Raw genomic sequence first — 71,573 nt, forward strand, 5'->3', positions numbered from 1 at the left:
CCATTAACATTTAAGGTTAATATTGTTATGTGTGAACTTGATCCTGCCATTATGATATTAACTGGTTATTTTGCTCGTTAGTTGATGCAGTTTCTTCCTAGTCTCGATGGTCTTTACATTTTGGCATGTTTTTGCAATGGCTGGTACCGGTTGTTCCTTTCCATGTTTAGGGCTTCCTTCAGGGTCTCTTGTAAGGCAGGCCTGGTGGTGACAAAATCTCTAAGCATTTGCTTATCTCTAAAGGATTTTATTTCTCCTTCACTTATGAAACTTAGTTTGGCTGGATATGAAATTCTGGGTTTAAAATTCGTTTCTTTAAGAATGTTGAATATTGGCCCCCACTCTCTTCTGGCTTGTAGAGTTTCTGCCAAGAGATCTGCTGTTAGCCTGATGGGCTTCCCTTTGTGGGTAACCTGACCTTTCTCTCTGGCTGCCCTTAAGATTTTTTCCTTCATTTCAACTTTGGTGAATCTGGCAATTATGTGTCTTGGAGTTGCTCTTCTGGAGGAGTATCTTTGTGGCGTTCTCTGTATTTCCTGAATTTGAATGTTGGCCTGCCCTACTAGGTTGGGGAAGTTCTCCTGGATGATATCCTGAAGAGTGTTTTCCAACTTGGTTCCATTTTCCCCCTCACTTTCAGGCACCCCAATCAGACGTAGATTTGGTCTTTTTACATAATCCCATACTTGCAGGCTTTGTTCATTTCTTTTTCTTCTTTTTTCTTTTGGTTTCTCTTCTCTCTTCGTTTCATTCATTTGATCCTCAATCGTTGATACTCTGTCTTCCAGTTGATCGAGTCGGTTACTGAAGCTTGTGCATTTGTCACGTATTTCTCGTGTCATGGTTTTTATCTCTGTCATTTTGTTTATGACCTTCTCTGCATTAATTAGTCTAGCTGTCAATTCTTCCACTCTTTTGTCAAGATTTTTAGTTTCTTTGCGCTTGGTACGTAATTCCTCCTTTAGCTCTGAAAAGTTTGATGGACTGAAGCCTTCTTCTCTCATCTCGTCAAAGTCATTCTCTGACCAGCTTTGATCTGTTGCTGGCGATGAGCTGCGCTCCTTTGCAGGGGGCGATGCGCTCTTATTTTTTGAATTTCCAGCTTTTCTGCCCTGCTTTTTCCCCATCTTTGTGGTTTTATCTGCCTCTGATCTTTGATGATGGTGACGTACCGATGGGGTTTTGTTATAGGTGTCCTTCCTGTTTGATAGTTTTCCTTCTAGCAGTCAGGACCCTCAGCTGCAGGTCTGTTGGAGATTGCTTGAGGTCCACTCCAGACCCTGTTTGCCTGGGTATCAGCAGCAGAGGTTGCAGAAGATAGAATATTGCTGAACAGTGAGTGTACCTGTCTGATTCTTTCTTTGGAAGCTTCCTCTCGGGGGTGTACTCCACCCTGTGAGGTGTGTGGTGTCAGACTGCGCCTAGTGGGGGATGTCTCACAGTTAGGCTACTCAGGGGTCAGGGACCCACTTGAGCAGGCAGTCTGTCCCTTCTCAGATCTCAACCTCCGTGTGGGGAGATCCACTGCTCTCTTCAAAGCTGTCAGACAGAGTCGTTTGCATCTGCAGAGGTTCCTGCTGCTTTTTTTGTTGGTGTTTTTTAGCTGTGCCCTGTCCCCAGAGGTGGAGTCCACAGAGACAGGCAGGTTTCCTTGAGTTGCTGTGAGCTCCACCCAGTTCGAGCTTCCCAGCGGCTTTGTTTACCTACTTAAGCCTCAGCAATGGCAGGCGCCCCTCCCCCAGCCTCGCTGCTGCCTTGCAGTTAGATCACAGACTGCTGTGCTAGCAATGAGGGAGGCTCCGTGGCCGTGGGACCCTCCCGGCCAGGTGTGGGATACACTCTCCTGGTGTGCCCGTGTGTTCAAAGTGCAGTATTGGGGTGGGAGTCACCCGATTTTCCAGGTATTGTGTGTCTCAGTTCTCCTGGCTAGGAAAAGGGACTCCCTTCCCCCTTGCGCTTCCCAGGTGAGGCGATGCCTCGCCCTGCTTCAGCTCTCACTGGTCCGGCTGCAGCCGCTAACCAGCACCGATTGTCCGGCGCTCCCTAGTGAGATGACCCCAGTACCTCAGTTGAAAATGCAGAAATCACCAGTGTTCTGTGTCTCTCGCGCTGGGAGTTGGAGACTGGAGCTGTTCCTTTTCGGCCATCTTGCTCCACCCCCTATAGTTTTTTCAAATACTGATCCAAGTAAGGTCCCATACATTGCCATTGGTTGCTGTGTTTCCTAACACTTTTAAAAATCTTTGGGTTGTTTCTCTCTCCTCCTTACAAATTGCTTATGAAGGAAATCAGTCTACATTTTCCTAACTGCAGCCCTGTTGTATTATTTAACATGTTCCTCTGTCCCCTGTATTTGTTCTGATAGACCAGCAGCTCTAGCTAGAACTTGATTAGATTGATGCTGGAATATTTTGGTATTATACTTGCCTCTCTTTTTGTGATGATCATTGCCTAGATCCATTATTTCAGTAGGGATTGTGAAATGGTGATATAGAATGATAGATCAAACCATTTATTATGTGTATTACTTCTATAAAGAGAAATTGCTTCCATTTTTCCCTTTATTTACCACAATTTTTCTCTTCCTTTCTTCCTTTCTCTTTCTTTTTCTTTCTTTCTCTTTCTTTCTTTCTTTCTTTCTCCCTTCCCTTCCCTTCCCTTCCTTTCGCCTCCCTTCCCTTCCCTTCCCTTTCCCTTTCCCTTTCCCTTCCCTTTCCCTTCCCTTCCCTTCTCTTTTTCAAGGCAAGGTCTTGCTCTGTTGCCCAGGCTGAAAGGCAGTGGTGTGATCATGACTTACTGCAGTCTCAACCTCCAGGCTCAAGCTACCCCCCTGCTTCAACCTCCCAAAGTCCCAAAGAGGTGGTATGGCAGGCAAGCTTTTTTTTTTTTTTTTTTTTTTAGTTTTCTAGCAATGGGGTTATGTTGCCCAGGCTGATCTCAAACTCCTGGCCTCAAATGATCCTCCTGTCTCATACTCCCAAAGTGCTGAGTTTACAAGTATGAGTCACTGCACCCAGCCCCAATTTTCAAAATAATCATTTGGTTATCTAATAGCCACAAAAGTGAGCCAATAAAGGTTTTCTTTCTATTAAGAACTAACGGACTAAAACATATTTAAAGTGATTCACTATATTGTCGATACTATTCCTATTGATCCCCAAATTGTCCCATTTTTAGTCACTGTGAGCCCTTGCAGATTGGATCCTGAGTTCTTTTGACATGATTCTAGTTAAGTGGTTGTTTTGTTTGAGACAGGGTCTCACTCTTGCCCAGGCTGGAGTGCAGTGGTACAATAGCTCACTGCAGCCTTGAACTCCTGGGTTCGTGCAATCCTCTTACATAGCTGGAACTACAGCCATGGGCTGCCGTGCCCACTATTTTTTTTTTTTTTAATTTTGTAAACATGGGGTCCTGCTACATCGCCCAGACTGATTTCACACTTCTGACTTCAAGCAATCTGCCCTCCTCAACCTGTAACTCTTTTCTTTTTTTTTTTTTTGAGACGGAGTCTCGCTCTGTCGCCCAAACTGGAGTGTAGTGGCCAGATCTCAGCTCACTGCAAGCTCCGCCTTTCGGGTTCACGCCATTCTCCTGCCTCAGCCTCCCGAGTAGCTGGGACTATAGGCGCCCGCCACCTCGCCCGGCTAGTTTTTTGTATTTTTTAGTAGAGACGGGGTTTCACCAGGTTAGCCAGGATGGTCTTGACCTCCTGACCTTGTGATCCGCCCGTCTCGGCCTCCCCAAGTGCTGGGATTACAGGCTTGAGCCACCCCAACTGGCCCTAGTTAAGTGTTTGCTAGGTACCTTGCTTTCTGGTAATAAGCCTAGATGACCCAGGCTCATCTTACACATTTCCCATCCCTGATCTGGAGAAACCCATTTCTTCAACAAGCCCTGATTCCTTTCATGGGGAAATATTTAGGGATCACAAACTGCTCACTGTCCCTGGGTTGCTCTTCGATTTAAGGTCTTTTCATGGGCAGAGTTAGGAAATAATTTTGAAAGATAAAACATAAAATGTGTTTTATATTATTACATACTAGTATTTCCAACTCAAATGGAAAATTGTAAGGTTTTTAAATTAACTTTTTGAAATCTTCCATCAGTTTCTCCTTTCTTACGGAAAAACCCATACTGCAAGTCCCCGTTCCCAATGATGTTAACATAATTACTTACTTACCAAAAGTAAAAGATAGTGAAAACAGTTGAATTTTTTCTTCTTTTACAGTTCTTTTTGTCTGAGGTAACAGCCCATTATGAATATACAGTGGAATTACCATGTTTTTAAATTACTTAAAATTCCTACTCTGTGTGTGGTCATGCCACTAACATGATGTAGAATTGGGTTCACTGTCTCATTTTGCTTTTGGTTGTTTGGGGATTGGTTTTTCAAATTTAATTTTTGTTTTAAAGTTCTGTGAAATATTTCCATAGTTTCAAAGGCAAATCTACAAAAGAAAGTTTATTTGGAGAAATCTCCTCTTTATTAGAAGACTATCAAGGTAGGCTTAATTTCTTTTCATAATTGGATAGTACTGCATTATGTGGCTGTACTATATTTAACCAGTACCCTACTGATGGATATTTGGATTATTTCCTTCTTTTGCTCTTACAAACAGTGCTGTGATGAATATCCTTGCACTTCTCTTTTGCTTATTTTTGCCAGTATTATCTTTGGGATTGATTCCTAGAAATAAAATGGCTGGGTCCAAGTGTAAATGTGTATTTTTTGGTAGGTATTGCCAGATTGCCCTGGATAAGGACTATGCCATTGTACATGCTGATTAGCAATGTATAAGAGCATCTATTTCTCTATAATTTGACCAAGGGAGTATGTTAGCAAACTTTTGAACTTTTGGCAATCTCATAGGTAAGAAATAATATCTCTATGAAGTTTTAATTTGCTAAATGCAATTTTCTGTTTACCACTGAAATTAGAATAAAGAGGTATAAATTGTTTTATCTTGATAATTTTTTCTTTAATTTAGCGTGACAATCATCATAGGTATACAAGCTACATCCAGGCTTGATAAGCCTGTGGCTACAACATGAAGTCCCATTACTTTTTTTTTTTTTTTTTTAATTACAGAGTCTTGCTCTGTTGCCCAGACTGGAGTGCAGTGCTGTGATTATGGCTCACTGCAGCCTTGACCTCCTGGACTCAAGTGATTCTCTCACTTCAGTCACCCGAGTAGACAGGACAATAGGCACAAACCACCACTCCTGGCTAATTTTTTATTTCTTTGTACAGATGGGGGTCTCACTGTGTTGCCCAGGTAAGAACTCCTGAGCTAAAGTGATCCTCCCACCTTAGCCTCCCAAAGTGCTGGGATTATGGGGGTAAGCCGCCTCTATGGGCTTACTAACTTTCAATGCCCAAACTATAGTAGACATGCCTGAAAAGGGACATAGCCATTCTTATGTCTCCTAGTTATTTTGGGAAGTCTCCAAAAACTGGAAGCTCAGTCACCCTTCTTCCAGTTTCTGATCCTTATCCAGTATCTCATAGAGAATTTCATAAATAGTTCCTTCCTTGAGTGGTTCAGATCCCATCTAAGGGGCTAGAAGGAGATCTGAGGCCTTCTTTCACTCTATCAAACAAAACATGGGTATCCATGAAGCAAGCAGACACAGGAACATGATACATCATGCTGGCATCTTAGCTGCACTCACGGCATCCCCTGAGCACTGAATGTCCTGCTAGCACACGGGTATGCATATACAATCAGCTGACTGTAGGACAGGAAACACTGATTGAAAATGACATGAAAGTTGCAAGCCTGTAGTCCCAGCTACTTGGGATACTCAGCAGCCTGAGGCGAGAGGATCACTTGTGCCCCAGGAGTTAGAGCTCAGCCTGAACAACATAGAGACACCTTGTCTCTAAAAAAAAAAAAAAAAAAAAAAAAGACCAAGAAAATGACCTTAAACCTGTGTTTTATTGTTTTAACTTTTATTTTAAGTTCTGAAGTATACACGGAGGTTTGTTATATAGGTAAACTTGAGTCATGGGTGTTTTTTTTACAGATTATTTTGTCACCCAGCTATTAAGCCTAGTGCCCATTAGTTACTTTTCCTGATCCTCTCCCTCCTCCCACCCTCTGCCTTCCAACAGGCCCCAGTGTCTGTTGTTCCTCTCTATATGTCCATGTGTTCTCATCATTTAACTCCCACTTATAAGTGAGAATATGTGATATTTGGTTTTCTGTTCCTGCATCAGTTTGCTATGGGGGGGGGGTGGCCTCCAACTCAATCCATGTTCCTGCCAAGTACATGATCTCATTCCTTTTGATGGCTGCATAGTATTCCATGGTGTACATGTACCATTTTCTTTATCCAGTCTACTACTAATGGGCATTTAGATTGATTCCATGTCTTGGCTAGTGTGAATAGTGTTCAGTGAACATACGTGTGCATGTGTCTTTATGATAGAACGATTGTATGCCTTTGGGTATATCCCCAGTAATGGGATTGCTGGGTCCAATGGTAGTTCTGTTTTGAGTTATTTGAGGAATTGCCATGCTGCTCTCCACAATAGCTGAACTAATTTACACTCCTACCAACAGTATATAAGTGTTTCTTTTTTTCCACAACCTCATCAACATTTGTTATTTTTTGACTTTTTAGTGACATCCATTCTGACTGGTGTGAGATGGTATCTCATCATGGTTTTGTTAAATCAGTGTAACAGGCAAAATAATGGAGAAAGTGGACAAAATTACTTGAAAATACATTTTAATAGAAAATCATCCTGGAGTGTAAATGTAAGTGATACAAATACTAAGGATTTGAAAGATTCATTTTTAATAAGTATTCTTTTAGAGATTTACTTGGAAACAAAAAGCAAATTAAAAATTCATGGAAGGCTCATGCCTGTAATCCCAGAGCTTCGGGAAGCCAAGGTGGGCAGATCACTTGAACCCAGGAGTTTGAGACCAGGCTGGGCAATGCAGTGAAAACCTGTCTCTACAAAAAAAAAAAAAAAAAGTAGTTGGGCTTGGAGGCATGCGCCTGTATTTCAGTTACTCAGGAGGCTGAGGTGGGAGCATCACCTGAGCCTAGGAGGGCAAGGCTGCAGTGACCAGAGATCACACCACTGCACGCCAGCCTGGGCACAGAGTGAGAACCTGTCTCAAATAAAAAAAGATGCACTAATGACCATCAAGAGCTGCTTCACAACACTTCAGATGCCTCCAGTGTGTCTAAGAGCTGTGGAATTAGGAAAGATGGGACTCCCCAGCAGCGCGATACCTTAGACTGTGAAATCAATCAAGCAGCCGTGTTTATATAGCAAAAGGTAGAAAATAGATTATTTTAATTGCTAATTGTTCTTGAGACCTTTACCAAGATATATTTTAAAATGTGGCCTAAATGCTCCCCTCGACAGGCATAGTGAAGGAATTACAGTTTATTCAGAGGCTGACATGCTGCTGATTAAAGTACAAAGAAGAATAATCAAGAGGGTGTTTTTTTTTTTCATATGGCTTTTAACATTTACAAAGAAAATGATTTCAAGGGGTACACGCTAGAAAGAAACAAGTCTATAAACAGTTACCAATCAGCCAAATACAGCAATTGCTAGGAATATTCCCTCAACCCTCATCTCTTACCAACTCCCATGCTCCATAATCAGCATCTAAATGTCACAAGCATTATTCTTTTGTTCATAACTCTGAGGGAAGGGAATGAAGAGTCAGGTCGTGCTCAGAGATCCCAGAACCACATCTTAGATACCTTTATAGACACAAATCTACCACCATGATAGTACAAAATGAGCAGAGACCAGGAAGCTGAAGGCTGTACAGACCAAGCCTTGCACTGGGTCTGCTGTGGAGGCTGCCTCCTGTCCTCTCTTCAGAACTAGACTCAGGGGCCTCGGACAGTGAGTTTTAATTGGAGAAAAGGCTAGAGACTGTGAGGGGAGGAAATAAGACATACATACATACAAAGCAAGCCTGTGTGGACTACCCATTCTTACGGAATTCCTCACTCCTGGGTGTCTTGAGAAAAAGACCTTTTCTGGAGTCCCAAAGCCCCTTTGATGTTTCATGGGACATCTTGTGGTGTCAGTGGGTTAATAGACTTGAGAATTTCTAAGTCACTGGCCATGTCAGGTGTTCAAATCCTTCTTGCATCATGGGGAATGGATCATGCTGTTAAGGCCCATGCAGAGGCAGAATCCAGCCATGATGACCCTGGAGACCCATCTTGGGATATTATTAGACAGGCTTCTTAAAATCCCACAGACTGATGATGGGTTCTAACATGCCTGTGAATCATAGGAAGAACACCTTACAGAATCATCAATCAGCCTATAGGCTGAGGTAGGCACTTTTTAATTTTATGGTTTTTGTTTTGTTTTGTTTTGTTTGAGACAGAGTCTCGCTCTGTTGCCCAGGCTGGAGTGCAGTGGTGAGAACTCGGCTCACTGCAAGCTCTGCTTCCCAGATTCACACAGTTCTCCTGCTTTAGCCTCCTGAGTAGCTGGTATTACAGGTGCCCGCCATCACGCTTATCTATTTTTTTTTTTTTTTTTGTATTTTTTAATAGAGACGGGGTTTCACTGTGTTAGCCAGGATGGTCTCGATCTCCTGACCTCATGATCCGTCCACCTCGGCCTCCCAAAGTGCTGGGATTACAGGTGTGAGCCACTGCGCCTGGCCTAATTTTTTATTTTTTAAGAGTCCTGCTATGTTGCCCAGGCTGGACTTGAACTCCCAGGCTCAAGTGAGCCTCCTGCTTTGCAGCTATGAGTAGCTGGAACTACAGGTGTGAGCCACCATTCCCAGCTTAGGTATGCAGCTTTTTAAGTGCCTACTGGGTCAAATTTTAAACTTAGTTTTAAAGCCAAGCATAACTTTGTGACTCAGGACAAGAAAAGCAGTGGTGTCCCCTTGGCTTCACTATTTCATTTTTTTATCCTAATTAACTTTTTCCAAATTTAATCTCTGCCATTCCCAGTGGGATGTCATATATCTGGTTTACTCTCTTGGCTGAGGCAGCACAGTTTTAGGGGTTTCCACTTGATCCTTCTTATCACAGTTGTCCTTACTCCACAGTCAGGTAAACCATGTGAGATCTGCCCGTCTTGGAAGTCTCTCCATCCCAATAATGTCCTCAGGGACCAGCAAAATGACCACAGGGTGAGTCCCATGAACTCAGTGGCTCTCCTGTGGGATGAATCTGGGGGAGGCCTATGTGCCTCTGTGCACTGTACTAGGACAGAGGGGCCATGATGCTTTCTAGGTTCCACTTGTAGGAGCAATGACTGAGATCCTTCCAGAGGACTATGCTCCTCGGAAAACAACTGCAAAACCTGGACTCAATACAAAAGTAACTCTGAAGTACTAACAGAAGCAGACAGTCTCTCGTGAAGAGTGTGAGCTGGCGTGAAGAAGGGACGATGGGGAGCCAAACAAATCAGTTCTCATCTGTCCAGACTTTAGCCTGAGGCTAAGTGAATTCCATGTGGTGCACACAGTGGAAGTGGGGGTGCGGACATGAAAAAACCTGCAGCATTTTTGGTCTGAGAAGCCAGAAAAGTGAAGCCAAGAAATTGTGAACATTGAAAAGAGAGGGGTGAAGTTTACAAGGGAAAGGCAAGAGAGGGGATCCCCACATTTTGTGTGTCCATCTTTCTGACTGACTGCTGAACTATGTGCCATGGAACAGACAAGCCTTCACCAGATGCCAAAACAGCCAGTGCCTCAATCATGGACTTTCCAGCCTCCAGAACAGTGAGAAAATATATTTTGTTCTTTATAAGTTCCTTGGTCTTTGTTATTTTGTTATAGCAGCACAACAACAAAAGATAAAACCAGAGATAGCAAGCAAAACTTGCAATCAGCAAGAGAAAAATGACAGATTGTACAGAGGAACAATAATCCTAGTAACAGCCAACTTTTTTTCAAAAATCATGGAAGCCAGAAGAGAGTGGAGCAAAAAACCTGTCAACCCAAGATTCTATATCCGGTGAAAATAATATTCAAGAATAGGCCAAGCATGGTAGCTCATGCCTGTAATCCCAGGACTTTGGGAGGCCAAGGCAGATGGATCGCCTGAACCCAGGAGTTTGAGATGAACCTGGGCAACATAGAAAGATCCCATATCTACAAAAAATAGAAAATGTAGCCAGCTGTGGTGGTACATATCTATAGTCCCAGCTACCTGGGAAGCTAAAGTGGGAGAAGATCACTTGACTTTGGGAGGTCGAGGCTGCAGTGAGCTGTGATCAGACCACCGCACTCCAGCCTGGGCGACAGAGTAAGACCCTGTCTCAAAACAACAACAACAACAACAACAACAACAACAACAACAACAAAACAAAAACAAAAAACAGACATTTTCATTTGAAAGAAAAGTTACAGAATTAGTTACCAGCAAACTTGCACTATAAGAAATACTAAAGAAAGTGGTTCAGTCTGGAGAAAAATCATATAGAAACTTGGATTCTCTGAAAATAATAAAAAGCATGAGTAATGGCAAGTACCTGGCTAAACACAAGTTTGTTTTTTTTTTTCTTTTTGCTTTTTACCTCTTAATTATTTTAATAAACCACATTTTAAAAATTATAGCATGGTCTTGTGGGGTTTGTAATGTTATAGATGACTACATATAAAAACTATAAAAAGGAATGTGGACTAATAGGGTTGCAAAATTTCTATATTTTATGTGAAGTAGTGAAGTAATCATTATAAGCACCCAGTGAAAAGTTAAGTGTATGTGTGTGTGTGTGTATTCCTTCCACAACCACTAAAAAGAAAAAAATTAAGAAGTCTAGCTAAATGACAACAGGAAAATTAAAAAGGAATTCTGAAAAATATTCAAAGAATTCAAAAAGAAAAATCACAAAAGAAGGAACAAAGGAAAAACAACAGCAGAGACAAAAATAAAAAATAAAACAGATCCCAAATGCAAGCATATGAGTGATTGCATTAAGTGTTAATCAACTAAACAATTCAATTAAAAGGCAGAGATTGTCAAAATGGACAAAAAAAAACCCCAAAAATGAAAAACACCAAGACCCAACTATATAATGTTTATTAGAGAAGAACCTGCAAATATGTACACAAATAAGTTGAAAGAAAATGGATGGAAAAATACGCCATGCAAATGGCAGACATCAAAAGGCTAGCCTGGCTATACTGTTATCAGATAAGATATACTTAAGACAAAATGTACACTGCATATTTTTAAGTGGAGAATTTTATATGAAATTTTATGTTATGTCAATTATATCACAATAAGAAATGTATTATCATATAATTTCATTACTCCATAATGATAAAAGTCTTATTGTCAAGGACAACACAACAATCAAAATTTGTATGCACCCAGTATATGAAGCAAAAATACATGAAGCAAATAACTGACAGAATGAAAGGGCAAAAGAGACAGTTCCACAAACATCACTGGAAATATTAACATCTCTACCTAGCAACTACCAGAACAATTAGACCAGAAAATCAGTAAAGACATAGAAGTTTCAAACAATATTACCACCCAACTTGACTGGATATTTATAGAACACTTCACCAAAACTGGCAGAATACACATTATTTTCAAGTGCACCTGGTGTGTTTGTCAAGACACACCATATTTTGGACACAAAACACATCTCAATAAATTTGAATAGTTTAAAATCACGCAGGCTATGTTCTCTGGCCACAAAGGAATAAACTGGAATTCAATAATAATGAGATAACCAGGAAAATTTCAAATATCTGGACTTTGACATACTTCTAAGTAATCACTAGATCAAAGAAGAGTCACAAGTAATATTAGAAAATATGTTGATAATATATCATATACACATGATAATGAAAGCATATCAAAATTTGTGGGATGTAGGGTAAAACAGAGCATATAGGGAAAAGTGTAGCTTTAAATCCCTACGTGGGAAAATAAGCAAAGTCTACAGCTCAGTGATCTAAGCTTTCACCTTAAGAAATTACAAAAATAAGTGCAAGTTATGCTCAAAGTAAACAAAAGGAAGGAAAGGATAAAGGGTAAAAATCAATAAAATAGAAAAGATAAATGGTGTGAACTGAGAGGCAGAGCTTGCAGTGAGCCGAGATCATGCCACTGCACTCCAGCCTGGGCGACAGAGTGACACTCCGTCTCAAAAAAATAAAAATAAAAAAAGAGAAAAATCAATAAAACCAAAAGCCATGTTTTGGAAATAAACTCAATAAAACTGACCAGCTGTAGCCAGACTAGTGAAGAAAACAGAAGAGACAAATCCCCGATATTAGGAATGAAAACAGGGGTTTTTCTGCATGTACTTCAGACATGAGAAGAACAATAAGGGCATACTGTGAACAATTCCATGCTGATAAGCTTGACAATCTGGATACAATAAAATATTACTTAAAAAGCAAAATTTACCAAAACTGCTTCAGGAAAATTTGGCAGCCCTATATAAATTAAGGAAATTAAATTAATAATAAAAACTTTCCCAAATAGAAAACTCCAGATCTAAATCACTTCACTGGGGAATTCCACCAGTTATTTAAGGAAGAAATGACACCAATCTCACACCAACGTTTTCAAAATATAAAAGAGGAGGGAGCATTTCCCACGTCGTTTTATGGGGCTAACATTACCTTCATTATAAAATCAAATACATCACAAGATAATAGAACTACAGAGCAATATTACTCATGAGCATAGAAACAAAAAGTTCCTAACAAAATACTAGCAAATAAAAACTAATAACATGTAAAAAGAATACTATCTATCATATCCAAGTGGGGTTCATCTCAGAATGTAAGGTTGGCCTAACAGAAAATCAATCAATATAATCTACCATATTAATAGAAAACAGAAAAAGAACCATATAATTATTTAAATGGATGCAGAAAAAAAATTTGACAAAAATCAACACTTTTTCATGACTAAATCTCTCAGCAACTAGGAATAGAAGTCTTCCTCATCCAATTAAGGTTATAAGAAAAAATCTACAGCTAACATCAAACTCAATGGTAAAGATTTAATATTTTCTACCTAAAATCACAAACAAAGCAAAGCAAGGATATCCACTCTCACTATTTGCATTTAAATTTGTATTGTAAGACCCAGATAGTGAATAAGGCAAGAAAAAGAAGAAGGCAAATTGCAAAGAAGAGGTAAAACTGTCCTATTTGCTGACATGATTTTGTATGTACAAAGCTCTAAGAAATCCAGAAAAAAGTTACAAGGATTAATATAGGTCAGTTTAGTAAAGTTGCAGGATACATGTTCAAAACACAAAAATTAATTGTATTTCTATATATAGTGAAAAAATAGAAAAATGTAAATAACAATTCAATTTATGACAGTATTAAGAAAATTAAAATATTTTGGCATTAATTTAACAAACTATTTGCAAGGCACACATACTAAAATCTACAAAATATTTAAAGAAAAACTAAAGAATACTTAAATAAACAGAGAAACATACCAGGCTCGTGGACTGGGACATTCAATATTTTTAAGATGCCAGTTCTCCCCAGATTGATATATCAATGCAATACCAATCAATTTCCCAGCAAGACGTTTTGTAGAAATTTCCAAGCAAATTCTAAAATTTATATGGAAATGCACATGTTTTGGTTATGTTTTCCAACTGTGTTCTTTTTTCAAACTTGTTTTAGCATAAAACAACTAGCCAAGACTTGCTATGAACCTATAATAATCAATACGGTGTGGTGTAAATGCCGTAGGAATAGATAAATCAATGGAACAGAATAGAGAGTCCAGAAATAGACCTATGCTGATATGGAAATTAATTTTTTGAAAAATGTCAAGTCTTCAGTAAAAGATGCTGGGATAATTGGCTATCTGTAGAGGAAAAAATTCTAATTCCCCAAATTAGAACTCTATACTCAGGGAAAATATTCCTCAGAATGAAAGGAGAATAAATACGTTTCTCACCGACAAAAACTGAAAAAAAAATCATCACTAGGAAATATGAACTAATGGGAAAAATAAAAGAAGTTTGGCTGGGCACGGTGACTCATGCCTGTAATCCCAGCACTTTGGGAGGTCGAGGCGGGTGGATCACAAGGTCAGGAGTTCAAGACCAGCCTGGCCAAGATGATGAAACCCCGTCTCTACTAAAAATACAAAAATTAGCCAGGTGTGGTGGCAGGTGTCTGTAATCCCAGCTTCTCAGGAGGCTGAGGCAGGAGAATCTTTTGAACCGGGGGTGGCAGAAGTTGCAGTGAGCCGAGATTGCGCCACTGCACTCCAGCCTGGGCGACAGAGTAAGACTCCATTTCAAAAAAAACAAAAAAATGTTCTTCAGGCCGAAGAAAAATAATCACACCAGGAAACACAGAATTATAGGAAGAAATAAAAGAGCAACAAAAGGGGCAAATATGTAGGTAAATATAAATGAGTATCAACCATATATACTAATAACTTATTATATATTAGTATGTTATATATATTAGTATATATTAGTATACATATTAGTGTATATATTTTATACTAATGTATTATATACTAATTATTTATTAGTATAAGTACATATTTTAGTATATTATTATAATGGTTTTCGGGGCTTTAAAATGTGTGTGAAATGAAATACATGAGAATAGTAAAACAAAGTATGAGAGGATGTAAATAAAGTGTTCTAAGGCTAACATTCCTGGAGAACTCAAAATAAGCAATAATTCATATGATGGTAACAAGTAAGGAAGCATGTTGTAATTTCCATGGTAGCTACTAAAACAAATGTAAAAGAATATATAACAACTTCATAAAGAGAAAAATAGTATAAGTAAGTTTCCTTTTTGCCCATAAAGTCACAAAGAGAATGATTTATATACTTTCAGTAACAAATGATTCAAGACTCTTGATTTGTGAAATACTTGAGTAGATATTAGTTTTGGTATAACCACATGCCTGCTACCATGTGAGCCAATTCTTATTTGTTATTTTTAATTTAGAGGTGTTTTGGTTTGTTTTGTTTTGTTTTGTTTTTTGACAGAGTTTTGCTCTTGTTGCCCAGGCTGTGCAATGGCATGATCTTGACTCCGCCTCCCGGGTTCAAGCGATTCTCCTGCCTCAGCCTCCTGAGCAGCTGGGATTACAGGCATGTGCCACCATGCCCAGCTAATTTTGTATTTTTAGTGGAGACAGGGCTTCTCCATTTTGGTCATGCTGGTCTCAAACTCCTGACCTCAGGTGATCCACCTGCCTCAGCCTCCCAAAGTGCTGGGATTACGGGTGTGAGCCACCGGGCCTAGCTAGAGTCTCTTTTATAAAAGAGCACATTCATTGAGTTAGCCAAAAAGCAAACATAAATTTTAGTGAATATTTTATTTGCACATTTTAAAGTTTAGCTTTGTAACCAGAAGGTATGTAGGTGAACATTTATTCATAATGATTGAAATCTAACCAAGTCCTACTGCAGTTTATTTGTGGGTAGAGTGGTTGGAAGTAGCATGCTCAACACATTTAAAATTTTGAAAAAAAGTCATGCATCTGATCGATCACCATCTACATTCCCAGAGCACAGCTCCTCCGCAATCCTGCTTTTCGGTGCTAGCATTGTTGATTCCTTGGATCCTGTATTTTCCTTCCTCTTCTCACTTGATCCCTCACTTATGTCTATTAAGGACTGAACTGCAGTGGAAGGTGCAGGGAATTTTTGTAGGAATTGTTTGGCTTAGGTTTGGCTTAGTAGTCCAGTCAGCCTCCAGATGTTCCCAGAGTCACGCCCTTGTCTCAGGCGAAGCTGTGGAAGTGTTTGATGGAAACAGCTGTCCCTCTGTCATTCTGTGAAGTTCTACTCCAAGTGGCAGTTGGGGTGATACGGTTTGGATGTTTCCCCTCTCCAAATCTCATGTTGAAGTATAATTCCTAGTGCTGGAGTTGGGCGCTGGTGGGAGGTAATTGGCTCACGAGGGTGGATCCCTACCGAGACCAGCTCAGTTGGGGAGACCCTAACCCAGCGGTGCTAGAGGAATTAAAGACACACACACAGAAATATAGAGGTGTGAAGTGGGAAATCAGGGGTCTCACAGCCTTCAGAGCTGACAGCCCCAAACAGAGATTTACCCACATATTTATTAACAGCAAACCAGTCATTAGCATTGTTTCTATAGATATTAAATTAACTAAAAGTATCCCTTAAGGGAAACGAAGGGATGGGCCAAATTAATTACAGCAGGAACATGACCTTAAGACACAGATTGCTCATGCTAATTGTTTGTGACTTAACAATGCCTTTAGCGGTCTTCTGCCCTGGGAGGGCCAGGTGTTCCTTGCCCTCATTCCCGTAAACCCACAACCTTCCAGCTTGGGCGTTATGGCCATTATGGACATGTTACATTGCTGCAGATATTTATTTATGGCCAGTTTTGGGGGGGCTTGCTCCCAACAGGTCCCTCGTGGCTTGATGCTGTCCTGGAGACAGCGAGTGAGTTCTTGAGAGATCTGGCTGTTTAAAAGTACGTGGCACCTCCCTACCACTCTGTCTTGCTCCTGCTCTGCCATGTGAGATGCCGGCTCCTCCTTCAGCTTCTGCCATGAGTAAAAGCTCCCTCAGGTCTCCCCAGAATCTGAGCAGATGCCGGCACCATGCTTCCTGTACACCCTGCAGAACCGTGAGTCAATTAAACCTCTTTTCTTTATAAGTTACCCAATCTCAGTTATTTCTTTTTTTTTTTTTTTAATTTTGTTTATTTTTCTAGTTTTTTTTTTTTTTTTTTTTTCTTTTTCCAAATTCTCCCAGATCCTGATCAGGTACTTCTTTATAGCAACACAAGAACAGCCTAACACGCAGGATTAAGTTGATTCCAGGTAAGTCAATTAAGAGAAGCAGTGACTCGCTGGAGACAGCAGCAAACTCAGGCCAGTTTTATTGCAAACAAAGCAAGTCATTCAAGTGAATTACGGAAATTGAGGGTGCACATGAAGGGGTGGCAAGGGAACAGGACTCTTGAAGATGGTCAGTGTTTCCTTGGTTTGAACTTCAGAGCCACACTGTTGATGCAAAACCTCTGACCATTGGGCCCAGGTCCATCAGGAAACACGTGACCTAGATGAGCTTCACACTGCAAAGGACAGAAGCCTCTGTCATCTCCAAATGCAAACAAAGCTCTTTATGTAAAACCAGACAGACGAACCCCCCCCAAAATCACTCCACTCTGGAGTCTGACATCTGTGTTAGGAGAAAAAGTCTGTTGCATCCGAATTCAATTAAGAAATGAAAGAAAGCAGAACACAGTCACGGTAAATAGTTTTACTTTATCAATAGGATGTGAGCAAGTTATTAAATTTGGGCCTTTAGAGTTACTCATCTAAAAATGGGGATAATTATCGTACCTACATAAGAGAGTGGTGGGGACAATTAATGGATATATTGCACGCAAAGCATTAACATAATTTCTGGGTAAGTACTGAATAATATTGTAGTACCCAGTGTATTATTATTATTTACCACTTAAGGCAAAACCACGCTATCTTAATCAGCTTGCCTCTAGTGTTTTACAAAACTCATGAGTCAGAAAACGTGAGCAGCTAAGGATATCAAAATGAATTTGTGATCTGGATTTAAGGCACTCTCTCCTACTGGGCTCACAGAAGGCACAGATGCTGACGTCACCCGCAGCATTGCTCTGCAGGCCAGTGACATGCTGCAGGGTGCAAAAGGAGGTTGGGGAGATGGAGGTGCCAGCCACACTGGGTAAGTCAAAGATGAGATGCCAGCCACTATGGCAGGATAAGAGCTTCCTGCTCCTTATCCCTGCTCAAAAGAGGGCGAAGATCCTACCTCTGTTCTCATCTCTGTGGAAGGTTAGAACCAGAAAAAGCCACATTAGAGAGAAGCTGGAGAAGCCTTTTCTCTTTTTTGCAGTGCCCAGAAGGGAGAGAGTGATCATTACTGGCATGTGTAGAAACCTCACGTGTTCTGGGCTAGGTACGGTGGCCCAGGTCTGTAATCCCAGCACTTTGGGAGGCCAAGGCAGGTGGATCACTTGAAGTCAGGAGTTTGAGACCAGCCTGGCCAATATGGCGATACCCCGTCTCTACTAAAAATACAAAAATGTACTGGATGTGGTGGCAGGCACCTGTAATCCCAACTACTTGGGAGGCTGAGGCACTTGAACTCAGGAGGTAGAGGCTGCAGTGAGCTGAGATCGTGCCACTGCACTGCAGCCTGGAAAACAGAGCGAGACTCTGTCTCAAAACAACACAAAACAAAAAGGGAATCCCATGTGTTCTGAAGATAAAAGTACTCCTAGAAAAGGACACCAGATTTGCCAAGACCAAGAGAGCTGTTTGTGGCACTTGGGGCAGCATCAGGGAAAGTAAAACAAAACAAGAAATCTCACCTGCTTGCAGACGACCTCTGTGCGAGCTGATCCTAATGAGGTGTCCAGACGTCTCAGGATCCCTGTGTGGCTTTCATCAGAGCCAGACGTACCATGGGCCTCAGAAAACGAAGGCCACCCAGTTCCGGAGCAGTACTTTTTCTCAGAACTGTGGAAGACATAAACGATACTACAGCTGCTAATGACACTGTCATTAACATGCCAAGAGGGTTGCATGCCCCAACGCATTGTTCCAGGGAACAGGATGTGTTTCCACTCTCCTCTGCCAGATCCCACACCCAGTTATGTGACAGTCAGTCCCTGGGGAATCGTCCTCACTGCACCTTCACTATCGAAGCCATTGCCTCTCGAAGTGAAAGGACTTCTTGATCCTTTGATGCTAAAGCCTTCTTTCTGGATGTCCAACAAGGATCTAAAAACACATGGTGCTTTGTGAACTGTGTTGCATATTAGGTAACACAGATCAAACCCATGTGTTGAAAATGTCAAAAAAGGAGGAATCAAAACGAAATACTAATGGTCGGAGGAAGTCATCGTCATCTTGGTGCAACATGGAAGTGTAAGGTCTGATGAGAAAGTCATGCTTAGCAACAGGAATTTCAGGTTATCTAAACACAGAAGCCTGACCAGGGATTCAAAAGCTGCCTCTGGCAACTTCTTAGCTGTGTGAAACCATAGCTCTTGAAGCCTCAGTTTGCTCACCTAGCAAATGGGAATAATATCTACACTACAGGGCTGTTTTGAGGATTTGAGGGGAACTCTGTGAAGTGTGATACAAAGCTTAGCACAGGGCTGAGCACGTGGTAAGTGCCCTGAATTCTTGCTGTGATGATGATGATGATGATTAATTAATATGCCTGGGTACCTGGCATCAATAACTGCAGTGAAACCTAGCCCTCCAGAAGTCTCCCAGGGACTCATGATGCTGCCACAAGGAGAAGAAGGACAGCAGGTAAATCCACTGACGAAAGACCCACCCTCTAAGTGCTCTGATGGATAAGCTCCCTTAAATGGCACTGGGAAAATAGACTTCAAAAATTGCTGTGGCAAGGAAATGGCTCTATCTCTCTAAGGAATAAAGAGAAGAACTGAATGTTAGACCCAGCCAAAAAACAAACAAACAAACAAAACAAAACAAACTAATCTAAGAAGGAAAAGTGGTAAAGAATCAAATCCCTAGACTATGAACACAGAAGGATGTAGGGTCCAGCCCCACAGGGTCAGTGGGTTTTTCTCCCCGTGTGCGGAGATGAGAGATTGTAGGAATAAACACACAAGACAAAGAGATAAAAGAAAAGGCAGCTGGGCCTGGGGGACCACTACCACCAAGACGCGGAGACCGGTAGTGGCCCCGAATGCCAGGCTGCACTCATATTTATTGGATACAAGACAAAGGGGCAGGGTAAGGAGTGTGAGCCATCTCCAATGATAGGTAAGGTCACGTGGGTCACGTGTCCACTGGACAGGGAGCCCTTCCCTGCCTGGCAGCCGAGGCAGAGAGAAAGAGAGGAGAGAGAGAGAGAGACAGCTTACGCCATTATTTCTGCATATCAGAGACTTTTAGTACTTTCACGAATTTGCTACTGCTATCTAAAAGGCAGAGCCAGGTGTACCGGATGGAACGTGAAGGCGGACTAGGAGTGTGACCATTGCATCACAGGGAGACAGTTAGGCCTCCGGATAACTGCGGGCGGGCCTGACTGATGTCACGCCCTCCACAAGAGGTGGAGGAGTCTTCTCTAAACTCCCCCGGGCAGAGGGAGACTCCCTTTCCCCATCTGCTAAGTAGCGGGTGTTTTTCCTTGACACTGACGCTCCCGCTAGACCACGGTCCGCTTGGCTACTGGCGTCTTCCCAGATGCTGGCATTACCGCTAGACCAAGGAGCCCTCTGGTGGCCCTGCCCGGGCATAACAGAAGGCTCGCACTCTTGTCTTCTGGTCACTTCTCATTATGTCCCCTCAGCTGGTATCTCTGTATGACCTGGTTGCTCCTAGGTTATGATTGTAGAGCAAGGATTATTGTAACATTGGAATGAAGAGTAATTGATACAAACTAATGATTAATGACATTCATATATAATCATATCTATTATCTATATCTAGTATAACTATTCTTATTTTATATATTTTATTATACTGGAACAGCTCGTGCCCTCAGTCTCTTGCCTCGGCACCTGGGTGACTTGCCACCCACAGAAGGAAGCCTAGCTGACAGCACAAACTCCCACAGAAACAACTGTATAATGCAGCAATTCTCAAACATTTTGGTGTCAGCACCCCTCACGTCCCCTCTGTGTCCCCAAAATTAATAGGGATTGCTGAGAGCTTTTGTCTATGAGTTTCATATGCCAACATTTAACAAGTTATAATTTATAACTGAGAATTTAAAAACATGTGCATTAATTTTTTTTAAATATAGGTTGAGTGTCCCTTATCTGAAATGCTTAGGACCAGAAAAGTGTTTTGGATTTCAGATATTTTGGGATTTTGCATTTTACTTGATGGTTAGGCATCCTTAATCTGAAATACTCCAATGAGCATTTCCTCTGAGTCTAATGTTGGTTCTCAAAAAGTTTCGGATTTTGCTGGGCATGGTGGCTCACACCTATAATCCCAGCTTTTTGGGAGGTGGAAGCGGGTGGATCATTTGAGCTCAGGAGTTTTTTTTTTTTTTTTTTTTTGAGATGGAGTCTTGCTCTGTCGCCCAGGCTGGAGTGCAGTGGCATAATCTCGGCCCACTGCAAGCTCTGCCTCCCGGGTTCACGCCATTCTTCTGCCTCAGCCTCCCGAGTAGCTGGACTACAGGCGCCTGCCACTACACCTGGCTAATTTTTTGTATTTTTTAGTAGAGACGGGGTTTCACCGTGTTAGCCAGGATGGTCTCAATCTCCTGACCTCATGATCCGCCTGCCTCGGCCTCCCAGAGTGCTAGGATTACAGGCGTGATCCAACGCGCCCAGCCGAGCTCAGGAGTTTGAGACCAGCCTGGCCAACATGGTGAAACCCCCTCTCTACTAAAAATAGAAAAACTAGCTGGGCATGGTGGTGCATGCCTGTAGTCCTAGCTACTCGGGAGGCTGAGGCAGGAGAATAACTTGACCCCACGAAGCGGTGGTTGCAGTGAATGGAGATCAGGCAACAGAGCGAGACTCGTCTCAAAAAATAAAAAAGTTTCAGATTTGAGTGCATTTCAGATTTTGAATTTTCAGAGTAGAGATGCTCAACCTGAAATAAATTTATTACATGTTAACATAACATATATTTATGACAAATAATTATACTTTTCAAAATGAAACAAACGTTTCATGAGAAGAGGTGCACTGTTTTACAATTTTGCAAGGCTCTTTAACGTCTGGCTTAAAAAAAGACAACTGAATCTTCCTCTGGATTCAGTCTGTTGCTATGTTGTTTTGATTGAGGTATAAGAGGATGTGGCCTCAAGTGGCCTCAAGTGTGGTTGGAAAAGCCCCTAGAAAAGTCCCCCCCAGGAATCTCTGGGGTCCTCAGACTACGCTTTGAGAACCACAAGTATAGCCATTTGGAGGAAAGGCTTTGATTTCTGAAAGATTTCGGTGTGAACCTGGGATCTGTCTGTTACATCTGTATCACCTTGGCAAGTCATTTAATTTTTTGAAGACTCAGCGTCCTAATCTATAGATAAGTATAAACTATAGAAAAGTTCTAAGCCACCTACTGACTAAATAGAGCTCTTCTTAGCCAAGGGGACTCCAGAAAAACCTTTAAACCGAGTTTCCAGTCATGATGGGACAGGAGGTCAGACACACCTCGTTATAACCCCTCCCTCTCGTGGTTTAGACACAACAAATGACCAGCACTAATGTTTAAATAGAGATCATAAGACTGGCAGAACAGACTCTTTGTGGCAATAATATACCACATTATAAACAGGACCTAAGGCCATGCCAGGCGAGGGTGAAGTCACACACCCCTACACTTAAAGAATCAACTCTGTTATAACTGCCACAAGGGTTTTCTTTTTCTCTAGCAACTAAACAATCACTGGCCTTTGAGATAAGCAATGTTGAACCAATTGCAGCTCATCTACCATCAGACACTGACTAGCTGAGACCCTCTGTTCCACCAGCCATAACTACAGCTTTGATTGCACAAGAGACTGATTTTAGTAACTTTCTCCTGATTAAAAGACCATGAACTGGTTCTGGATGGTTTACAGAGGCTGTGCACTTGCGGGCCTTCATATCCTGAAAGACTTTTGATGTATAGGGTCTAATTGTAATACATTTAAATGTTAAGTTTCTACCCCCAAATAAACATAGGTCATATGTTACATGCATGTCTGTTCAATATGCGTATGTCAGGACCATCTTCACGAATTTTCATAGCCGCTTCTGTGATCTGTTAAATAGGTGTATTTAGCCAACCCCTTCAGCATAAAGCTCCTACCCCAGCTGCTCCCCCTTCCAAGTGCCTGCATCTGCTCTTGGCTGGGAGTTCGCTTTCCAGCCTATGGGATGGCCACCCTGAAGACTGTAACCCTTTAGAAGAAATAAAGTCTCCTTTTCTACATTTCTAGATTGTATGATTTTTTAAAGCTAATAATAGCAATGGCATTATCACCTCACTTTCTGTATGTATGCTTAGTATAGTACCTGACACATGGCACATAAGTCAGTAGCTATTTTTTAATTTTTTTATTATTAATACCAGAAATCTATGAAATGTGAGCAGTTGTGGGTCCAACTAGAAGTGTTTGCATGTTCAGGTCAGGTTCTTTGCAATCCTCTTCCAAGGGTTCGAAAACATTCATCTGACCACTCTGCTCAGGGAAAAACATCATTATCTTTTAATCCCAGTCTTTCCATCCTCAACATTATATATAAACTAGTGATCATTAAATGAATTTTGATGGAGAATTATGACTACAATAAAATTTTTTAAATAAATGAACCTAAGACTAATAAAAACTCATTAAAGCATTTTATGGGAAACAATAAACCTTTATTGATGCAATTAGCAGAATCTGGAGATTTTACCAAGTAATACGAGAGGCCTAACGTATATAAGTTAAGACTGGGAACCGAAATATTAAAGCCAATCAGAAATTCCAATATACATATTTAAGTGATTAGCAGATTGTAAGGTTTGCCCTTGAAGAACTAAAACCATTCTGAATCATATACTCTAAGGGATTTTTACTTTGTTTCATTTTATTTGCTTTGGTTTTCCTTGATTTCTGGAAGTTCTACAGTTCCCAAACCAACAGCACAGGCACTTGGTGATAACTGACAGCCCTAACCTCTTAGAAGAATTTCTATTCCTTTGAGGGAATAGGGCACACAAAAGGTTTTTAACAATATTACTTGGTTACCCATGGTGCATAAGACATCAGGACGTTACGTAAAAGGTGAACTAGTATCAGGCTCTGTTTCCTCTTATTTTAAGAAGATTTATGATCGTGAAATATGTGATCCCACAATAGATTTTAATAAACACTTTCCCAATAGGCTTATGTGGAAGAAGAAAGGGAGAAGGAAGGAGAGAAGGAGGAGAGGAAGTGGCAGTGGGGGACAATGTCACTTCATTCCAAGTTAGCGAAATGAGAGTCTGGAGTCCCTAGGAGTGTGGCACCACATTCTGGAAAGTGTTCTTGACCCAGATACCTTTGATTAAAGGTCTCTGATTTGGAGAGGCAGAAGCTCTCAAAAACTGTGCACCAAACTTATTCCAACAACTATAGGATGATGAGGAGAATGACGGTAAGGCTGGCAGATGAGGCTGGCAACAAGGCTCTGGAAAGGGAACTCATGAGTTACACCGGCCGGGATCACCATCAGAGACTGGTTATGTCTTCTGAGAAACTTACACCTGTAATTCAGAAAGCAGGCACCAGAAGGCGATGGCACCTATGTCAACGGTGCTGCCCACGTGGCTTAATGGAAGCTCAGCCAGTGAAGAATGTGGGCTCTGGAGTCCAAAACTGTGGGTTCATATTTTGGCTGGCTACCTACAAGCTGCGGAACCCTGGACAAGTTATTTCATCTTCCTAACTCTCAGTTTCCTCACATGAAATGAGAATAATAATAACACTACGGGGAGCTGCCAAGAGGTCTGATGAAATGATGCACGTGAAGAGCCTGGGCATGGCACCTGCCACATGCCCAGAGGGCTCCTTCATTGCTGGGGTGCTTTCCACTCTCAAGAAGAGTGCACTGTACAGGCGCCAGTGGAACCCAAATCCCTGCACTATCACTTACTAGATAAGTGACCTTGAGCAAGTTAGTTAAATTCTTTAAGCCTCAGTTTTCACATCTGTTAAATGGGGGTTTTAATAGCTCCTTATTGGAGGGTGGAGCCCAGTGTCTGGCATGTAAGCGCTCAAGAAGTTGCAGCCACTTCCCTCACATTTCCACAGTGATTTCATAATCACAGCTGCTTTTTTTTTTTTTTTTTTTTTGAGATGGAGTCTCACTCTGTCACTTAGGCTGGAGTGTAGTGGCTCAATGAAACCTCCACCTCCTGGGTTCAAGCTCTTCTCCTGCCTCAGCCTCCCTAGTAGCTGGGATTACAGGCATGTACTACCACGCCCAGCTAATTTTTGTATTTTTAGAAGAGCCAGTATTTCACTATACTGGTCAGGCTGGTCTCGAATTCCTGACCTCCAGTGATCCACCCACCTTGGCCTCCCAAAGTGCTGGGATTACAGGCGTGAGCCACCATGCCCAGCCCATAACCACAGCTTCTGATAGTCCCAACACTGCTATGGCTTCCAAGCAGCAGGACGGATATTATTAATCAACCAATCAAGAAGTATTTACGGAGCATCTAAGTATTCATTTCCAAGGTGGCTACAACAAAATACCACAAAATGGGTGGGACTCTCTCACAATCTAGAGGATAGAAGTCCAAAGTCAAGGTGTCTGCAGGGCTCTGAAGCATCTAGGGAATCCTTCCTTGCCTCTTCCTACCTTCTAAGGTAGGCAATCTTTGGTTTATAGCTGCGGATCACCAATCTCTGCCTCCATTTTCACATGGCTGTCCCCTCTCTGTCTGGACGGCTTCTCTTCTTAGAAGGACAGCAGTGATTTTGGAACTAGGGCTCACCCCACTCCAATATGATCTTATCTAAACTAATTATACCTGCAGCCACCCTATTTCCAAATAAGGTCACACTCCCAGCTTCCAGAGATTAAGACTTCAACATGTCTTTTTGGGAGACAAAATTCAACCCGTAGCAACTTCCATGAGGCTTGTCCAAGAAGGATAAGATGGCCAAGGGGCTCCAGAGCTAATCAAGTTTCTCTCCTTAACTAAATAAAATACTTCAACCAATAGGAGAATAATTAGGTCCTAAATTGTATGATACTGATAAATAGGAATTTGAAGCAGATTAAAAACAAACAAAAAAACCCCACAGTGTGTGCTATCAGAGGAGGTTTCAGGATAAATCTGGGATCCAAAAATAAGTGGAATTTCAATTAGCATTAGTGGGGCTGAGCAGATCCCAGGAGGCCAGCACAGCACGAAGGGGGTCCCAGGCAGGAAGCAGCCGAGCTGGAGCAGGCAGCTCAAAGGAGCGGGCCCTGCATTTACTTGTTAAAAGAACTACTTAGTTTTGGTTGACCAACTTTCCCTTCACTTTCATTCTACACAAGCGTTTGAAGGAATTTTTTTTTCTGTACCTCTGCTTCCTACTATAGAAACTGGAGACCAGAGACAGAAAGAGAAGGAAAATAAGAGGCAAAACAAGAATATATTTCTAAAACTCCTCTTGAACAGGAAGAAGGCTCAGGTATATAGTCTGCATTTGTATATTCTCATTAATTAGAATATATCTTCCAGAATTTCTCAGGATCAAAAGCACATTCATGTATACAGCCCTAAGAGGGGTCTATTGCTTAAGAACACGTCATTATGGCCGGGTGTGGGGGCCCACGCCTGTAATCCCAGCACTATGGGAGGCCAAAGTGGGCGGATCACCTGAGATCAGGAGATCGAGGCCATCCTGGCTAACATGGTGAAACCCCATCTCTACTAATAATACAAAAAATTAGCCGGGCATGGTGGCACATGCCTGTAATCTCAGCCACTCAGGAGGCAGGAGAATCGCTTGAACCTGGGAGGCTGAGGTTGTAGTGAGCCGAGATCACGCCACTGTACTCCAGCCTGGACGACAGAGCGAGACTCCATCTCAAAAAAAAAAAAAAAAAAAAATCATTACTAACTTGCATCAACTGCCTGGCCTGAGTCAGGCATGTCAGGCATTGCTCTATGCTTTTCCATGTATTAACTCATGACTCAGATCATCCTCCCAGCAACCTTATGAATTAGTTACCATTATCTTCATTTTACAGGTGAGGAAATCAGACACAGAAAGGTTAAGAAATTTGCTCCAGGTCACACAGCAATGGAGCCAGGATATATACCTTGGCAATCTTAACCATTCTACTGCCTCTCCCATAAATGAGTGCATCTTTAAGAATAGTATATTCTGGAACATAAATAATCTTCAGGAATATATTATTTCCTTCAGCTGCAGTAGCAGTAACAAGAAAGAGGAACAGAAACAAACTCAGAAGTCTTTAAGAATGCAAAATGGAAACTTTTCAACTGAAACTAAATGGTTACACAAAAACAAATAAGGTTGATGAATTGGCAGTCCCTTAAACTGGCCACTTGGTCAGTGGGCTTTTGGAGAATCGGCTGGTTTTCCTATTAGTCTTGGCTGTTTCACAACCTCCAGGACCTGGGGTTGGTCACTTAACTTCCTTAATTTGAACTAGCATTGTGCTAATATAGTAGCCTCTGGCCACATGTGACCTTCTAAATTTAAATTAATTAACATTAAATTTAAGTTTAAATTAATTAACATGAAATTGAAAAAGTCAGCTCTCAGCCGTGCTAGCCACATCTTGAGTGCTTAACAAGCATACGTGACGAGTGGCTACCACATGGCCAGATACAGACATCTCCATCACCACAGGAAGTTCTACTGGACAGAGGTTTGTGCTCTGGACTCAGGACCCTCCTGGTTCCAGTATTCTGACACTACAACTAAGTCTGCAAGGTGAAAGGAAGGGAAGAAGGCCCCTTCTTTTTCAGATGCAGAAACCGGAACATCAAGGAAGGGGAAGAGTGAAGACTATGATTTAGGAGAATGCTCTTGCAAGGATGATTTATCTTCTGTATTCACAGTGTGAAGAGGGAGACAGAGCACTGCCTGGTGCCTGCAGTAACAAGGGAGCCTTTGACACGCTGGCAGCATGGTTCTATGGCTTAAAGTTCATGGGCCATCTCAAAGCCCTACCTCTCCTCTTTAACAGAACCAAATGTCAAGAAATAACTATTGTCTCAGAAACCTGAGTCCCACATTTTACTGTGTCAAAATTAACCTCCTTCTAGTTTCCCCCATGCCAATGTGAATGCGTCTGGGCAAAGGCCTGCCCATCTGTGAGCATGGAGGAAAATTGATGCTAATCGCTCCTCATCCTTGCAGGCGGGTCCGGCTTCCTAACGCAGCCCACATGAGCAGCCAGTCGGGCAGGAAGGCCCAGACTGCTCAAAGCCCAGAGGACAGAAGGAAGCACTGCCTAATGGGTGATGCACAGAGCGGCTTGATTTATATTTTATTCTAAACTAATTTAGGGTTGATGCAAAAGAAAGGAAAACATCTTTGAAGTTCTGAAAAATAGGACTTCAAAGATATTTTCCTTTCTTCTCCATTGAATCTACTTTTTTTTAAGACTGTTTCCTGCATGTCTAAACAAAAAAGCCTTTGTTGAGAGATTTCAGATCCTGATTGACTTAAAAGAGGCTTTGAAATCAAGGGACAATTAAATTTACTTTTAGCTATATAGAAGAGGGTATGGTATTCACTACTGTCAAGCATTGTGGGGAATCTATCCTCATAAAATTCTACATTTCCTAAATTAAATTATAAACCCATTTTCCCTGGGAGAGAGACAGTTTTAATCACATGGCCCAGCAAATATAATCATGGTTTAGATTTCTTTAAATACTTTCCCTCTAAAAAAAAAAACTCTAATAATTTTATCATAAGGTGCCCACCAAGTTTTATTTCCTTGCTATTTCTTGAGGATAGAGGAAGGAAGAATATAAGCTAAGAAGTCTTGTTAATGGCTCTAAATGCTAGAAATAAAAGTCAAGACAGGCAAGTATCTCATATGAATAGCGCTCCTTACAGCAACAATGCAAAATGAGAAGGGCAATTTAAAAAACAAAATGGGTATTATGGGTATTTATTTATCCAAGATCTCAAATGAAACAGAGCAGTAAGAACCTGGAGGTCTGCTCTCCTTCCGTAGCTCTCAATTCTTTATCTTACCTGAAGAGTGGACTATCGCAGCACACGCAATGATACATTCCTGCTTCCTTGTTATTCAGGTAGATCCCACTGAAAGGCTGAAAGTAAATTAGATATGTCACGTTCAGATTTCTCATACTACTGGCAGGAGATGATATAGCAGATTTAAATCCTGGGTAAGTCCCCAAATCAAGGAATTTCTGTACTAATTTGACGAAGTGCAAAAAACGCCAGAGAGAAAATTATAATGCACCCAATGAAGCAGCCTGCAGATGTATTTACAGCCGAGGCTTTATTGCACCCAATATTCAAATTATGACATTGATAATCTTTGTATTCATACAGGACTTTTCATCCAAGAGCATCGAAGTCGGTGAAAAAGCAAGAGAACAGAGTCTTGTCCTCTGTGATTGTGTGAGATTTCGTTCTCCCTTTTAAAAGAGTTAATACAACAGGAATCTAGTCCACTGTCTAACATACTTTGAAATCTCCAGTTAAACACAGAATATAAATACATAAAAAGCATAGTTCAGTGAGATCAGGGATTTTGCCTTTAATATGCTTCACATAATGTTTAGGACACGGTGTACTTAATAAATGTTAAATAATGAGCTAGATTCTCCCCCCACCAACCCAGGTTACTACTTAGATGAAATTACTACGTTCATTGTGAGTTACAGGGTTTGCAAGTTTTCAGAGGTATTCTGAGAGGAGAACAGAAGACAAGTCAATGAATGAGCCAAGTCAATATTTTTTTAAATGTTATTTCTCAAACTTGATTTTTTTTTTTTTTTTTTTTTTTGAGATGAAGTCTCCCTCTGTTGCCCAGGCTGGAGTACAATGGCACGATCTCAGCTCACTGCCACCTCTGCCTCCCGGGTTCAGGTGATTCTCCTGCCTCAGCCTCCCGAATAGCTGGGACTACAGGTGCATGCCACCACGCCTAGCTAATTTTTGTACTTTCACGGGGTTTCACCCTGTTAACCAGGCTGGTCTCGAACTCCTGACCTCGAGTGATCTGCATGCCTCAGCCTCCCAAAGTGCTGGGATTACAGGCACTTGCTATGAGCCACTGCACCCGGCTGATGACTTTTTTTTAAAGACCATTTTTGCCCAATTTCTTTTGTCATCTCCTCTGTCAAAGAAAATTAAAGAAAAATCAACCCTTGCACAAGCTGACTATGAAGATCCACTATCGCAGGGCCTGGCAGCAGGCACTATCCCCTCCTATGGGCCAGAGGAAAGCCAAAACACAGAACAGCTCATCAAGTGACAAAGCTGACTCAGGAAATCTTCAGACCCCTCCAGGCTTCCCAACTCAAAAAATTCACAGGTCAAACATCCAAATTCCCTGGGGTAGTTTAACAGCACATTTTCAGTGAGCTGCATAACAGACAATTTCAAATTAACCTACTGAGCCTACCATCTGGGCACACTTGGATGTTTTCCTTCTTTAAAACCCTAAACTTAGCTGCAGAAATCCGAATGGTAGTGAGCTGGTCCTTTATGGCCAGTCCCCTCAAATGCCTGCTCCCAACACTGGCACTAGTTGGCAGCTGTAAAGAAGAGGAAGTTGGCCTGGTGTGGTAGCTCATGCCTGTAATCCCAGCACTTTGGGGGGCCGAGGTAGGTGGATTACCTGAAGTCAGGAGTTCAAGACCAGCCTGGCCAACATGGTGAAACCCCATCTCTATTAAAAACACAAAAATTAGCCAGATGTGGTGGCATATGCCTGTAATCCCAGATATTCGGGAGGCAGAGGCAGGAGAATTGCTTGAACCTGGGAAGCAGAGGTTGCAGTGAGCTGAGATTGTGCCACTGTACTCTAGCCTGGGCGACAGAGCGAGACTCCATCTCAAAAAAAAAAAAAAAAAAAAAAAAGAAGAGGAAGTTTCCCATCCTTCCCACCTGGGCTGAAGATGCATGCATGCAAAACAGGACTGCCAGTTCCAAGGCTGATCTAGAAAAGCCTTTTCATAGGATCCAGCCTGGGAAGACTCAAAACATAATTTCATTATTGCAGGGGGGCAGTTGGACAGAGGAAGTGACAGATAACTGCTATCACAGTAAGCAAAATAAAAATTAAAAAATCAGTGAAGGCCAGGTGCAGTGGCTCACGCCCGTAATCCCAGCACTTTGGGAGGCCGAGGCAGGTGGACGACCTGAGGTCAGGAGTTCAAGACCAGCCTGGCCAACATGGTGAAACCCCATCTCTACTAAAAATACAAAATATTAGCCGGTGTAGTGGCAGGCACCTGTAATCCCAGCTACTCGGGAGGCTGAGGCAGAATTGTTTGAACCCAGGAGGCGGAGGTTGCGGTGAGCCAAGATCGCACCATTGCACTCCAGCCTGGGCAACAAGAGCAAAACACCATCTCAAGGAAAAAAGAAATCAATGAAAAGGAATACTCAGCCAACATAGTTTCTGAAATGACATCTACCCACTCTCTCCTTGCCTAGCTTCCTGATGTGCCCTCCCTCTCCAATTTTATACAAGTCCTGTAACTTATTTAGGGTTAAACTCAGCTTCTATCTCATTTCTAGTATTTACCTGATAATCTAATATAAACCCAGGTTGAGCTGTGTGCTAATGTTGCAGAGGTGGGCAGCAAAACAGTTTCTGCACTCAAAGAATTTGCTACTTAAGTGGGAGGAAGACACACGTGAGCTGACAATTTATACCATGTGGTGACAACTATGATAGAGATGGCATGGAGTTCGGGTAGCGCTGTATCCTTCACTATGAAGGGAGTTTCCACAAAGGCTGTCTGTATCAGATATTATCTGAGATGGTGGGGGGGAGTCTTTTTATTAACCTTTTATTATTATTCTAAATTGCACAACTGATTGTTGTTTATTATAGAAAAATGCCAACACTAAGCTGACTTTTGAATGAGGAAATGGAAGAGTATTTCTGGCAAGGCCCACATGAGAGAAGAGGGCAAAGAGGAGGATGGAGAGAGATGATGCCGGAAGGCAGGTGAGACCAGGCCAGCTGGGGTTGGTTAGATCATGACAAAGAGCTTAAACTGTGTCCTACTGGAAATGTGAAGCTACTGGAAACTTGTAAACTGGGTGGACGCCTGATTGGAGTTGGTTTTTAGAAAGATCACTTGACATTCAGGTAAAGGATGAGCTGGAATGGGGCAAGATGCCACCAAAGGCAGAGAGCAATCCAATGTCCCTCACACATGCAGGCCTGGAGTGTGCTCCTGCTCAGGCAGAGCAGTGGAAATAAAAGAAAGAGATTCAAGAATACTTAGAAGAGAGAACTGAAATGCCTGGGTGCACAGGGAGGGGCCAGGGTCAGAGAGAGAATGACGTCCCAGATTCCCCTGGGATTGCAAGGTCTGCTGGACCAACGGCAGTTTGCCATTCCATCTTGTCAATACAACACACCTGCTGGAAACAGGTGACACACTCAAGAGGGATGACTGCGGATAACTTCACACAGGACTGTTTACAAAGGTGCGGACAGGGCCAGTGGAAATCCACAAGTGAGGGCAAAGCATCCTAGGCTAATGACTTTGAGAAGCCATGGCCTCCACTAGGCCTGTGGGACAGGAGAAGAGGGAGTGGCCAGAATCTGGTGAGGCTGCACCTGCAGGGGAGGGCTGCCTGCAAGAGCTGCCGCCTGCAATACAGGAACATAGCCACTGCCAACCTGCAGCCCTACAGAGAGAACGCTGGGTCCTAGTGATTTCTCCATCCCACCTTTAGATCTCACTGGTGTCTCCCACTGGCTAAACTGAATCAATAGCTGCAGGGAAGAGGAACTGCTCACTCTTCCTAGAGCTCAGAGCAGGGGAATCCCGTGGAGAGTGGATCTGGAGAGTAGACAGAGAATGACCTGCACAAAACCTCCCTTCTATTGATACTTGACTTTCAGTTATTGCTCAGCCAGCCTGTAAATTTATTCATTGGTCTAGCAGAGTGCTAGCATATTACTGTTGCCCAAGAAAAAACATGCAGGACTAAATTTTAATTTAGAGTCACCAAAGAGACACTTCCAATGTTTTATTTATCTTCTCTTAGGTGAACAAAGCTAATGAAGGCTTACATTTCTGCAATATTCTAAAAAGTTAAACATGGAAATGGATCCATGGAAAGGCATTTATAACATTAGTTAAAATAATGAATGATGCTCATTTTGTCAAATGGCCAAATACAGAGAGTATATTGCACCATCTGTTTGAGAAGCCCACAGATTTATTTTCCTAAACATCTGGCAGCTCATCTCTAGGTTCTCTCTACGTACCAAGCCCTGCCTGGCTCTGCACCTGAGAATTAGGGTTGGCTTAGAATACTCTGGGAATACATACAACTGCTCACAGAGTATCATGTGGTTCCCTTGTGCAATCTACACAAATGGCTAATGTAGTCTCTTTCCCAACGAGGGCTTTAGTAAAATCCCACCTACAGAAAGTTTTCAAAAATACCAGCATTTCAGGAGACTCTATTGGGATGTGCTGGTCCTTCTGATGGCTTTAGCACTGGAGAAACTGAGGGTGACACCGTGATTACAATGGCAGTGCACGTGGGTAGTGACATGAGAGTGCTGACAAAGGAAAAAACATTCATACTCTACTATGCTTGAAGCCACAGGGCTGGGGTCCACTCTGTGGGATCTGCTTCACTAGTAAAAATATCTAATAACAAAGTTCAATTCAGAAAAGCTACATTCCAGCAGCTATATTTCGGTCTAAGACCACTGGTTAAGAAATGCGGCACTATGCTCTCATTTATATGTGAGAGCTAAAGAATTTGAAACATGGAGGTAGTGAGTGGAAAAATGGATAACAGAGCCTGGGAAGGGTGAGCAGAGTGGCGGGGGGGGGGGAATGAAGAGAAGTGGCTTAAAGGCCACAAACATACAGTAAGAGAAAAGGAATATGCTCAGTGTCTGACAGCAGAGTAGGTGGATGACACTTAACAAAAATGCATTGTATTAGGGTGACAGACACCCTGAATACCCTGACTCGATTACTATGCATTATATATGTGTAACAAATTTTCTCATGTACCCCAGAAACTTGTACACACACACACAGACACACAGATAAATGCAGTGCTGTAAAAAGTGATGTTAAAATGAGGAACCACTGAGGGTTGTTTTCTCAGAAAATGAATGAAAGCCAAGATTGTCGAACGCAGTTTAAATAATGTTTGCACCTCTTACCTGGCAGTCATTCAACATTCACAAAAGTTGATTTATTGGATGCCTACTATGGCCAGCCACCACGTTAGGTGCCAGGGGTTATAGCAGCGATGGCAAATGCTATGAAGGAAGAATTCTGCTAGAAGCAAGCCTAGCTGGGGGCTAAGAGAAGGTTTCCCAGAGAAAGTGAGATTTGGGCTGAGAGCTACAAGGTATCTGAATGAATGGGTGGAGGGTATGGGGAGGGATGATGGGAGAGAAGAAGGAATGTTGGGTGCAAAGGCCCTAAGAGAGAAGGGAGCCCAGGGTGTGTGAGAGCTCAAGGGTGGTGTGGCCAAAGTACCGGGTCAAGAGGGAAGATGGCTGGATTTGAGGATAGGGGTGGGAGCCAGGGGCCGTTAGGACCTTATTAGTCATCTCATACTTTTCTTTTTCCTTGAAAGCACTGGGCAGCCACTGAAGGTTTTGAGCTGGGGAGTGATATGGTCAGATTTGTGTTTTCCAAAGAACTCTTTGGCTGCAGTATGGAGAATGGGTTGGCTGGAGCAAGAATGGCCATGCGTAGAGAAGGTGACAGTGACTTGGCCCCGAGGGGAGGTGATAGCAGTGCACGGAATTGAAATGACAGGAAGGTTATTTAGGAGTCAGAATAGAGATGATGTGTCCAGGGAAAAGTTTCCGGTTTCTACTTGATGGATATCAACACTCCGAGAAGGGGACAATGGAAGAGGAGTGTTGCTGGGCAGTTGGGTTTCATAGCTGGACCTATTCCAACTGCCCCCTCACTGCCAACACACGCAATCAGAAAACTGTAAACCAGTTCAGCTTACCGGTTCCGTTCCCTTTTCTCTCGTGACGTAGAACTGCTCTGGGGTTAGTTTCTTTTGCCACTCACTCTCGGCAAGAGGCAGCTCACACGTTGCAAGAGACCCTGTATTGTTAAACAGGAGTTTTAAAAATTAAAACAAAAACACCTGATGGACTTTTCTTCCTTGGCTTTTTTCCCTAAGTGCACTGTCACCCAGCAGAATAATCCAGTCCCTTCCTCTCTCTCCCACGAGTTCATTCTTCATGGGGACCAGAAGGCTAATGCCTTCATTGACTATTTAATTTAATAAGAAATTAATAAGAAGTAGAGAGCCAGTTTTCTAGTCCTCCTGGGGCATAGAAGTGAAAGAGGCAGCTGAAATATGAAAGAATGTGGAATACATTCCCTTCAGGTACCTAAGGGTAGAAACTGATCCTCTCTTCTCTGATGACTTTCAGAGGAGCAGTTGCTGTCAGGATCCAGCCGGAAGTAGTTGAGGCATTGGACAGAAAAGAACCGTGAGCTAGTCGGTTATTAAACTCTTCTCCCTTGCTGGTTTATAAGGATAGCTCTGATTTTCTTTGTCAAGGGAGGTCTCTATTTTAAAAATCTTCTTGCATGGAACAAAAGAAGAAACTCCCATAGCATATAGTCCTGAAAGGGAAACAGACCTACAATAATCTATTATGATGCTTCATGGTTTTTGTCCATATTTTGTTTTCCTCTTTCCTACTCGCCTTGGCATCTATATTACTACATTTATTCACATGAGCGTAAACCAAGTAACTAGAGCAATACTCTCTTTAGCCAAAGGGAGTAAGAAGTCCAATTCCTATAATAAATGTTTTTAATCATCCAACATTAAGAATTGGAAAGGATTTTGTAATGTGTCCAACTTTTCAGTTTACAGATGAGAAACAGAGGCCCAAAGGGTTAGTAATCTGACTATGGCACTGAAGATGAAATGTTAAATGCCCGTGATGCCAGCATCTATATATCAAACATGTCAGAAGTTACAGTTGAAATTCATTTTAGGTTACAAAAAAAAGTCCTAAATTGTCCTTTGGCAAGAAAAGACTTATCTTCTCTCCAGTTTATAATACCGAACAATACTGCATTTCCTGTGATGCATATAGCTGATTGCTTACATTTTGCTAAAAGGTTTTTAAACTATTTAATACATTAAAAGTTTTTTTCTTTCTTTTTATTACTGTTATTATTTTTACACAAGGGCTCCCCTAGGAGGTATCTTTTATTAAATATACTGTTTGTAAGACTACAGGGGTTTCTTTTTACTATGGAAATATATATCTGAAATTCCTATGGAATATACCTCAGTTAACACGTGATTTTTGGGGTATTTGACACTTTGGGGACAAAACAAAATGTATTTATGTGATAATTACTATTGCTCAATGGCCTTCAGAGTTATCCTGCAGAATGTCAAGTAATAAATGAAGAAGGAATTATAGAATTTTTTAAATCACCATTTTGTAAAAATCATCAGAGGATTCCAAAACCCCTTTCGACTGCTGGGGAACAGAATAGTCACATCTTCCCAAAATACAACCCCAGAGTTTATTAATTACAAAGAAGAAAAATGCCACTACTTTAACCAAGTAGGCTAAGCTAGCATCACCAACAGCGGGACAGGTGACATCTTGTCTTCCTGATGTGATGCTCTGGAAAGGACACAACATCACCAGTAAAGTTTTCCTGCCGAAAACATTCAATCTGTGTTTCATGAAGAAACAATCACATAAGTGAAAATTGAGAGAAATTTTCACTTTCCTGTGGAAAGCAAGGACTCTCCACAACTGAAACCAATGTGTGACCCTTTATTAAATTCTAGATCCAAGAAAAAAAAAATAAGAGCTATAAAATACATTGTTGGTAAATGGTGGAAAATTTGAATATCAACTATGTATTAGACAAGGGTGCTCAATTTCCTGAGAGGAAAACCGTCTTGCGGTTTTGTAGGAAAACATCTTTGGTCTTAGGAAACATGCTGAAATATTTAGCAGTAAAGTGTCATGATGTCTGCAACTCTCAAATGGTTTAGCAAGAGAAATATAAATAAGTAAGTGTGAGTGCGTGAGTGTATGTTTGTGTGTGTGTGTCTCAGTGTTGGGGGGAGAGATGGGGAAGAGCACATGAATCTAGAAAGAAACTCCATCTCCATGAGATTTTTCCCAGTAGCCCATAATCCCAGTTTAATTGTGAGGAGAAACATCAAACAATCCCAGACTGAGGGACATTCTACAAGGAACCCCACCAGTACTCCCCAAAACTGTCAAGGTCATGAAAAACAAGGAAAGACAGAGACAGTTTTGACAAATGTACTATGATGGTGTCAGTAGATAACCAGGGGGACCTGGGTGAGGGGTTTTGAGAACTCTGCACTATTTTTATAAATTGTCTATAAATCTAAAATTATTCCAAAATAGAAAAGCTTATTTTTAAAAAAACTATCTTCTCCATGGCTACCCCTGTACCATCAAGCACTACGGGAGAAAATCCCCCACCTGGGGAGAGAGTTGTCCTTATAAACTCAGAGTTAACTCATCTCACTGGGGTTTCAGTGCACCCTGGTGAGTATTATCTTTCCCCAGTCAGCTCTCTTCCCATTTCTCTGCAATGGGTGTTTTAAACCTTTTCCACTCTCAGAAATGTAAACTAGTACAACCACTATGGAAAACAGTGTGGAGATTCCTTAAAGAACTAAAAGTAGAACTACCATTTAATCCAGCAATTCCACTACTGGGTATCTACCCAGATGAAAAGAAGTCATTACATGAAAAAAGATAACTTGCACACACATTTATAATAGCACAATTTGCAATTGCAAAAATATGGAGCCAACACAAATGCCCATCAATCAACTAGTGGATGAAGAAATGATGGTATGTATATACCAAAGAATACCACTCAAAACAATGGCATTCACAGCAACCTGGATGGAATTGGAGACTATTATTCTAAGTGAAGTAAGTCAGGAATGAAAAACCAAACATTGTACATTCTCATTTTTAAGTGGGAGCTGAGCTATGAGGATGCAAAGGCGTAAGAATGATACAATAGAATTTGGGGACTCTGAGGGAAAAGGATGTGAGGGGGGATGGGGAATAAAAGAGTACACATTGGGTACCGTGTACACTGCTCGGGTGATGAATACACCAAAATTTGATAAATAACCATTACAGAAATAACTTATTCATGTAACGAAACACCACGTGTTCCCCAAAATCCTATTGAAATTTAAAAAAAAAAAAAAAAAAAAAAAACCTTTTCCATTCTCCTCAAACCATGGTCTCTACTACATCTTCCCTTCCTCTCAACAGATTCCACTTTTGCAAAATCAAAAGCCACAAACCTTCTTGCTACCAAACCATCACACTTAACAATACCTACATCTACCCCTTTTCCATCTTGTCACAATGGAACAAGTGACTGCCTCTGATATGGTTTGGTTCTGTGTCCCCACACAAATCTCATGTGAAATTGTAATCCTCAGTGTTGGAGGTGGGGCCTGGTGAGAGGTGATTAAATCATGGGGGCCCTTTGGTGCTGTTCTCGTGATAGTGAGTTATTGAGAGATCTGGTTGTTTAAAAGTTCACCTCCCCCTCTCTCTCTTCCTCCTGCTCTGACCATGTAAGATGTGCTTGCTTCCTCTTCACTTTATACCATGATTGTAAGTTTCCGGAGGCCTCCCCAGCCATGCTTCCCATACAGCCTGTGGAACCGTGAGCCAATTAAACTTCTTTCCTTCATAAATTACCCAGTCTCTGGTATTTCTTTATAGCACTTTGAAAACAAACTAATACAAGCCTCCTCCTGTCTGTTTTTTTGCCACTTCCGTTCAGGATCCTATCTCTTTTTGGCCACCCCAAATGATGAAAAAAGGGAATGCTTTAGCCAGAGGCACTAAAAATAGCAAGAACAGGCTTTGCTAGTAAGAGTGAATGTCCTAGGTTCCTCCTCCCATATTTAAACTCTGGTCCTGTGGGGGAATTTGTGAGACCTAATCTCCGGCTATCACTGACATTTGTCAAGGAAAGGAGTAAACAGCATCATGATAAAACACCCTCCTCTTGGCTGTGGCAAAGATCTTGCATTTTTCCTGTGGATAGGTAAGAGGACCAACTTTAGGTACTAAGGTTGGAATTTACAGTCTGTGAAGCTGGCTTTCTTTTTTTTTTTTTCTGTGAAGCTGGCTTTATCTTCCTATCTCCTTTCAGGGAGGAAGTGGAATGGGCTTAGAAAAAATCCCTATTGTCTCCTGGAAGCACTGTCCTTAATGTGACTCAACAGGCAGTACAATATAGTAGCTGACACTGGAAAGTGGGAATTAGAGAAGGGCTAAAAGTCAGTGGGACTCTCATGAATTTGAGAGTGGGACTCTCAGGTACCTGTTTTAAAGCAGGTACCTCCTTCACTTTGAACCTAAGGCTTGAGTTTGTCTGGGTTCCCAGCTCCCTCTCCCACACCTCTATATTTTGTTACACCTATTAGAGAGTAACTATCTGTTCTTCAGACACCACCTTCTCCCTCTGCCCTAATTTTTTAAAGAGACTGGGTGTCACTGTATTGCCCAGAATGGAGCACAATGACTATTCATATGCATGATCAAAGCACACTACAGCCTTGAACACCCTGGCTCAAGTGATTTTCCTTCCTTAGCCTCCCAAGTAGCTGAGACTACAGGTTCATGACACAGTGCCACGCTGTAATGTTTTCTTTTTAAGTTTAAAATATATAACTAGTATTTAAATTGCTAAATGAAAGAATTAAGCCTTCATCTAAGTACAATATGAAAGAACATTTTTAATGGTTCTTTTAATCCTTATCAACGTGGACCTTTTACACTATTTGTAATGTGTGTGAAAGCTTTAGTGGGTAGGCAATAATGTTTAGACTAGTTCTTGTTCAAGCACCAATTATGCAACATTTAGCTGCAGATTTGCCAGCCTAGAAGGCTCAGTCAAGGGCACACAGACTTTGCTTTGATAGCACAATGACAAACGCTCAGTTGGGTACACCCAGGTCAGGATATAAGTGTGCTGTATCACTTTAAGAGGTTTCTTTGACTTGGATGTTAAGAGCTGAATTATGACATTCCCTGCCCCCTAACTTCCAAATTCATATGTTGAAGTCCTAATCCCCAGTACTTTAAAATGTGACTGCATTTAGAGACAGGGCCTTTAAAGAGGCAATCATGTTAAAATAAGGCCATTAAGAGGGGGACCTGGTCCAATAAGACTGGTGTCCTCATAAGAGGAAGGAACAGCAGGGAAAAGGCCACCTAAGGACACAGCAAGAAGGTGGCTGTCCCCAAGCTAAGGAAAGAGGTCTCAGGACAAATCTCAGGACAAGTCTTGGTCTTGGACTTCCAGCCTCCAGAACCATATGAAAATAAATTCCATCGTTTAAGTTGCCCAGCCTGTGGTATTTTGTTATGGCATCCCTAGCAAATGAACACACTGGGGTTTTAGAAAACAACCAAAGTTTAAATAAAAATTGCAGTATGAGTAAATTCTGAGCAGTTTTATCAAACAGCAATTTAGGCACGTGTGCATTAGATACATGACAACAAGTTCTCTCACTTGGGAATGAGTCAAGTCTTCTGGCCACCATGGCTAGAGAGAGGTTTCCACACTGGTTGTGTCCTTTTGTGTGTGTGTGCAGGTATTTTCTGTCCTCTGCACCACGTGCTCATCCTTTGGGGGCTACACATTTTCCAGATTCCCTCTACATTCTCTTGCTATCTTCACTATGAAAACACTTATCAGTTGCTGCTATTGCATGAGATAGCTACACAACTTTACTTTGAATTATGCCTTAATAAACTCAAATTCTTTGGAGTTCCCTTCTCTCTGTGTGCTGTGATTTGCATAGGTGATATATCTTGTTGGCCAGAAGTTACACGGGGTAGGCCTCAACTTTTTCATCCCTAAGGAAATCCACTATTGGTCCTATCGTTACCTACTGGGTGCCTTCTTCAGGTTTTGCTAACCTTCCTGGCCACAGTTGCTATACTGCCAATTGTCACACATAAGCCCACTTCATTTCAACAAATAATGTGGTGAATCTAATGGAACTCATCAGAAACTGGTATTAAAAGAATCCCCAGCCCATTCTGATCTGCAGAACTAGTCTCTCCCATCACAGTGCCTGGACTATTTTAACCCTATGCCCAGGATGGTTTCCTAGCATAGTTATCTCTAGAAAGAATATTTTCCTGAAGCAACAGATTTTTTGCTCCAGAATATTTCTTACTTTCCTTTTTCAGTTTGCTGTTTGTCAACCTGGATAAAAAAAAAAACACACACACACACTCTGAGCATATGAGAAATTGCAGCACTGGAGAAAAATACTGTCATTTCAGTGTCTTCTCATTTCCCCCCTCCCAATTTCTCTCTAACACTCCCTAAGCCCACGATTTAACTTAAATGTAGCTATGTTTTTATTCTTTCCACTTATTTATGTAATCATAACTAACATTTATTGTGTGCCTGCTAAGTGTCAAACATTGTAACAAAATATTTAATTAAAAAGTTATTCTGTGCAACAACCCTACCATTATCATTAGCCTTATTTGATAGAAGGAAAAAAAACTGAAGTTTAAACTTACCAAATTCAAGAAACATGTCCAAAGACATTGTTATAAACTGAATGTTATGTGTTCTCCCTGCTCCTCTCCCCACTCCCATATGCTGAAGCCCTAACTCCCAGTGAGATGGTATTTGGAGATGGGGCTTGGGAGGTTATCAGTTTTAGATTAGATCATAAAGGTGAGGCTCCCTTGAGGCATTAGTGGTCCTTCCTGAGACAGTCACGTGAACGCAGTGTGAGAAGGCAGTCAACTGCAAGCCAGGAAGCAGGTCTGCATCAGGAACCAAGTCTGTTCCCACCTTGGTCTTGGACTTCCCAGCCTCCAGAACTGTGAGAAAATGTCGGTTAAGTCACCCAGTCCACGGTGTTTTGCAATAGCAGCCTGAGCTCAGACACAGACCCAGGAAGTAACAGAGAGCCAAGACTCAAAATCTGCATCTATTCATGCCCAAGCCCTTCACCACAGAACTACTCCCTGTTTATCATTTTTAATGACTGCCTAAAAGTTTGTTGAATTTAATTTTCATGATTTACGTAAGTATTTCTTAACTGATTTGGGTTACAGCCAGTTTCCATTTTATAAGAGACTAGTGTTTAATGCATCTTTGCATATATCTTCTTGTTCTTCTTTTGAACTATTTCCGTCGAATAAATTCCCAGGAGGGATATCTGATAAGGTACACAGCTCCTGTTACCTACTGGTATCTGGCCAAATTTTAATGTTGGTGGAGAACTTCAGATCCCAGGGCAATTCATTAGGCTGCTTCTGACAGCAGCAATTATAGCCATGAAGTAGTTACCGCTATAACCACCATCCTGTATCAAGGGGTTATAGAGAGCTCGTCGGTAACTGTGATCTGTTTCTATTACCTGTGGTTCTCAGCAAAACAATGCTTGGCATACAGTGGGCTCACAAAGGTCATCAAACTGACTGACCAGAGACACCAGTGGTTAGAAAGGCCATAGCTGGAAGTCATGTTGGATCAGCTAACATTTCACAACGCCAACGCTTTTATTTAGTTAAGTATTCTTTTAATACTGCAGTTTGAAAACTTCAGGGGCTAAAAAGAGCTCAGAATGAGTTGGTACATTTTCATCAGTCGGGTATGTCTGAATGTCTTCAATGAACATATATAAAATTGGATTCAGAGTGGGTCAGTCTGGCAACCGCCCAGGAAGCCAATCCCCTGGGGCACTAAGAAATAGACCTGAAATACAGGGGTAGCTGGCACAGGTCTCCCGAGGTGACTCCTTCCTGCTTGGTGAAGTGTGCAGGTACCCACATTCAAGAGAGGATCCAAAGGCATTTCGCAGAAATCTCTCTCTCTTTCTCTCTCTCTCCTTCTCCTTCTTTCTTTCTCTCTCTCTCTCGCCCTCGTCTCAGTCTCAGTCATTAACAATGGCTGTCACCTTAAAGAAGGAACAAATGATCAACCCAGTCTCACTGGCTCTTAGACACACTTATGGGAAGACAGCAGGGCAGGAAACACCCCAGGAATCCCTAGTCTGAACTGCCTGCTTCTCAGATGCTGGAAGGAAGCCCGCGGAACTACGCAGAGGGCTGCAGTGCAACATACTGGAGGCCTTCACTGGGGCGCGCGGGCCGGGATGCTGCAGCCCAGACCGCGGGCCTTCGCCTGGAATCCCGGATAGAGGTCAGGGGCCCCCGAGCCCTACTTATGCCCCCACTCCCCGCGCCAAGAGACAAAAAAAAAAAAAAAACAATTACCGCACATTTAGGGGGCTCATGTGCTCATTTCCTTGAATTCTCACAGGGGTCAGTCCCCACCCCGCCGCCACCAAGTTTACAATCCACTGTCCCAGACCCTCGGGTCGGGGAGCGCGGGGGGGCAGGGGTGCCTGCCCGGGCAGCGCCCGGCCTGTACCGGCCTTAGGCTCCCGGGTGCAGCGGGTGAAATGACGCCGAAAGCCATAGGCAGCGGTGGGGCCTGAGGGACCCGCGTCCTACCTGCCTCCCCCAGTACCGGCCCAGTGCAGGGTTCGCCGCCGCCCGCTCGGCCCCGCACCGCCCGCCGAGGCGCAGCTCCAAGGGTCAGGCCTCGGAGCAACCAGAGGAGCCGCGCCATGACGCCCGCTCCGGCGCCGCCCCGCCCTCTGCCCTCTGCCCTCTGCCCTCTGCCCGTCCCTGCCCCTGCCCCCATCCTACCCCTCCCCCATTCTCTCCCCTCCGTCGGCGCTAGTCGGCCTCCCTCCCCACGCTCCGCCCACAACGCCCGCCACGTCTTCTCCCTCCCCTGCCCCTCCCTCCTTCCCTCCTTCCCACTTCCTCCTCTCACGATGTGCCCTGGGCCCTCACAGGTCCCCTCCCCTCTTCCCTCCCACTCTGCCTCCCTCTCTCTCCCCATCCATCTTCCCCCTCCTTTTCCCGTCGCCTTTCCTCCCCCTTCCTCTCTCCCTTCTCTTCCCCGAGGACCTCCCCAACCCATCTCTGCATCTCCCAGCTCCTCCCACTCCTGCTCCTCCCTTGCCCTACCCCACCCCACCTATCCCCCATCCGCAGCCCAAAAACGAATCTGTTTTAGTTTGCATTTTCTAGAGTCGTCCATAAATGGAATCATCCTATATGTACTTGATTTTGTGTGGCTTCTTTCACTCAACATAGTTACTTTGACATGCCTGCGTGTTTTTGCATGCAACAATCATTCATTCCTTCCTGAGCAGTATTCCATTTATGGATATACCACCGTGTGTTTATCTAGTCGGCATTTGATTTAGGCTGCTTTCAATTTTCCTGGTTAGAACTACAGCTGCTAGGAACATTCCTGTGCAAATCTTCGTACAGACATGTATGGTTTTTCTTCTCTGGGGTAAATACCTGAAAGTGGAATGCCCAGGTCATAAGGTAGGTGTAACCATTTAAGAAACTACTATACTGTGTTCCCAAGTGGTTTTTTTCTTTACCTTCCCACTAGCAGTCTATGCGAGTTCCAATTGTTCTTCATCCTTGTCAACACTTGAAAGTCCAGAGATTTTAATTGTAGATGTTCCAATCCTGTGTAGTGGTAGCTCATTGTGGCTTTATTATGCATCCTCTAGCCGTTAATGATGTTGAGCATCTTCTCATGTGCTTATTTGCAGCGAGTGTATTTTTCTTGGTGAAGTGTCTGTTCAAATCTTTTGCCCATTTAATGTTGAGTTGTTTAATTATTGAGCTTAGGACACTTTATATATTTTGGATACAAATCTTTTATCAAACATATGCTTTAGAAAGATTTTTTTCCCCAGTCTCTTGTTTGTCTTTTCTGTCTCCTAATAGTCTTGGGAAGAGCAGTTTTTAATTTTGGTGAAGCCCAATTTATCAATTTTTTAATGGATTGTTCTTTTTTTGGTATCATATTTAAGAAATCTTTGCCTAATCCAAGATCACAAAGATTCTCGCCTATGTTTTGTTCTAAAATTTTTATAGTTTTAGGTTTTACATTTAGGTTTCCGACCCATTTAAAATTAATTTTTACATACAGCCAAAATTTTTGTTTTGTTTGGTTTATCTGTTTTGTTTTTTGCATATCTATATCCAGTTGTTCTAGTACCATTTTTATTTTGTTTATTTATTTATTTTTTTGAGACAGCGTCTCACTCTGTCGGCCAGGCTGGAGTGCAGTGGCACGATCTCGGCTCACTGCAACTTCCATCTTCCAGGCTCAAGCAACACTTCTGCCTGAGCCTCCCGAGTAGCTGGGATTACAGGCATGTGCCACCATGCCTGGCTAAGTTTTGTATTTTTAGTAGATACAGAGTTTCATCATGCTGGCCAGTCTGGTCTCAAACTCCTGACCTCAGGTAATCCGCCTGCCTCGGCCTCCCAAAGTGCTGGGATTACAGGTGTGAGCCACCACACCAGGCTCCTAGCACCAATTTTTAAAAGGCTACTCTTTTTCCACTGAACTATTTTTGAATCTGTGTCAAAAATCAGTTTCCTATCAATGTGTTGTGTCTATTTCTGGACTTCCTATTCTGTCCCGGTAATTAATTTGTCTGTTTTTACATCAATATTACAATATCCTGATGACTGGACTTGGAACTAGCTAGCATTGGTACTGTACCTCTGTTCTTTTTTAAGGTTGTTTGGGCTATTTTAGGTCTTTTGTCTTTCAACATAAATTTTAGATTCAGTTTCTCAATTTCTACACACAAGCTTACTTAAATTTTGATTGGGATTGCATTGATTCTATCCATAAGTTTGGGGAAAATTAGTATCATAACAATATTGAATATTTTGACCCATGAATAAAGATATGCCTCTCTATTTATTTAGGTCTTCCTTAACATCTACTAGTAGTATTTTGTAGTTTTCAGTGTATAGGTTTTGCACATCTTTTGATAGATTCATCCTAAATCATTTCATATTTTTGATGCTGTGGTATTGTTTTATCAATTTCAATTTCTGATTGCTAGTATGTAGATTTTGTATATTGATCTTGTATTCTGTAATCTTGCTAAACTCATTTCTTAGTTCTAGTAACGTTTTATGGATTTTATCAGATTTTCTACATAGAAAAATCATGTCATCTGTGTAGAAAGAGTTTTACTCTTTCCTTTTTAATACAGATGTCTTTGATTTCTTTTTCTTGCCTTATTGCAATGGCTAGAGCCTGCAAAATGTTGAATAGAAATGGTGAGAGTGAACATCCTTGTCTTGTTCCTGATCTTAGAGGAAAAGCGTTCAGTCTTTTACCATTAAGTATGATGTTAGCTATAAGTTTTTCATAAATTTTCTATCAGATTCAGGAAATTTCTATTTGTAGTCTACTGAGAGTTTTTATCAGGAAGGGATGTTGGATTTTTGTCAAATGCTGTTCTGCTGCTATTGATATAATAATGTGTTTTTTCCTATTTTCTTTTTTTTGGTTTGTTACTTGATTTTCAAATGTTAAACCAACTTAGTATTTCTTCAGTAAAGCCTGCTTTTTCGGTTTATTTGTTTCATGTATTGTTGGATTATGTTCTATGTATCACAGAGTAAAATTTTTAGAATTTTTGTGTCTGTGTTGATGAGGTATATTGGACTGAAATGTTCTTCTCTTATAGTATCTGTCTAGTTTTGTATCTGAGTAAGAAGTAAACAAATTCAAATCCAGAGAGGTTAAGTACCTTGTCTATGGTCACACTGCTAGTTAGTTGAAGAGTTTGTAAAGTTGCCCTAAAGTTTAGAATTTAGAAAATATCAAGGAATACCAGTTTAACTCACCCACCTTCACCCCCAATCCCAAGCAAAGTTAATAAATTAACTTAACATTGTGACATTGTGGGAAAAAAACCATGAAGTCTGGTGTAAAACATACCCAAGTCAGAATATCTTAAATTTAAAAGATGCATGAGTTTGATCAAGTATTCAACCTGTGACAGATTGGTTTTCTTATCCCCAAAGTGGGGTTATTGTAAGGATTAGATATAACATATGTTAAAACACCTAGCAAACCCTTTGGTACATACTTGGTTTTAATAAACATTAGTTGTTATCGAAGATTTAATGAGGACAACAGTAATTGGTAAACAGAGCGGATAACCAATCTATCCTTGCGTTTCTGCATATCCTCACACTCCCAGAAAGACATTCTAAGTGCAGAGGAAGTCCCTCCCTCCTTACCACCATCGTCCTTTACACCTGCTAGGAGGACCTTTACCTCATTTGTGCCCAGGCCCTTACTGGTCTTAAAATGTCCCCTCTTCTCACCACCATTTGTTTAAATCCAACTTAACCATCAAGGCCATGCATTAACCTCACATTCTTGGACACATGGTCTTAGCCTGAACAAAACTCTACTTTATGTTTTCCCTTTTATTTCGTACACTGAGTGGTAGAGACTATCCGTTGCCTGGCCAGTATCCATCCACTCTCTCTACTTACAAACAGATCTTTGATTTTATTAACAGTAGCAATATGCCTAGCTAAAATGTTACATCTGCCAGCTCCCTTGTAGTTGGTGGCAATCATATGATGCTGTTATGGGCAATGATAGGAGCAGATATCACTGGGAGCTGCCAGGAAAACTAGTTAAAGAGGAGCTGGCTGAGCACTGGACTTGTGCTCTGTCTTTTCTTTCTGCTTGGAAATTAGTCATGATGGCTGGAGCACTGGCAATCTTCTGGTATACATGAAGATGATACCCACGTCTTGATTTTAAAGAAGTAGAAGATATGAAGGAGCCCAGGTTTCTGAAGACAGTATGGAGCCAATATGCTAGCCTTGGATTGCCTGTCTTCAGATTTCCAATTACATGAGAGACCAATAAATCTATATTTTGTTTAAATCACTATTATTGGGATTTTCTGTTTCATGAAGTTGGTACAGTGTGTAACTGACGTCCTGAATTCGATTGTGAGAATCTTCAGGAAAGGCAAAGTTCTCTAACTTTGACTCTTTGTATGTCCAACACACTTCCCTGCAAACTATAAGTTTGATAATAAAAGCCCTAAAAGATAAGATAGAATGACCAAAAACTGGGAGATCAGTGCAAAAGCCAATTTGATTTTCCCTACCAAAAAACTGTTTGGGAAACAATGAGGGACTGGAATAAGCTTTGCACAATTTCTCTGCACTGAAGAGACTTTATCTGCTTCCATCTGCCCAAAGTTCAACATCGATGCTCATTTTTGTTCTACCTCAATCCAGAGAATTCCTAGAAACTAACCAATTGGAATATCTAACATAGATAAAATATAGTTTTAAAGCTCTAAAGGCAGTGAATGAAAACTTAAATAAATGGTTCGATAGAAAAAAAAATAGCATGAGATACACCCTGGGTTCAATTTCTAGGTGTTCTCCTAAGCAGATACAGATGTTTTGGACAAACCAGTCTCTGGGCCTTGGTTTGATCAACTGGAAAATGGCACTAATACAGGGGAGGGTGGCCTAGAACTAGAACTCAAATTATATCTAAACTCTCTTCAGTCTGTAATTATATGACGTGTGGTGAAAAATGGAAAGATACACTTGCTGACCAAAGAGCTGAAATTACGAAGTTTAAAATAATATTCAACTTAAATATTTAAGCCATGTCACTTACAATCCCAATGGATTACTTTATAGGAATTGAAAAAATAACAACTGAAATAAATGTGGATGAAAATATACTTTTATGTTAAAGATAATATTGGAGAAGTAGCCTCTTACATATTAAAAGTGCTTGTCAAGGAAGAGTAGGTATGAAAACAGTGTTCTGATTGAAATAATAACCAAAAAATAGTCCAAGGAGATAAGAGGTTCCAGAAATTAATACATATTTAACCTATTAGAAACAAGGGGATATAAAATTATTCAGTATATATTTTGGGGGAAACTGACTATCAATACAGGGGAAATAACCTTGGAGTCTAAGGCTTACATTAACAATTCACTTCACCCAAAAGAATTATTTTTTGAGTTAAAAGTAGTGTGTGTATATGCGTATCATGTCAGAGCTCAGAGTACAATACCCCAAAATATGGTGTTCTGGTATGCTGAGCATTTTTGAATTAAATGAAATAGGAAGGCTTTAGAAGCCGCCTCAGAAACAAGGACTTTCTAACTTTTTATTTCTTCCCCACAAGTGAAGGGAAAGGTTTTCTCCCACTGAGTCTTCCAAAAGAAATGCAATTGTCTTAAGATCTCTTTACTAGGAATCTTACCAGATAACCAGGAAAGATTAACCACTGGAGAAGAGGAAAGACTAAAAGTCATCACTATGCCCTGAAACACTTTTTTCTGTTCTTCTGAGGGCACTTCTGAGGATTACTTTATTATTTAAGATTTATTTAAGATGATTTAAATATTTACTATTTAAATAAAAATTAAATGCATAATAAGACAACCTTTGTTCACAGTACAGTTCTGCCCTTCACCTTCCCATAACTGTGGGTCCCATCCTTCTTCCAAAGAGAATAATTCAAAAACTACTATCTGCTCTTTGGGCCTATTCAATTTCCCTGAAAATTATTTACAATCCCTCAAAATTGCCTACATTTCCGCCATCACCCTCTTTCCTATGAAGAAGATATATAAGTTTCAACAATTTGGCCTTTCTTTGAGTCTCATATTTATGGGGGTCCTATGACCATGTGCACTTTAATACATTTGTATGCTTTTTCTTCTGCTACTCTACCGTCAGTTTATTTCAGCAGTCTTACTTCAGAGGGAAAGTTTAAACTTCCCTACCACACACACACACACACACAAACACACGAAATAAAACAATGCTGCATATCCATTTTGAAATAAAAAGAATTTTCGGACAACGGAAGCAATAAAAGGAGTTAGCACTGAACAAATGATAAGGTTGACAGGTTCAAGTGAATGAAATTTAAGTACATACATACATACCACAAGATGAAGAACAAAAAATGATTAGTCTCAAATTAGAAAAATTAAAATGATAAAAATATGGGAGCATTGTAATACACATAACAGTAAACATTTAACATTGTATATATTAGGGAAATTAATATTATCTATATGGCCAGTTTCAGGTCTGACTGGACAGATGGTTAAAGAATATGAACAGATGGTCTGCACAAGGAAAAATACAAATAGCGAACAAACACTTGGGAAAATGTTTAGCTTCCATAATAATTAAAGAATTAAAAATTAAAATGGCCTAATATATTGCCTCATGCATATTAAATTATTAATAATAGTTTTTTTGGGGGGAACTAAAGCTACTAGAGCTTTAAGAATTCATACACTGCCTGTAGAAATAGTGTCATACTTCTTCTGGAAAGAAATCTGACAACATGTACTAAAGATGACAATTTGGCAAATTGGCTTTGGGGAGCAAATCCCAAGGAAAAAAATCAATAGTAAAGAAAGCTCCAGTTTTGCAGAGAAGTTTATGCTTTTCATAATGGCAGATGAATCCAAAATCATTAACAGCCAGGAAATGACTAAGTAAATCTTGACATAGCAATACAATGAAACATTATATAACCATTAAAATGTCAAATATGAGGACTACCTGGATTTATGGAATGGTCTACATGAAATAATGTCAAGGAGAAAAAAGTAGAATACAAAATAATTCATACTTGACAGTAACAGTGGGTAAAAGCATGCACATGGAACCAACCTCTACTGAGGCATACCATTTTGGAAGAGGTTAGTATTGTTTGGTGAAAAGACATTTCTTTTGTACTTTTCTCTTCAAATGACTTTTTCCATTCCACAGAATCTCATTTTAGATAAATTAGAGAGCAGAAGCATGTAAAGAAATTATTGAACACTGTCTCAGAAATCATTACTGATAATATTTGGTGTGTATATTTATTCGATCTTTTTTAAGTATACTGTAATTGATGGCTGATAGTTTAATTACTTTCCCTTCCCTCTGAACTATACTCTGATTCTTCTTTGAGAAACAACTCCCCCTCCCATTCGTAGTCATGAGATTTAGATAAGATGGCTCCAGAGCAGAATTTCACAACCTCAGTACTACGGACATTTTGGGCCAAATAATTCTTTGGTAGGCGTATGGGTGGGTCAGGGGGCATAGGTTTCAATTGTCCAGTGCATTGTAGCATGTTTAGCAGCATTCCTGGTCTCCACCTCCTAAATGCCAGTAGTATTCTCCTCCTGTGTGACAACTAAAAATGTCTCCAAACATTGCCAGATGTCCCCTTAGGGGAAAAATCACCCACCATTGGTTGAGAACCACTGTTCTAGACTTAGATCCTGATTGACTTAAGCCACTTAACTGATTCCATCCTATTACCCTGAAGGATCTGATCAGAGATGGACACACAAGCCAAACAGAACCGCTAAGGAGCAAGAAATCAATCTTCTGCTGAACACATGGGGAAAGAATGAACTCCTCTCTAAAGAGGATAATGGATATCCATGGACATGATATGGTTTGAGTCTATGTCTCCCCCAAAATCTCATGTCCAGTTGTAATCCCCAATGTGGGATTGGATCATGGGAGTGGATTTTTTTTTAGTGCTGTACTTATGATAGTGAGTGAGTTACCGTGAGATCTGGTTGTTTAAAATTTTGTAGCACCTCCCACCTCTCTCTCTTCCTTCTGCTCTGGACAGGTAAGACATGCCTGCTTCCCCTTCACCTTCTGCCATGATTGTAAGTTTCCTGAGGCCTCCCCAGCCATGCTTCCTGTACAGCCTGTGGAATTGTGAGCCAGTTAAACTTCTTTTCTTTATAGAATACCCAGGCTCAGGTATTTCTTTACAGCAGTGAGAAAATGGACTAGTTCAGAAAATTGAAATGCTTTCATTCTTTAGCTATTACAAACCATGCTACAATGAACAACTTCACACAAATCTCCTTGTGCATGCAAGACTTCATTAGAGTAGACATCTAGAAATGGAATTCGTGGATTGAAGAATACACTCATCTTCAGTTTTCCTAGGACTCCCCATCATTTGTCAAAGTAATTGTACCTACAGTGTCTGTAGGTTCCTGTTTTCCCTATATCTTCACCAATAGTTGATGTTATGAGATTTACTAGTTTTTGCCTATGTGATGGGTACAAAATGGGGTCTCATTGATTTTAATTTTCAATTCCCTGATTGTTAATGGGATTTAGAATTTTTTTCAGCTATTTACTGGCCACTGCGGTTTTCTTTCTGAATTGTGGACATTTGGTCTCTTTCTTTCAGAGTATTTCTGTTTTATTACAGCCTTATTGGAATCTTTTAGTATTATGCATATCAACTATCTTTTGAATATATGGGTTCCAATTATTTTCTTCCGTTATGTAGATTGGAGTTTTACTTTGCTCGTGATATTTTTTTCTATAGATGTTTTGTTTTTTAAGTAATTAAATTTGCCTAGTTTTACACTTAAAAGTTTATTTATGCACTTTTATTATGTTTATTCCCATATGTGTGCATATAATTTTCTACAAACAGTACATATTCTTGTCATCATACTGTAGGTATCCATTTCCACCTTGTTTTCTCACTCGATTTTTAAAAATTTTCCTCTATGGATTTTTAAAATCTATTTTATTTATTCTAATGACCCTTATGTAATAATGATATGCTCCTAGGTTGTCTTCTAAAGTTTCACATTTCAGTTTTTAGTCCACTTGAAATTGCATTTGTGGTATAGTGTGATGTAGGGGTCTAATTTAGTCTTCTTCCACATAGAGAGCTAGTTGTCAGAGTCATTTATTAAATGTCCATTTAATAAGCCATTTATTAAAAAGTATATTCTGTTCCATTGATCAGTTTTCTAGCTCGGTACCAATACCACAGTTTCAATACTGTAATTTTAAAATTGATTAATAATCAATAATTGCATCTATTTATGGGATTCAAAATGGTGTAGTATAGAAAGATTAAATCAAGCTAATTAATGCATCTGTCATCTCACCACCTTATCACTTTTTTTGTGGTAAGAATGTTTAAAAACCTATTCTTTAAGTAATTTTGAAATATACAATATATTATTGTTAATTATGGTTGCCATGATGTGGTTTAAGATACTTAAGACTTATTTCTCTTGTCCAATTAAACTTTGTACCATTTGACCAACATCAGCTTTTTCCCTGCCTTCTCCCATTGTCCCCCACTCCTCCCTCACTCTGATAACCACCATTCTACTTTCTGTTTCTATGAGATCAATGTTTTTACATTCTACGTATAAATGAGATCATATAGTCTTTCTGTGCCTGGCTTATTTCACTTAGCACACTGTCCTCCAGGTTCATCCATGTTGCAAATGACAGAGTTTCCTTCTTTTTAAAGGCTGTATAGTATTCTGTTGTGTAGATATACCACATTTCCTTTACCCATTTATCTGTTGATGGACACTAAGCTTGCTTTAATATCTTGGCTATTGTGACTAATGCTGAAATGAACATGGGAATGCACATGTCTCTTCAACATGCTGATTTCAGTTCCTCTGCATATATACTTAGAAGTGAGATAGTTGGATATCATTTCATATTAAGCCTTAGTATTTGGCAAATATAAATCTTCCTTCTTCAAAAATGTATTGGCTATTTTTGGCTCTCCATTTATACAAGTGAAATATAGAATCACTTTCCATGTGAAGTCTAGTAGCATAAAAAGAATTCTATTGAAATATTGATTGGAATTGCTTTGAGTTTATAGAGTAAGAGGCAAACAGTTGCTGCTTTTTAAAATAACATTTGATATTAAAATAATAAGTTAAAATAATGAAGTACTAAAAGAAAACTTAGGTTTCCTTTTATATTTTTCTATAATTTTATGCTATTGTCCATAAAGGGCTTGTACATCTTTTCTCACATTTATTCATAGAAACCTTGTAACCTTTGTTGCCATTGTGTGTGTGTTAAACATTCTAATTTCTCATTGTATATTTGAGTGTAATTTTAGTGTATTTATACAATCATGTATTGCTTAATGAAGAGAGAGGCGTCCTGAGAAATGCGTCATTAGGTGATTTTGTCATTGTGTAAACATCATAGACTGTACTTACACAAACCTAGATGGTATAACCAACTACGTACCTAGGCTATATGGTATAGCCTGCTGCTCCTAGGTTATAAACCTGTAGAGCATGTGACTATACTAAATACTGTAGACAATTGTTAACACAATGGCAAGTATCTGTGTATCTAAGCATATAAAAACATAGAAAAGGTGCAGTAAAAATACAGTATGATAATCTTAATGAACTACCATGGTATATGTGGTCTATTGTTGAAAGAAATGTCATTATATGATATATCACTGTATTTTACCGAGTAATCTTTCCAAACTCCCTTCTTGCATTCAACAATGTGTCTTGAAGAATTTCTTAGATTTTCTCTGAAAACGATCTCATTATCACATCATCTTTCATCCTTTCCTGTCTAATACCTTTAATTCCGTATTGTGCTGGCTGAGACCTCCAGTCAATGTTGAGTAGAAGTTAGTGATAGCAGGTGCCCTTGTTTTGTTCCTGACTCTAAAGGAAATGCTTCTAACATTTCCCCAATACAAAGCATAGATTGTTGGAGATTTTTGGTAGTTAATCTTTATTAGGATATACAAGTTCCTTCCAATTCCTAGTTTACTAAGAGTTTTTGTCATGCATGAGCATTGGATTTTATTTGTTGACTTTCCTGCTGCAGTGAGATAATCATATAAATTTTCTCTTTTACTATGTTAATGTTGTGTATTATATTAATAGAGTTTCTACTAATGCTAAGCCATCATTGAAATTTTCAGGTCATTTTCATGACCATATTTGGTCATGATGTGATTTGTTCTTTTAAAACATGCATTTAATTTGGTTTGCCAATGTCTTATTTAGGATTTTTGCATTTATGTTCAAAACTGAGTTTAGTTTATGATTTTCCTTTCTCCTAGTTCCATTGCCTGCTTTTTAAAAATTAAGCTTATTCTAGTCTCACCAAATGCATCTCAAAGCCTTATGTATATTGTTCAAAAATCAATCTCTGTGTGTGTGTGTGTGTGTGTGTGTAATTTTAATGGCTTCACTGTTGTTTGGATGTATCATAATTTATTTGCAAGTTAAAGAAGATACTTTGTGTATAGTTTGTTGGTGATTTTAATTGTAAATATGATGAACAGTTAGTAAAACCAATATGAAAATAATATTTTATTGTTCTGATCTGTCTGGTTCTATTCCCAAATCACAGAGGTTTCCTGGCCAAATTGTTAGGCTAGCACTTACCTTTTAGCAGAGGTGAGTTTCCCCTCCAGAGGTCTGGTATCTTTCCTACTCCACAGACTGGCATCATTTCAGGATGAATCTGGGTTTGGTCCAGGGAACTCCGCTCTGGTCATTGATCTCTTAGGCTCTTCATGTGTGAGGCATCTTGTCTTTATCCCCACACTCCGCCAATTAATTTTCTTCCATTAAAATGTGAAGACTTTTGCTGCCTCTAGTGCTCCTCTGGGTCCTTTACTTTCTGAGGCTAATCTAAATGTGTTCGTTTTTTCCTCAAGGGAACCAGCCCTTATCTGGCACTCTAGAATAAAAATCCAGAAAGCTGAATTCTAACTCAGTAATTTCCCTGCTAGTCCTCCAGTCCCATTGTTTACATATGAAGTATTGTTCCAGGACAATTCTACTGGCTTTTTTTTTTTTTTTTTTAAGCAGGGTCTTACTTTGTGGCTCAGTTGAAGTGCAGTGATGCAATCATGGCTAACTACAGTGGCCAAATCCAAGATTCCAGCGATTCTCCTGCCTCACCCTCCTGAGTAGCTGGGATTAAAGACACGCACCACAATGCCTGGGTAATTTTTGTATGTTTTTGTAGAGACAGGGTCTCACTATGTTCCCCAAGCTGGTCTTGAACTCCTGAGCTCAAGTGATCCTCCCACCTCAGCCTCCCAAAATGCTGGGATTACAGGTGTGAGCCACCACACCCAGCCTCCACTGGCTCTTTGTTGTATCTTTACAAATAGTCTGGTCCTTGAAACCCGAATATCACCCTCCTGTGGTAGACAAGTATTTCAGCACGGAGGAAGGTCTAGATTATCCTCTAGTTGCATTTTAATTTCACTGGGTCCACTGAACAAGGCTTTCAGAGCAAACATCATTTGTGCCTTCCAGGACCTTCAGCAAGTTCTTCGAAACCATGGGGGGCAAATCTCCGAACATATTTAGAGGGGATGGTGAATCTCCTCTCTCCAGATGGCTCACCACAACAAGTTAATCCCACTTCATGTTACTGGTAATTGAATTCTCCCCTGAGAAGGAAATTGTATGAGATCCATGAACATTTGATGTATGGATATTTCTAAACAGCCTGACTTGGAAAAGATTAAAACAGCCTTGTATTCCCAATCCCTCAGACCTCCTCACCGGCAGGACCCAGATTTTAATCTGCTCCAGGTGGCTAAACTCAGGAAGGCTTATATCTCTCAGCATCTTCAATTAATGCCAAGTGTAATCATAGTTGGCAGAGTTCAGGGTGTTCTGGCACGTTCAAGGGACGGGCAGAGAACCTCCCTGCCAAGTCCTCAGAGTCCTATCTTTTGGATAGCACTTTTCATAATCAAAAGCTACCGTGATTAATGAGCTACAGGCAATGGGTAATCCCCCGTACTTAAAAATCAGAACCATGGAAAAAGAAATAAGAGCAAATTATTCCACATAGCCTTGGGTTTCTTGACCTCAGAAGCTTTGTGCAAAATCTTTCTTTTTAGGACCTTTGCCATGCAGACAGCTGAAACCTGATTGAGTAAGAAAGAGGCTGCCTGCTGCTCTGCGTCAGTGAGTGTATTTGTTTAAATGTTGCCCATGAGCCCAGAGGCGTTTGAAATTGGCCACATTTAAAAGTAAAACAGAGCATCAAGACATTGGGTTTGGAAAATAATCACATAACTGGGCTTGCTTTTTTGCCTGTTTGACTGGCATCTGGTCCGAGGCAACACAAAGCAAGATGCTTCCAGAGCTTGTTATAAGGACAACTCTACAGTGGAAACTGACCCCCTGACACTACTTTTAGTAAGTCATAAAAGTCCAATTTGTACTGCAGGATTGAAAAGGAAGTTTTACCTTAGAAAAAAAAATTAGGAGTTGAGCAAACGTTTTTCTTTAATTTGATGGCTATGGAGATGTTTTGTTTTGTTTTTAAAGAGAAGCTTTGTAAATTTCCCTGGAAACAAGGAAATCAGAGTGGCAGAGCAGATGGAGAAACTACTCCTTGTATTTAACACCTTTTCAGAAATACTACCAAGATAATGGAGTATAAATCACCTCTAGAAACTTAATAGACTTACAAAATTTTTGACGTAGGTAATAAGTTGGCTTTTATGATTATCAAGAGGTCAACAGAAAACAAGAAAATAGTGTTCATCATTCAACTGTGTCCTTGGCTTTTTTTTTTCAATTTTATAAATTACTAAAGTTTGTATTTAAATTAAATTTCATTAGTCATTGTAAAATGGCACATTGACTTCATTACGGATTATTTTAAAAGCTGTAGAAATGGAGTCAATTTTGTTTTATCACACACACACTACATAAAAGTCCTTGTAATTACTTTGTTTTATGAGACTCCCCATCAGTTGGGTACATTGTAAATATCTCATTCCACAGTTTATAGGTGGGGAAAATGAACCACGTGGAGGTTAAGCTACTCATGTTCACATTACAGCAGCAGTGATGGAATTAAATCTGAGCCATTCTCAGTAATGGAAGAATCTGCCCCCATATATGAAATCTGGAGCCCTCCAAGTGTTTTGCAAGAAATAGCTCTAGAAAGAACATCTCCAAAACTGGAGAAAGCGTCCACACGTAGGTCTCTATTCCGTCCTTTCCTCTTGGAAGCAGTCAGTGTCCAGTGTCCTGCTCTGTTGTAAATAACAACAGCAACAACGAATTTAATGTGTTCCCTTTAGCCCAGCCCAGGCAGACTGACAATTCCTAAACAACATGAATACATGCAAAAGGAAAACCAGAAGGAAACAAAACAGTGAATTAAGCCTCTTCCACTCACCTATCCCCTCCCATAATCCGATTTTGTGGTACCCTAGATTCACCCTTCCTCCCACAGGTTCCCTTCCATGTAAACTTCCCCAGCGAGTCCTCTGGAATTCCACTTCTGCCATAAACAAACTCCTGCTTTGAAGTTCAGGTTACTTAGGTCTACAAACAGCCACGACCTGTTTCTCAGTCCTGCCATCTGTCAACCTTTGGGTCACTCTCCCGCATTCACTGGAGACATGTGTGCCTGGTTTAGTGTCTTTCTCTCCAGCCCAGCAGCTGGGCGACCTCAGAGTTCATGCTGAGGACTGTTCAACACTCCCACTGCAGGTGTGTGTGCTAAAGTCTCATCTCCCCCACTGCCTCCTTCAGGAAGCTAGGGCATCAGATACTCAGAATGTCTGGACCAGGCAGCTTAAATAAAAGTCTATCCCCAATACTTTTTGTCTCAAGCAACTCCCAGTCATAGAATTAGAAATACTTCAATCATTGCAGAAATAGCTCTTAGTCTTAAAATGTATTTTAGCTGCAGCAAAGCAGAATTCTTGTTGAAACTGCTGGATAAGAAGGTTCTAAAAATTTTCTCTTGATTATAAGATAGTAAATGGAAATTATTAATAATCCATTCATAAAAGTTTAATGTGTATAAATTATCATAGGTATTACAATTGAGCGTGTGGACTGCCATGGCTATGTGATTTAGTGACTATAATAATATTTATAAGGACTTTTCACATAGGAGCTAAGTCCTGCCAGGAATCGTTACATTTGACTCAGGGGCTTATTTGCTAATTGTTTTCTTTTTGTCCCCAATTTTTTTTGTTTTCTCTAAAATCTCATCCCTGACTTTTTTGCATTAATTGAGTTTTTGGCATTTTGGTACTCTGTTTTTCCCTGTGTTGAATTTTTGAGTTATGCCTCTTTGTATTTTTTTTAATGGTTGCTCTGGAGGTTACCATTACATCCTTATTAGAGTCTATTATACCACTTCTCATATAAAATCTTAAACTATATACAGTTGGCTTTCCATATTCATGTGTTCTGCAGCCGGGTATTCAACCAACCATGGACAGAAAATATTTTAAAAAACAATAATAACAATATATAATACAAATAAAAATACAGGATCGTGATTATTTATATAGCATTTACATTTTATTAGGTATTAGAAGTAATCCAGAGATGATTTAAAGTATATGGGAGGATGTGAGTAGGTTACATGCAAATACTATGCCATTCCTAACAAGGGACTTGAACATCTGCAGACTTTGGTATCCGTAGGAGGTCCTGGAACCAATTCCCCAAGGATACCGAGGGATGACTGCACATCCACTTACCACATTCTTGTCTTTGTGTTGTAAACATCTTACTTCAACATACACCATAAACCCCACAGCACATTGTTTTATTTTTGCTTTATTTATTTTTTATTTTTAAGTGTTTTTTAGAGACAGGGTTTTGCCACGTTGCTCAGGCTGGTCTCGAACTCCTGGACTCAAGCAATCCACCTGCCTGGCCTCCCAAAGTGCTGGGATTATTGCTGTGGGTCACCAGACACAGCCCTATTTTTGCTTTAAATAGTTAATTTACCTGTGAAAACATTTTAAAAATGAAAAAAGTTCTTCTACATTTATCTATATATTTACCATTTCTGGTGTTCTTTATTTCTTTGACAGATTTGAGTTTCCAACTGGTATTATTTCCCTTCAGCCTAAAGAACATGCTTTAACATTTATTGTAGTGCAGGCTTGCTGACAACAAAGTCTCTCAGTTTTGTTTTTTAGAAAATGTCTCTTTTCACCTTCATTCTTGAAAGATGTTTCTCCCATTTATAGGATTCTAGATTGACATTTCCCCATAGAACCCCCTCCTGCCTCTTCAGCAGTTTAAGGATGTTATTTCATTGACTTCTGGCTTGTACTGTATTATGAGATGTCAACAATTATCTTATTCTCCTTCATGTAAAGTGATTCTTCCCCCAGTCCCACCAGCTGATTTTAATGTTTGATTTCCAGCATTTTGACTATGATGCCTAGATGTGAATATCACTATGTTCTTACTAAGGCTTGTTGAAATTCTTCAATTTGTGGGTTGAAATTTTCCCAAAAATTTGAAAATTGCTCAGCCATTATTTCTTTAAATTTTTTTTTTCTGTTTCAATCTCTCTTTCCTCCTCTTCTGTGACTCTAATTATGTGTTTATTAGATTATGTGATGCTGTCCCACAAGGCACTGAGGCTCTGTCCATGTTTTTAAGTTATTTTTTTCTCTCTGTGCTTCAGTTTTGATATGCTGCCTGCAAGTTCACTGACCTTTTCTTGTGCAATGTCCAATCTACTGTTAAATCAATATAATTAAATATTATATTTTAAACATTTTATTTTTTAGGTCTATAATTTCTATTTGCTTCCTTGTTTTTATATTTCTCATTTCTTGGTTGAGATTCCGTATCCGTTAACTCCTTAAGTTCATCTTTTCCTTTAAATCCTTGAATAAATTTATAATAGCTGTTTTAAAGTCCTATCCAAGAATTCCAACATGTATCATCTTTGGGTCAGTTTCTATTAATTTATTTTCTTCCTGATTGGAAGAATCCACTTTCTTCCTGCTTTTTGTCACAGCTAGTAATTTTTTATTGTATGCTGGACTTTGAGAATGTTGCCAGTGCTGGATTTTGATATTTTTCTTTAAAGTATGTTGAGTTCACTTCTGGCATCCAGTTACTTTGCTGATGGATTAGTTTGATTTTGCTAAGACTTGTTTTAGGCTTTGTTAGGGCAGTTCTTGGGTAGTCCGTGTTTTAGGTGTGGCCTTTCTAGGCTCTCAACTGAATACCTGAGGTGTTCAGCAAGTTCTGTCCACTCCGGCTGGTTGGAACTCTGACATCTTCCAGCTCCAGGTGACCTCTGGAACCTCTGCTCTGTTCAGAGGTCCCCAGTAGCTGTTCTCTGCCCCACAGAGTCTTATCTTCCATGTGCACAACTTTGTCTTCAGCCAAAGATTTAAGGATTTAAAGACCCTTTGCGAATCCAGGACTTCTGCAGCTCCTCTTCTGAGAAGCTCTCTCCTCTATAGCATTCTAATCCCCAAATTCTAGCTGCCTTAACAGCCTTGAATCAAGTCTCTGTTTCCTTAGCACAATGAAACCACTGCTATCTGTTTGGGCTCGATTTTCCTCTTGCACAGTGTGGAAGGTGCCCCAGGATACCTTCCAAGCCTGTCATGGCAAATGTACTGTTTCCTTTCTTCTAAAGATCACAACCCTTTGCTATCTGTTGTCTATGACTGAAAACAGCTGCTTCATGCATTTTGTCCAGTTTTGTGCTTATTATTTTGGAAATGTTAAGTCTGATGCTTCTTAGTTCATCATGATCAGAACAAAAAGTCAGCTCAGGAGTTTTTAGAGCTACAAATCTTCATGTTTAGGGGAAGAAATATTATATTTTAATTTGTGTATTTGTTTTTATAACGTGGCACTGAAAAAATATTTCTAGTGTTTTCATGTTTCTCTCTTTTCCCCTTCTCTATATCCAGCTCCTTCTTTTTCTAATTATCCTTAATAGGAGTGACTCAAGGTTTGCTTGTATGCAAACTGGAATTCTGGCAACTACAGAAAAGTTTTATACAGCACTAAATCTGCAAATACTAGAATTTTACTTCTGAGGAATAGAGATGGATTTACGTATATAAAACAAATAAACAGCTTAGGAAAACATAACTTTTTTTTTGACATGGTGTCTCACTCTGTCACCCAGGCTGGAGTGCAGTGGCACAATCTCAGCTCACTACAACCTCTGCCTCCCAGTTCAAGTGATTCTTGTGCCTTAGCCTCCTGAGTAGCTGGGATTACAGTGGCTAATTTTTGCATTTTTAGTAGAGACAGGGTTTTGCCATGTTGGCCAGGCTGGTCACGAACTACTGACCTCAAGTTATCTGCCTGCCTCGGCCTCCCAAAGTGCTGGGGTTACAGGCGTGAGCCACAGCGCCCAGCCAGAAAACAGCCCTTTCATAAAATTTGCTTGCCTTATTTTCATGACTTGCTTATGCCTGTGTGAGCACAGTCTCACTTCTCATTCAAGAGTGTTTCAAAATTCTGTTTCTTTTCTGACAAGGCCAAGGAACCCTTATTCATGCTTCCTAACTTCCCTCAATCTTCTGATTCATTTTCTAGTCTGAGAAAGTGTCTTGTTTCCAAGTATATAGCAGAAAATGTATGGTCTGTACTGTGGCTTTCGTCATGATAAGGTGAAACCCCACCCTCATGCCTATCCACATCATGGCAAAGCTAGAGAGTAGTCAACCCATTACAGGTTCATGAAATGACAATGTTTTAAAGATGTAGTCATCTTACCATTCATAATTGAGAACTGAACACATAGTGTAATAAGAGTTGATTCTTACAAGTCTTTGTAAGCATTGTGCTGAATTTTAGACCAGAAGGGGTTATAGAGGTCATCAAATTCAAACTCTTCATTTGCATTTTAGCCAAATGAGATCCATAGAGGCTGATACTTTCCCCAGTTTCACACACCTAAAGGATTAGACACAGATCAATAACTTGTATTTTCTGACCTCTAATGCAGATTCTTTATGCTTTACTATGCAAATGCAAGAATGACCTCTTTTGATTTCCCTTGTTTTGTTTTAGAGGCAGAGCTGTTTTTTCAACAAGTTTTTTGCGCTACAGAACTCTGTAGGAGGGCCATGGTGAAATCGAGATGATCAAAATGATCGTATCTAGTTTGTCTTGATCATCTCGACACATTCTATTTTTCCTTCTCCATTTATTATTCTAAAGGCCCATGTTTTGATTGAACGTATTCATTTTTTTTTCCTTGTAATGAATGCATACACTTTATTTAAAAGTATCCATTTTACTGCATGTCTTAACAGCTGAATAAGCAGGCCATTGCAGCATATGTTGATTACATTTTACCTCCCTTCTCTTTCCTTGCCTAGATCTGTCTGAGTTTTTGGATGATTGACTTACAAACGAAAAATCAGAACATCACATTCCACTTCTCTGAAAGCCAAGTTCATGTGGATCTAGTAATTATCCACACAGAGTGGCATCCATTTTCATGCTTTTGTTAATAAATCATCTTCACTTGAATAAAAATCACCTCCTTCTTGATTACTTATTATTTATAATTTTATAGAATGTTATACTTTCAAATTATGAATTAAAGAGGCATCATCTGTAAACCCACAATACTGTGACTGCTACCTCGTTTAAGGACTTAACAAGTATTTATTACGTGTTTGTGAAAGGTCATAAAATGAAGGACAAGGTATTATTTCCATCTTCATGCACCTCTAACCAAGTTTGGCATTTACTTTGTAGAGTCACATGAGTGGAAACACCACTGGAGATAAGCTGGGAAAGTCCAGGACAGTTTCTTAGGAGTGAGATTTGAAGGAGGTATGGATAGAGAGAGAATTGGGGAAGCTGGAAGAAGCAAGAGTAGCAGTGCAACTTGTAATCCCAACACTTGGGAGGCTGAGGCAGGAGGACTGCTTAAGCCCAGGAGTTCAAGACCAGCCTGGGCAAAAAAGTGAGACCTCATCTCTGCAAAAAAATACAAAAATTAGCCAGGCATGCTGGTGCACACCTGTAGTCCTAGCTATCTAGGAGGCTGAGATGGGAGGATCGCTTGAGCCCAGAAGTTAGAGGCTGCAGTGAGCTATGATTGCTCCATTGCACTCCAGCCTGGGCAACAGAATGAGACCCTGTCTCAAAAAAGACAATAATAATAAAATAAAGAGAAAAACAGAATACCAGAGCAAAGAGACAGAAAAGAGCAAGCAGGCTATTTATGAGGACTATGTTAGGTTATAAATAAGAACCAATATCTAACATTCCTTGAATTCCAGGAACTCTACTGATCCCTGTACTTTTTTTTTTTTTTTTTTTTTTCGTTTTTGTGTGTTTGTTTTGTTTTGTTTTAGACAGGGTATTGCTCTGTCACCCAGGCTGGAGTACAATGGTGTGATCTTGGCTCACTGCTGCAGCCTCTATCTCCCAGGCTTAAGTAATCCTCCCACCTCAGCCTCCCAAGTACCTGGGACTGCAAGCACATACCATTACGCCCAGCTAATTTTTGCACGTTTTGTAGAGATGGGGTTTTGCAATGTTGCCCAGGCTAGTCTCGAACTCCTGGGCTCAAGTGATCCTCCCACCTTGGCCTCCCAAAGTGCTGGAATTACAGGCATGATACACTGCACTTGGGATCTGTTATTTAGTTTTTTTAACAACACTTGTGTCATTTGCCAAACTATGTAAGTCAAAAATTTTAACATTCCCCACACACAACCCAGCGCACACACAGGCCACTAATGGAAAGCTTTAGTCAGGCATGCACGCTCATTAAGTGCCCACCAGGAATGCTCTGTCAATCCTAACACATGAATGCCTGACAAGTCAAGCCTGCTGAAGACTCTTTTTGGTCCAGGAGGTGCTGTCTTCCTGTGTTGTAAGACAGAAGGCAGAAGGAGCTTCCTTTTGCAAGGCTAAGGGATAGTGTGGCTCCCAAACAGTGAAAGAGAACATCACAGCACTCACACCATGACGAACAATAGGCATCTAGAAGGTCACGTACACCTATGTGTTTCTTTTTCCTCTTCAAAGTAAATATTTAGGAGTTAATCTTTCTGGGAGCTTCACTAAGAAGGAAATCAGAATCTCATCCTAGTTTAAGTCAATATTCTAAGAATTTTGAGGCACAAACATTTTATTTATTTATTCATTTATTTTGAGACAGGGTCTCTCTTTGTCACCCCAGCTGGAGTGCAGTGGTGCCATCATAGCACATTGCAGCCTTCAGCTCCTGGGCTTAAGTGATCCTCCCGCCTCAGCCTCCTGAGTAGCAGGGACCACAGGTGCATGCCACCATGTCTGGCTAACTTTTTTTTTTTTTTTGTAGAGATGGGTCTTGCTGTGTTGCCCAGGCTGGTTTTGAATTCCTGAGCTCAAGCAATCCTCTGCCTCAGGCTGCCAGATTGCTGGAATTACAGACACAAACCACAAAATTTCCTTTAGAGAAGGGAAATGACATCCTAGTTCTTTTCTGAGGACTTTCATTCTATTCCACTTCCTGATCAGGTAAAAAGTGTTCTGGAAACGCTGCTTTCCTTATTATTTTCTTTAAATTCTCTCCTTTTCTCCAAGATAGAATTTATGGAAATTAGAGTGCCTGCAAGAAGGGAGACTTGCCTCTGATCCCCTGGCCAGAGGCTTAACGAGCCAGACTAAAGAGTGGTGAGAGAATGTTTTAGAATACTTGACATGAATTCTCTGGAGTTTGGGACATACAAGCACATAGGGCCTGCTGCCAATTTTTGTTCTAGAGTGTTCTGAAAGAGGAAGGTCCAGTGGAGAGCTCACTCTGCACCAGGAAGTCTTTTTTGTTTGTTTGTTTGTTTTGGGGTTTGTTTTTTTTTTTTTTTGAGATGGAGTTTCGCTTTTGTTGCCCAGGCTGGAGTGCAATGGCACGATCTCGGCTCACTGCAACCTCCACCTCCTGGGTTCAAGCGATTCTCCCACCTCAGCCTCCCAAGTAGCTGGGATTATAGGTGCCTGCCACCATGCCCAGCTAATTTTTTGTATTTTTAGTGGAGACGGGGTTTTGCCTTGTTGGCCAGGCTGGTCTCAAACTCCTGATCTCAGGTGATCTACCCGTGCTGGCCTCCCAAAGTGCTAGGATTACAGGCATGAGCCACTGTGCCTGGCCCACATTCCAGAAGTCTTAAAGCATCGTAGTGGCCTGGGAAGAAGTGGGGTGCAGCCCCACCCCAACCAACTTCTCTGTGCTCCTTGGAGAAAAGCGAGAAGTATCCTATTCATCCCCATGGCTGCTCATGAAGGAATATGGAACCTAGAGAAAGGTAAGAGCTATGGGCTTTCCCAGGGGCCACCAAACAAATGATGGGGTGCTCCCCATTCTTTGGGCTGCCATGTGAGGCTAAAGAGAGATGGTCTTGGTCTTCAGTGACCAAGGGGTCTGGGATGAAACTAAACACCATCAAAGGAAAGATGATAAACCCCTATGCTGAGTCAACCACATGAGTCTAGGTCACCATATTAGAGCAAACCAAAAGCAGGCCAGAGAGCTATCATTCAGAGTTTTACAAAACATGTCAAATCCATCTGTTCGCTTGCACTCGGATAAAGATCCAGCTCTGCAGAGAGTTATTGCAAGGCATTCCAGCATCCGTTCCTGAAAAATATTTCCTTATCGCAACAACTGCTATTTACCAAGTGCTGTAAGCTTAGAGTTTTAGTAGTGATATTTCCTTACCCTTCCTCTACCTCCTCACTGGAGAACAGCTGGACCCAGGAGTGAGCCAGCATCCTCCCCACCAGCCAACCAAACCCAACATGCTAGGGTGGGAGAAAGAATGAAAAACAATCCATGCCCCATATGGCACTCCAAGCCTTTGTCTCCCCAATCTAGCCTGTATCAAAGAAGAGCTTTGAGTTGAGCAGACTATGGAGCTTTTTGTTTTGTTTTGTTTTGAGTCTCTCACTCTGTTGCCCAGGCTGAAGTGCAGTGATGCAGTCGTAGCTGACTGCAGCTTCCAATTCCTGGGCTTAAGCAATCCTCCTGCCTCAGCTTCTTGAGTAGCTCTTCCTGAGACTACAGGTGCACACCACCACACCTGGCTAATTTATTTATTTTTATTTTTTATTTATTTGTAGAAACAGGGGTCTTACTATGTTGCCAGGGCTGGTCTCAAACTCCTGGCCTCAAGTGATCCTCCCGTTCTTGGCCTCCCAAAGTGCTGGGATTACAGCAGTGAGCTACAGCCCACGGTCAGACTATGTTTTAATAACTAAAAGTAAACCAGGTATATGGAATCTGACTAAGATGTTATTAGTGAAGGGGAAATTCATTTGACATAGAACCACTGAAAGCTGTGGTTAAGGCAAGAATAATACCTTTATACTCTCAAATAACTTAAATGACTTAGTAAATCAGTTATATAGATAATTCATTTTAGAAAGATTGCCATCCAAACTGGCTGCTCTTGGCTGGGCGCACTGGCTCACGCCTGTAACCCTAGCACTTTGGGAGGCTGAGGTGGGTGGATCACCTGAGGTCAGGAGTTCAAGACTAGCCTGGCCAACATGGCGAAACCCCGTCTTTACTAAAAATACAAAAATTAGCCAAGCGTGGTGGTGGGCATCTATAATCCCAGCTACTTGAAAGGCTGAGGCAGGAGGATCACTTGAATCTGGGAGGCGGAGGTTGCAGTGAGCCAAGATCACGCCACTTCACTCCATCCTGGGTGACAGAATGAGACTCTATCTCAAAACAAAAACAAAGTGGCTGCTCTTTTCCTAAGTTTGGGATTTTAAAGAAGCAAGATTCTTTCTTCTACAAAAATAATTTATGAGCTACCGTAATTTTTTTCAGATATTTAAGGTATTAGTATACTTTCTGTTTCCTCCCTTGTCTTTCAATAAAAGATAGAGGAAAATTCTTGGAACCTGGGAGAAAAATTGTCATAAGCAGAAGTTCTTTAAATAGGAAATATCTTATCTCTTTAAGTAAGAAGCTAGTACCACCCTCATTTATTTATGGTTAGTGCCCATGACAGCAATTTTCCAAATGGTGACCTTCTGCACAAAGTGAATCGTATTTCTTAAAATGTGAGCCATTGAGCTCCTCTCGCCTGAAGGGTCCATCCCCATGTGACGTGAGAAAAGGAAGCAGAACTGATGAAAAATTACAGGACAAGAAATGGAAAACCCATTCTTCTTTTGTCTTGTCTGAGTTCCTGTGTTTTAGTAAAGAGGTTTTATCCTCTTAAGCATCTTAAGCGAAGACCAAGACCAAAGTAAAAATAGACTAATTCTGATGATGTTGGCGTATTATTTTATAAGTCTGAGTCTCTGTTTTTGATATCCATTTGATAAAATTTTCATATCAATTTTGTAACACTTTTTTCCTAATTTGTGTTCTATCTTTGGTATTTGGGGATTTGGGATCAAAACAATGTCATTATATTGAACCCATAAGCAGTTGAGGACAGGCGTGGTGGCCCATGCCGGTAATCCCAGCATTTGGGGAGCCCAAGGCAGGAGGATCACTTGAGGCCAGGAGTTCAAGACCTGCCTGGGCAACATAGCAAGACCCCATCTCTCCCCGCAAAATACAAAAATTAGGCATGGTGGTGCATGCCTGTAGTCCCAGCCATTTAGGAAACTGAGGCAGGAGGATCACTTGAGCCCAGGAGTTCAAGACTGCAATGAGCTATGATCACAACACCGCCCTCCAGCCTGGGTGACAGAGAAAGACCGCTTTTCAAAAATAAAATAAGCAATGGCCAGGCACAGTAGTTCACCCCTGTAATCCCAGCACTTTGGGAGACTGAGGTGGGTGGATCACCTGAGGTCAGGATTTCGAGACCAGCCTTGGCCAACATGGTGAAACCTTGTCTCTACTAAAAATACAAAAAATTAGCCGGGCGTGGTGGTGGGTGCCTGTAATCTCAGTTACTTGGGATGTTGAGGCAGAAGAATCTCTTGAACCTGGGAGGTGGAGGTTGCAGTGAGACAAGATCATGCCATTGCGTGCCAGCCTGGACAACAAGAGCGAAATCCCATCTCAAAAAATATATATATATATATGAAATAAAACAAAATAAGCAATCAACATTATCTCTACATGCCTTGAGGAAAGAAAGGTAATGACTTTTTAAAAACTGAATATACAAAATAAAATCTTGCATGATCCTTCATTACCAATATTCTACTTTAGATCTTGCTGCACCTGCAGAGTCTTCATGGAACTTTGTGTTAGACTACATTAGGAAGAAAGGATGGCAAAAAAGGGTTGGGTGGAGTAAGCTAGGCAAAAAGTAGAAACTGTGACAAATGAACAAACAAATGGGTTTCTCAGATTAATCTCTGACTTGCTGATCAAGAGATGGAACTTGAAAAGGGCAGTAATAAGTCAGAGACTATTCACAGTTACTGATTACTGAGAGCAAGGCCCCCAAAGTAAATCAGCTCTCCTGGACGTACGCTGATTTTGGATCCATATAGTTAGAGCACCCCTGTGGACAACTGAGACCCAGGAGGATGTGTGGGACAGCATGATCTTTATGGTAAGAAAGGCAAAAACAATAATAAAAGAAGCGTTAAAAAAAAAAAAAAGCCTTACCTTTGGATATCAGGTTGCTTTCTTTGTTTATTTCATCTCAATTCTGATGCCAGCTATGGAGTATGTTTTGCTAGTTAATAATAAGTGGGTGACTGCTCCAGGATCCTCTAACTGAAGCCAGCACTCAAACCAGGTCTTCCGACGCCAACTCCAGTGTTCTGTTCCTGATGGGCTCAACCAAAAACATGCAGTTACCCCAGCATGGCCAGAGCATCTCCCATGAGACTGTATGTGCTTGAAAGGTACTTCAACCCCAAAATTGGGAACAGGCTTTCTTCTGATGAGATGGAATGTTTTCTTTTTATACACAATATGAATTTTATGAATTTTGCGTTTATCCTATTTTCCTTTTTTTTTTTTTTTGATTGATTGATTTATTTTTTTGTTCCTAAAAAGCCCAGGGCCCAATTTCTGGCCTGGTCTTTAATTTAGAAAATCGCATATAACCTTCTGGTCATATTTTCCAATTCTACTCATATTATCTGTCACCTTGACTTATTTTCATAGTTTCTTGTTTTAAAGTGTCACGTATATCATCAGCCTCTTCAAATTATTTGTGGAACAAGGTGGGCTATAAATATATAAACAAACAAACCAATATGTGACATTTGACAGCTCTAATTTCTGGAGATAGAGTTATCATTCTGAGTTCTATAAAACAACATCTAAACAGCCATCTTTTTACCTGTGCTTGGATGAATAAACACCTATATATAGTGATGTTGCAAACTATTCAAGCATCAGTGCCTGACAGGGATTTTATAACCATAACAGCTGTGTTTCATGGAGAGCTGTGAGCACTGCACTGCTGTGGGCACCAGGAGAGGGGTGCATGTTCTCTGGTTTTAGACAGGAAGCGTAGTCTCCTTTCATCACTGAGGAAATTCCCTTTGGGAAGAGGTATTAAGTCTGGACTTTGCAAACAACCACACTAGGGGAAGAAACACCCTGCTTGTACAGAGTTGTTTCATCTGTAGGTTTTCACGCCCTTCTAGTTCCTGCCCCATCTGTGCCAGGGGAGAATGCCAGCTCAGAGCTCCATCCGCTCCCCTCCTGGAATCCTGATATTTCTTGTTTCCCCTCCCTCTTCTCAGCTTCTCAGTTCTGAAGAGCCAGGTTTTCATACCTCATAATCTCATTAGCCTATGACAATGGTCTTGTCTTTTTTTTGTTTTGCTTTGGGGCAGGGTCTCCCTCTGTCACCCAGGCTGGAGTGCAGTGGCATGATCTCACCTCACTGCAGTCTCTGTCTCCTGGGTTCAAGCAATCCGCCCGCCTCAGTCTCCCAAGTACCTGGGATTGCAGATGCATGCCACCATGCCTGGCTAATTTTTTTTTTTTTTTTTTTTATATATATATTTTTTTTTTTCTTTTTTTTTTTTTTTTTTGTACAGATGGGGTTTCACCATGTTGCCCAGTCTGGTCTCAAACTCCTGGGCTCAAGCCATCAACCTGCCTCAGCCTCCCAAAGTGCTGGGACTACAGGCGACACCTAAAATCTTGAAACTCAAGGAGAATGTGGCCATTACTCTCTAAAACCCCAATCTCACCATGATGTATAAATACATGATATAAGTTAAGCACTTTGAACAGCATAAAGTTAAACTATGAAATAGTGTGATAGAGTTTTTAACAGGCACAGAACTTATGAATACAAGGGGCCAGGCACCATGGCTCACAACTGTAATCCCAGCACTTTGGGAGCACGAGGCAGATGAATCACCTGAGGTCAGGAGTTCGAGACCAGCCTGCACAACATGGCAAAACCCCATCTCTACTAAAAATACAAAATTAGCTGGGCATGGTGGTGGGCACCTGTAATCCCAGCTACTTGGGAGGCTGAGGCAGGAGAATCACTTGAACCTGGGAGGCGGAGATTGCAGTGAGCAGAGATCGTGCCATTGCACTCCAGCTTGGTGCCAGAGTGAGACTCTGTCTCAAAAATAAATACGTAAAATAATTTTTTAAAGTTATGAATACAGGTGAATTTGGTGCATGCAGTCTATCTTTTTATTTTTTCAAACAATCACTAAGAGGCACACCTAGGCAGTTATAGAGATGGCCCTTGGTATATCATGGCCATCGTTAACTATGACAATAGAAAGTAATCACTGAATAAACATGGATTGGGGCTAAGCATTTTGCTGAGAGGGCCAAATCTACAAGACCCCAGCTGCAGAACTCATAGGGGAGGGCTTCTTGAAACAAAAGACACAGCTAAGGCTGCATGCTGTGCACACACATGTAATTACACGTTGACCCATTTGTGTCATCAGCTTACAGTGCTTAGGACTGGAGGTCAGTGAGTGGATGGAGAGTTGTTTTGATATAGACATAAGTAAAATTTATGATCTCTTTTCTAATTTAAAGACTCTGTGTTAAAATGGACAATTTATTTATTTATTTATTTGAGACGGAGTCTTGCTCTGTCACCCAGGCTGGAGTACAGTGGCCAGATCTCAGCTCACTGCAAGCTCCGCCTCCCGGGTTTACGCCATTGTCCTGCCTCAGCCTCCTGAGTAGCTGGGACTACAGGCGCCCGCCACCTCACCCGGCTAGTTTTTTTGTATTTTTTAGTAGAGATGGGGTTTCACCGGGTTAGCCAGGATGGTCTCGATCTCCTGACCTCGTGATCCACCCGTCTTGGCCTCCCAAAGGGCTGGGATTACAGGCTTGAGCCACCGCGCCTGGCCTAAAATGGGCAATTTAAAATCATAAAGCTATCACTTCTAAATCTCTGTTCTCTTTTTTTTTTTTTTTTTTTTTGGGGACAGAGTCTCACTCTGTAACCCAGGCTGGAGTGCAATGGCGCCCTC

The 71,573-nt window shown here is 40.9% G+C and overlaps 1 protein-coding gene across 1 annotated transcript; it reads right to left on the reverse strand.

Moving 5' to 3' along the window:
* Positions 1 to 16,825: 16,825 nt before the first annotated feature.
* On the reverse strand, positions 16,826 to 43,458 carry MSRB2 (methionine sulfoxide reductase B2). Its single transcript, XM_023223257.1, has 5 exons — positions 43,179 to 43,458; positions 34,619 to 34,719; positions 28,652 to 28,728; positions 18,327 to 18,474; positions 16,826 to 17,045 (listed from the first exon to the last, which is right to left on the reverse strand). Exons 1-5 carry the CDS (start codon positions 43,369 to 43,371, stop codon positions 16,941 to 16,943), a joined length of 624 nt encoding a protein of 207 aa, XP_023079025.1. The 5' UTR covers positions 43,372 to 43,458; the 3' UTR covers positions 16,826 to 16,940.
* Between the last annotated feature and the right edge of the window lie 28,115 nt (positions 43,459 to 71,573).

The sequence above is a fragment of the Piliocolobus tephrosceles genome, chromosome 9, assembly GCF_002776525.5.
Source record: "Piliocolobus tephrosceles isolate RC106 chromosome 9, ASM277652v3, whole genome shotgun sequence".
NCBI lineage: Eukaryota > Metazoa > Chordata > Mammalia > Primates > Cercopithecidae > Piliocolobus > Piliocolobus tephrosceles.

What these genes read in the sequence shown, in the direction of transcription:
- MSRB2 (XM_023223257.1), bottom strand. Translation starts at nt 43,371, where the DNA reads ATGGGGGCAGGGGCAGGGACGGGCAGAGGGCAGAGGGCAGAGGGCAGA. An exon ending in GCCGGTACTGGGGGAGGCAG is followed by an intron (nt 34,720 to 43,178) that starts GTAGGACGCGGG and finishes TTAACAATACAG; the next exon opens with GGTCTCTTGCAACGTGTGAG. An exon ending in TGCGATAGTCCACTCTTCAG is followed by an intron (nt 18,475 to 28,651) that starts GTAAGATAAAGA and finishes TGTCTTCCACAG; the next exon opens with TTCTGAGAAAAAGTACTGCT.